This window comes from Lutjanus erythropterus, chromosome 23, assembly GCF_056507025.1.
Source record: "Lutjanus erythropterus isolate fLutEry1 chromosome 23, fLutEry1.hap2, whole genome shotgun sequence".
NCBI lineage: Eukaryota > Metazoa > Chordata > Actinopteri > Lutjaniformes > Lutjanidae > Lutjanus > Lutjanus erythropterus.
The window spans coordinates 28,364,647-28,436,735 of record NC_139339.1 but is presented as its reverse complement, the minus strand read 5'-3'; the positions used below and the strand labels follow the sequence as shown (position 1 = coordinate 28,436,735).

The following is a 72,089-nucleotide window of genomic DNA, read 5'->3' as shown; positions in this document are numbered from 1 at the left end:
TTTGAAGGGATGGTGGTAGAGACTTTAAACCAAGCTCTGCACCCCCATTTTTGGACATTCCGGATCCAACGGAGTCTCTACGAGGTAAACCACAGTTGTATTTACTGCTTATGCGTAAATATGGCGGCAAAGACCACGAAACAGAAATTCATCCTTGCAAAGCAATGTACAGTTGGATTAAAACTACCAACTGTAATTCATTGTAGGCAGCCAGAAATGTTGCTTCTGGCGGCCTACAATTGGGCTTCAGAATGCCGGACGGTTGGGTCTTTGTGAGTCCTCTGTTAGTGTTCGATGCCACTCGGAGATCGAACCGGAGTTTTTTCTGCATTAAAGGCTCTTGAGGCTAGATGTTGGGTTCATGAGCCTTTACATATTGGGAAGCTGGTCTCGAGTGACTACTTGAAATTGGGCCATCAGCCCACTGACTAAGACCTACGAAGTTGAACAAGCCATTGGCCAGTCTTTGCAACATATGACTAGCAGACTGTGCAAGTACATGACCGAGGCCTGTTCAGCCAAATATGAGTGTACTGACTTGCAGTAGCTTTTGTTAAATTAATGTATATGGTGGCCCTAGTTCACCTGACTCGTATATGTACCACGTGAGGATGTGCCAAGCCACTGCTACTGACTTCCTATTTCCTGTCACGTACTAAATGTGTGGGTCAAATTTTGTCCCTATGAATCAAGTGGAATTGCCCCAAAATGCTCCTCAATGCTCAGAGTTCCACTTCCAAATTTTAATCTATTCAGCTGGGTGTGACTCCAAATCTTCATCTATTTACATTGTAATTCTTAATTAATGCTTCCAAATGTATTTCAGCACTCTTGACCCTCCATAAAACATGTAAACTTACCTAAATAAGTTTCTGCAAGTTGGGTCACAGTGTTTTGCAAAATTTGCACTTAAATCAAAAATTGACTCACCATGCCTTCCGACTGCCAAGCCACTGCTACTGACTTCCTACTTTCTGTCATGTACTGAATGTGTGGGTCAAATTTTGTCCCTATCCATCAAGAGGAATTGCCCCAGCAGTCAGGGAGTTTAAAGTCAGGTGGCCTGCATTCTTTCATACTGATGAGGTAAACACATGCTTGCTTTTTCCCCTCTCCTTATTATGCAATTTCAGTGTGCAGCTGTTAAAATGTAAAGTCTGATAAGGTAAAACAAAAGATGACCAACATCTGGAGAGAGACAAATCTCCTATAGAGGAAGTAGTTCTTTATTTTGGCCACTTGGGGGCAGAAGATGGCATGCTACTCTTCTAACTTCTACCAGATAAATGCTGAATTCCAGAAGATTACAACACTTCCACTTGAGACAAACTTCTTGGTACAGTTGGACAATATTTTACCCCAGCTGACATCTGTTTTCCAGAAGAAGGGAGATGTTTCTGGCTAGAAACTACCTGTAAATTTATGTATACGATGTTATGGAATTTTTTTTCATACATACTTCATACACTGTGTAATTGTATTGTCCATATGAAGCCCCAGTTTGCGTCATCAGTAAGTCTGGATTATTTGCAAGATGCAAAAATAATTTCTAAGGAAATATATTGTCTTTTTAAGGCAATAATACCATATGGGCTAGAGATGCAGTCATGTGATCAGACAGGTGCCAGTTCAATCCTGTTTTCTCAGGTGGTGATAATAAGATTGGGCTATAGTTGTACTAAGCACCTATGTGTTAAGAAGACAGCATTGTTGTCAGCTGTACTGTATGTCTCTGAATAAACAGGAGTTAAAACAACATGTTCATACCTCACTTTTTTTAAAATAAAAACTAGGCCATGCTTCACAGTTATTTTGTAGTTAAAAAAGTCACTTTTACAGTATGTTTGACATAATATTGAGCTATATAGATCAAACTTGACAAAACTGATTGGAAGTCAGTATTTGTAGGTTACCACAGGTTGGATATTGGAAATATTTTTTGTAGTTATGTGTTTATGAATGTTTTAATCGGTGGAATCTCTTCACACAGGCTTCACACAGTGATGTTAATCTCAAAAAGGAAGCAGTTCTCAAGGCACTTTGCCTCTACCTTGGTGATGATGATGGGCTTCTAATTCGGGAGTATATGGTAAGTCAGTGTAATTGCTTTTTTCTCGTCAGATATATTGTAACTTAGAAAAGTACATGTTTATAGTGGGTTAGTGACTTACTGTGTGCTGTGACTGTAGAATACAATATGACATTTGACGAATTCTGATGCTTCTAATGCTCCTCTAGCCATGTCGGTAACACTTTATTTGAATGTGGGTTCATAAGACTGTCAAAAGACTGTCATAATCATGACATGACACCTGTCATGAACATGAATGAATCCTTATGACAGATGTCATTAAGCGTCATTTAGTAAATTATGTCACTTTTGATGCAAAGTTGACATTGTTTCAAATGTCTTTGTCATGACAACTTGACATATAAATTATGTCACTTTTGATGCTAAGTTGACATTGTTTAAGATGTCTTTGTCATGACAACTTGACATAAACCAAGACAACATAACTTGTCATAAACATGACATAGCAGACCTAATTGTCAAATGTTAAAAAAACTATTTATCTTTATATCTAAACATGACATTAAACTGTCATACATGGTTGGTTTTGACATTGGCTGTCATGGGACCATTATTATTGTGTCATAAATGTAGTCCTTTTCATTAAGTGTAACTACACAGCCAAATGAGTTGAAAACTGTCATATTTTCCCTCCTACAGTGATACTTTTGAAATTTTCACTAAGATGTCATTAAATGTAATTACACCGTCAAATCAGTTTATAACAGTGTCATGACTGTTTTCCTTGAATTCAAATAAAGTGGAAAGATTTGAATCTTTCATTAAGATGTCATTAAATGTAATTACACCGTCCATTCAGTTTATAACAGTGTCATGACTGTTTTCCTTGAATTCAAATAAAGTGGAAAGATTTGAACCTTTCACTAAGATGTCATTAAATGTAATTACACCGTCAAATCAGTTTATAACAGTGTCATGACGTTTATAACAGTGTCATAATTGTTTTCCTTGAATTCAAATAAAGTGGAAAGAGTTGAACCTTTCATTAAGATGTCATTAAATGTAATTACACCATCAAATGATTCAAATACCTTAACAAAGCAACAGACAAGGCAAAAGATTTTCCTTCATGTATTTGAACATCACATTTTGGAAAAACATTGCACCTTGCATTACTTCTCTTCAAACAGTGGGTTCCAACATATACTCAGTATGTATATTCTGTACTATGGGGGGGAAATACCTCGCCAAAAACAGGATAACTTGTTTAACATAAAACAAGACTGATAGTCTGACGGCATGGCCATCATAGTTGTTTATGACATCATTGATTCTTTTGATCTTTTGAGGCCATCACTGATTCCTTTCAAAGTACTGTACCTACTAAGTTAAGAACATGGCTACAAAACCTGCAGGTCAGGTTCCTTCATGTATTTGAACACAAAAGCGTCGAAGTACTGAAAACCCAGGGTTAACCCTGAAGTTTTCTCGCTAAGCGCAAATCCCGCTTTGTGGTACAGGCCCCAGGATGCAGAGTGAGATTTGATGTTTACTTGAGTTGATTTTTTACATCATGGATCAGTCTGCCCAAGACACCATTGTAATGACGTACACCTAACCAGTGGTGCCACTCTATCATCTTGAGATGAAGCTTCAGTGACTCAGGAGTACGATTACCTCTATGGTGCCATACTTCCAGCTTGTAGTTCTGCCATGCACGCTCAATATGCTGAGTATGAGCACCAGTCTCTCGGTCAACAAAGTTTTTTTTATGGCAGACAGAATACTGAGCATATCCATACTGAGCAAGTTTCCCCTTGTAGGCGCGCCATTCATCAGTGAGGATGGATGTTCTGGGTCTGATATGGCGTCGAATTTGGCCTATAAGCGTTTGCCTTGAGCGATCCCTGACAAGCCTCAAAATGGGTCTTCTGGAATTCCCGTCAACTTCCAGCATCCCAAACACCCATTGCCGTTCACGGCGCCAAGTGTTGCCACATCGGCCACGATGCTACTGAAAATAAATAAAGAAAAGCAATTAGAAACTTTAATAAGGTTTGGGCTGTATCAAATTTTTAACATGTGTCCTTTCAACATGCACTGCAGGATAAAGTATTAACCTGTCAGAGGTGTGCTGCATGATCTAAATATAGTGCAGATGCATACAAATATATAGCCTACCTTCCGTTTGTGGGCAAATTTGCTCTCATCAATAACAACAAATCGATGACGACCACCAATTCTCATTCCTCTTTTCCTCAGTCGCTTGAGTGCAGCAATGCACACCTTCAAATGTAGAAATAAAACATCCGCAAGTTATAACAATGCCTTAGTATGGAAATTGATCAAGACCTGCTCTGTAGATCACAGATGTTACTGTTAAAGCTGAACTTTAAGCAAGAATTTATGAAATAACCAACTAAATGAATTAAATACTTTTTAGCAATTTTAACACTTTTTAACGTGTTTTTACCATTTTTAAACACCTTATCAGTGAACATCTTATAAATTGTCTCTCATAACCATATGTTTTTAACCATGTCACAGTTTTATAATGTCACAGATCATGAACTTACTGTTCTTTCAAACTTATAACAGATCGCTTATATTGCTCTTTTAACTTGTCACATCTACAGTGGTGACTTATCAAGCATTTTTTTACCTAATTAATTATACAAGTAGTTGGAGACTAGTATGTAATGTGACAACATTTCTGAGTACTTTTGCCATTCTTGTCAATGTCGTGGAGCTTGCTGCTATCCCATCAGTGATCATGTTAAGTTGCTTCAACTGCAAACCTTGTGCAAACCTGAAGAAAAGAAAAGAAAAGAAAAGAAAAGAAAAGACAAGGTAATTAAGAAACCTAATTGGTATGGCCTGCATAATATCCTGTCATTGAATCGGGCTGACATGAAACTAAAAATAAACTGTACTATGCAAAACAAAACTAGTTAGCCACCTCACCTTTTTCATTCCAATACTATAATATGACATTAATGTACAGGCATTATTTTTCTACCACTGTTTTGGTACATCAAATGGTCCACTCTGTGCTCAGCAACATTTGGCTGCCTTTGGTGCAATGTCAGCCACAACAGAAAGAAAAAATAAACAAGCAAAACTGGAACAAAGTTGAAAAGTCCAGCAATACTTTTGAAATTGGATTCTACGTATTGCAATGGTCAGGACAGTCCTTTAAAGGGAGATTACAAGGCAGAACTAAGTACCACTGCTGTTCCAAACAGTAAAATGGAACCAGTAGTGCAATCCAATGCAGAGATATTTGATTACTGCATGTGTAGTGGGTCTAACTCTGTGTTGTGTTGTGTATGTAGAAATCAAGAACACACTTCAAAGGAATGTCTCTGAGCAGTTTCTTAACCCAGGGCAACAGCAACTGTAGTTGTGAAGAACAAAACATTCAGTGTGTCTCCTATGTGCTCTTTATACATGCTCTCCCCGCCTGTGTAACATGTGCTGTCTTTCAAAATAAAAGTATTGTTTCAAAATAATAGTCGGTACTGAAAAATACAGTAAATTATTCCAGAATTCACTCTGCCATGTCCATAATATAGTGCAACGACATGACATTAGTATACATGGTCATGCATAAAAAAGAAATACAAGGTTAACTAGTATTCAGTGTGGCTTTTTTTTTAAACAAAATAAAGATCTAATCTCAGCTCAACCTATCTCTTTAGTTAAAGCTCCCTTACTGTATAGCAGCACAAAACCCTGTGGCCAGAGAAGCAGGAAAATTCAGGCTACCTTTCCTTTTATTTGTTGTTTAAAACACCTACATAAAATCTAAAGGCAACTTCTAGGTAACATATGATAACAACAAATGTCCTACATCAACTACACATCTATAAATCACAGTGCTAAATATTATATTTAAGAAACAAAAAAATATATTTGATTTCTTTAATATATGAATAGCCTACTGTACCTGTGCATGAACTCAAGCCATTTTGTCAAAGGGATGTGAGACTTGGTGAATATTGAGCCATTGCGTACAGACTGCGGGGAACTTTTATGATGCTTACAGACCCTGAGGAAAAAGAAGGCAAAATGCTGAAAAGTAGGCTGTCACCAGTGTTGTGGCTCGTTACTCAAAAAAGTCATATATTACACATTATACATTACTCTCAAAAAATAGTAATGCCTTACATTACTTGATTACTCCCTGGAGGAAGTAATTAGCTACATTACTAGTTACATTTTTTCTACTTACTCTGTAAAATTGCCTGAGAGGCATAAGATGGAAGGAGAACATACAAAGGAGTGTTCTTTGGGCTCCTTATTACAATTAAGCCAACAAGCCATTTCTTGAACAACCAACAATCGGTGACGGTCCCCCCCAGCCCATGTACTCTTGCACTCCTCTGTTGTGTGTGATGCGTGTCTTACGAAGTTGCTACTATCCTGTTGAAAATTGATTAACCTAGCAACAGGGACAGGGAAGGTGGGTGCTGAGGGTGCTGCAGCACCCCGTGCTGACGAGGGGTGGAATAAATGCCTATTCATATTACCATAATTTAAGAGTGTATAGGGCGTGCAGAGGGTCGATCACACCAACACGTATCACTTAAATGATTCAAAGCTTTGTTCGTTTCCATTGCAATCGACACCCAAATTGCCAAATCAATTGCGGTTATGTTTTTTTTTTTAACATATGTCGGCTAATTTACATAGACAAACTGTGCTAGTGTGTAGAAGGGAACCCTAGATTTGTGAATTTGTACACCTTGGTCCTTCACTGTACACGGCTCAACAACAAGATGAGATGCAGCAATAAACGAACCTTCTGTATGTAAAGCTCTTAAAAATCAGTTCCTTCCTTTAAATCGGACAATTCTGTCTGTCTCCCTCTCTCTCAAACTTAAACACCTGTTGCAGCCGTGTGCAGCACGGCTCCACATCCACCTCGCTCCGCTCAGCTAATCGGTGATGAGAGCGCCGCGAGACAGGTTAAATCAAGAAACTCTGAACTCCATTCTTTTTCTACATAGTGCAGCCAAACACCAGGCTAAAAATACAGTATTAACCTCTTCTCCCTTTATTTTATTTAAATCTTCCCAACTTGATGCAGTATATGGGCGCCCCTATAGCTCAGTCGGTAGGGCGTGCGCACCATGTATTGAGGCTGTTAGTCCTCTGCAGCGGCCGCTGGTTCGAATCCCGCCTGCGGCTCATTTGCTGCATGTCATCCCCTGTCTCTTCACCCCCCTTTCCTATCATACTTTCAGCTGTCACTGTCAATAAAGGCAAAAATGCCAAAAAAATAACCTTAAAAAAAAAAAAAAAAAAAAAAAAAAACTTGATGCAGTATAGCAGCACAATTATCGCGCATAGCCGTGCAGCACCCCCAAGCAAAAATATGTTCCCACGTGCATGCCTAGCAATGTAACGTAAGTAACGGGCTTGGCGAACTGTTCTGTGATTACTACATTCAGAACAGTAATAATGTAATGTGATTGCAGTAACGCGTTACACCCAACACTGGCTATCACAGATAAAAATATCAAATATCATATTATACAGGCTAACTAGAACAAGTGATTTCCAAAGGTTTGTATAATGTTACAGTAAGTTAATACTAATTTCAGACATCTGGCTATTCAATAACACATGAGACAACATAAGACATGATCCAGATAATAATGACTTTTTTAAATAAGAAAAGATAAATAGAGCAGAGTTTCTACTTACCACCGCAACCCGTCCTTCACCTGGCATTTTACCAGATGCATGCTACCATTGCATTTTGCGCACTTCATCGTCCTCCTCAGAATACCTCGTTTCTGCATCCATCTAACTATTCTTCTTCTGTTTTTCTTTGTATCTGAACGCCTCATATTTTTTATAAGTTCTTCCATCAGTGTCATTGCATCAACAACTGTCCACCTGTCTCTGATCTGATCTGTAGTATGGATGTCACGGTGATCCGGTCGCGCCTCTTTTTGAGCGGCAAATAGGACCAGGAACTGTATGTATATAGCTGTGAACTCGAACATTACGTACATCCTCTGGCAGGGCTATTGCGCATCTCCTATTTACTGCGGCATGCTGGGAAATGGAGTTCTAATGTTACTATGCTCATAACATCACAACAACCAAATTTACTTTTAGTTTTTTGTCATCCTTGGGTTTTCCCAAAATATTGTGTCAAATATTGCACTTTCTTGATGCTTTGGCAGTATTGTTGTTGTGACATTCATTTCAAGGAAATTTGAATTTGGACTGAGTGCGCGCGTAAGGTTACCTGACCGCAATGACAGTTATAGATCCCCACGCCTCAGAGACGGACAGGAGTGCAACACGGCGCCGTCCACCGCAACATTACAGGGAAACAGGAGAGTCAACGAAACGAAGTACCCACTAAGTTTACTATTTGAGGTAAGCTAAAGCGAAACATATAATTTGGATTTTATTTGGCGAGAACATATTAACATTGATACCAGTCTTTACTGTTTTAGGTAACGTTAGTGTTCAGCAATTAATGCTAGTTAGCTTTAGCCTGCTAACTCCGTGGCCTTTACTGAAATATTTTAAGGGCAGCCAACAGGCTGTAAAGTTAGTAGTATTCTCTCCAGTTTTCATTTAGCTAATTCTTAACAATTAATTTTAATTTGAATAAGTTCCCTCAGCTAATGTAACATTAGTTGACATGACATGGCGCCGTGTTCTTTGCTTTACACTACTTAAGCTATGGTAGATGGAAACCATGGAAACCCGTTTCAGCAAAAGGACGCATGGGGGAATGAAGGCCAAGGAAGCTGTCGAAGAGGTGAACGAGGACCAGACACAAGATGTGGAAGAGGTCCCCATTCAACAAAAGAAAAAGAAGCTAGTCAAATATTCCCCGAAGAAACTAAGTAAGTAGTCTTTTTTATTTTATTTTTTTAAATAAAAAAATAGGTAGTGAGTAACCTCATAAGATGCACTTTATTAACCTACATCAATGTACATCTTCCAAACTATCATGTCAGTAATTGGCTAAAGCTTTTTCACTTGTTTTCAAAACAAAAATCTTTCACACATTGTATTACACTGCTGATCAGCTGTTTAGGTCATAAAGTGCTGTTGCTAGATTAGACAGCTGATCTACAAATTCTTTATAGCTAAATATATAACTACTCTACTATGTTTACAGTATATTTCTCTTCTAGAATGTGAGCAAATGTAAGATAAGATGTAAGGAGAGGGATTCCTCTTCTGTTGCTCTCCATGAGGTTTCTTCCAAATATTTTTCCCCCTGTTAAAAGGGTTTATTGTGGGAGTTTTCCTTATCCGACTCGAGGGTGTTAGGGCAATGGATGTTGCCTCCTGTACAGATTGTAAAGCCCTCTGAGACAAATTGTGATTTGTGATTTTGGGCTATATAAATAAAATTTGATTTGATTGATTGATCATCGAAGGAATCAACGAGGGTCTCAAAAGAATCAAAGGAATTGTTAATGTCATAAAGAACTGTGGTGATGGCCACACAGTTATCAGACTATTGTTTAAATGTCTATGCAGTGAAAAAATAATTAATTTGCTTATTACAGTATCTCGTGGCCCTAAAAATATAAATGATGCCCTCTGAATAGCAACAGTGGTAGGCTATCCAAACTTCAGCCCACCAAATGAATATTTGATCAGAGTAGTTTGAGTCAGCCATTGTAATTATGCTTACTTGTTAAGTCCAGATCGATATAAATACAATTTTATTTATTGTCTTACACTTTATAACAGCCTTTTACCCCGTTACTTCATAGTTATCTGCCTGTACCTAATGCAGCAAGCGGTGTTCGTTCTCAGGATAGTAGATTAAAAAAACAAAAATGTGCAGTGTCTCCAACAGGGACATTGGAGTTGATCAAACTGAGAGAACAAACCAAGATGGATCGACAGAAGATTGAACACCTTGAGGACCGCATTAAATTCCTGGAGGAGGCCAATAGGGATCTGAAAAATGACAAGGACTTCCTACTTACCCAAATTAAGAGAGCCCCCAGCATGCCCGCATCTACTGGGAAATCAGGTACAATGGCACTACAATTAACATGCAGTACAGTACAGTACAGCGTGTGAGGATAGATAATAATAAACAATAATAATCATTGCATTGTTGTTAGGGCTGCCCCCGACCAAAGATTTTCTTAGTCGACCAATGGTTGTCACTTAGTTGACCAATGTCACACTGAATATTAATTTGACAGCAGCCGCGGCACCCCTGCTGCAGAAGGAGTGCATGCTGTGGGATTTCCTGACGGTGAAACAAGTGCTTGCAGGAAACCCACGTTTGGTAATCATCGGTAATCTATTATGCACTTCATAAAAATAAACGTGGAATAAATTATGATTTTCATCGGTGGTAATCAATTATGAGCTTTACAAAAATAAACGTTGTGAATTAAATTATGATTCTCATCAGCAGGCGGCGATGACAGACTGGTTTGTCAGCTGTCAGGTGGACTTGCTGTTTCACCAGAAACGGCAGTTGGAGCATTTCTTAACTATAGCTGTGGTGTATTCAAGCAAGCGAGCCATGCTCGACTATGTTAGACTGTTGAGAGCGAGTACTCTGTGCTTAATTGTGTTAGACTGTTTAGATCACTAGTTAGGTGATTGATTGCTATTCTTTGTTGTATGTTGTGTGAGCTGCAGAGTCACACCGCATCCTCGTCTCTGAATGATTAAACACAGTTAACCCACAGTTATATATAGTGGACAAGAAGACCACAACAGTAGCACCGCTATTATGAGAGGTTATTTCTGATAGTGTTAGCCTAAAGTGTCTTGCTAAGCTAACAAAGACAACTAATCTTTTTACTTCGCCACACATGCTCTGCCCCCTTCCCCTCGCTCCCTCACTCAGCAGCCTTGCTCTCATCAGCCTGCACCACACATGGCCGTGTAAAAGCTGTGGTAAGGTGTCTCCATATCGTGGCCATTGTCTGTAGTCCCCCTTAAATTATAGTAATGATTTGGATTTATATAGCACTTTTCTAGACACCCAAAGCGCTTTACAGAAGTCATTATTCGTTTGTACCATTCGTACCAGTGATGGTAAGCTATGGTTGTTGTAGCCACAGCTGCCCTGGGGAAGACTGACGGAGGAGTGGCAGCCAATTCGTGCACAACAGCCCCTCTGACCACCACCAACATTAATTCACACATTCACATTCATACCCATTCACACGAGGCAAGGTGGGTTGTGTCTTGACACAACAACAACAGCAAGTGGGATTCGAGCTGCCGACCCTTGTATCATAGGACAGTCTTATGAGCCCTCTAGCCTTTCATACACAGTTCAGCCATATAGACTTTAACTTTATTTTGAAAAGTCAAAGTTCTAAATGGATTTTTTTTTTTCTCGACCAGCTGACCAATGAAATCTTGGTTGACTAATATCTTTCTGGTTGACCAACGGCTGGTTAACTAATAGGGGCCAGCCTTGATTGTTGTAACACACCTTGGATGTCCATTTGATTGAAAATACTCTAGTATAGAATTATACTACTTCTACTAGACTACTAGACTCACAGAAATGTCTCATTTTTATAGTAAGATTATCTGTAAAAAAAACAAAGCCTGTTGTGGGACATGTACAGTTCTCTGTTTTCAAAAACTCAAGGCAGCACCAAGAGTGAGCCTGCTTTGAAAAAAGTATATTCTTCGGTTTTTGAGCTTTGTTTACTTATCTGTGCTTGTCCACCTACCCCCACCCTCCCCTTCTCCCAGGCTCTGGAAAGATTGCTCAGGATCCTTCTTCATCTTCAACATCTCGCTGTCCCACCTCAGACTCGAGCTTCTCATCATCCTCAGAAGAAGAGGAGAGGAAGAAGAAGAAAAAAAAGAAGTCCAAGAAATACCCTGATTCATACAGCCGTTCAAGAAGTAAGCACAGGCATTGATCGTCTTTATAATCAATCATATCATATCAGCAACATTTCACTACAGTTTCAGTGTCTATATATCTATAGAATATGTCACAGATGTGAAAAAATTTAAACAATCTATTTTCAACTCAGCAGCCTGTCCGTTGCAGATTAAAAACCCTCTAGCCATTTCTGTGGACAGGATCCATTCATTTGTTAACAATCAGGTTTTATTATGAAATATCACAGGATAAACTCGATGTAAAGAGAGGGCTGCAGCAACGCAGGAGAAATGCAGTGGTCATAACACGATTGCCAGATGCAGGAGCTCAGCAAGAGAGACGCAGAGACACTGAACATGCATCTAGTGTTTCCTGACCTAACAGTTGCTATGTCCCACACTAATTTTAATTTTGAGTTTTCACTCTAGAATTCAGATCTCTACAGCCATGTATAGCTTCCTCGCTCTCCTCATGTTATGCTGTCTTCTCTGGTTTTGTTAAATATTTAGCCTCTGAAGCAGATAAGAAAAAAAATATACTTAATGTACCATGCTGGTTCACTGTGCATCCTCTACCCAAGCTAGTTATGTTAGTTGTAGCTTCTGAGACAGGTAAGAAAGGACATTACTTGCTTTGCATCATTTTCTTGCCTGGTGATGGCAGATATTGCTAGCCACAGAGGCAGATAGGAAAGGAGCTACATCTAATATAACCAGTCTGGAAGGAGGATGCACAGTAAATAAGCAGAGTAAGTAGGATCCTTTCTCATCTCCTAGTACTATAGGGTGCCAAATCAACCATGCAAATGCATGCCTGAAAAAAGCTGACTTTTTTGTTTATTTGTTTTTTCATTTTTTTTTGTTAAGTGACCACAACGGATGGAGTTATCCGCCGCTACAAGCATGTCCTGCGGATATTCAACAAGTCTGGATCCATGAAAAAGGCCTTCTCCAAAATTAATGTTGACCGCAACACAATCGCGAGAACAGCTGTAATTGCTGAGTTAGCGATCACATTTCCAGACACCTTCAAGGACCTGCTCCCAGGAGATGAAGACAGTGAGAAGATGTCCGCGTTTGCAGAGCGGTGCAGGGGTGCCATAACAGAGGAGATGGCTGACACAATCACAGCAAAGAAGAAAAGTAGAAAACTCCTCCCAATAATGTATAAGTACACTTAAAATGTTTGGAAGGACGTTGTGTTCTCAGCATGGCTGACAGGCCGAGCCATTTATAACTGGCTATGTCTGTGTTCGTGTGTTCGTCCCTCGAAGCAGGTGATGTCATTGAAGGGAATTGTGATGTCATCAATTCCTTTGATGTGGCCTCAAAAGTGATGTTGTTTGGTTTTATTAAGATCGAGGTGTTTTCACTCTGTCTTAGAGTGCCCTCTTGGTTTACATTGTTTAATGTGAAGAAATGAACCACTGTTGAGTTGACTGGATATTAGGTCTTTTCTTTTTAATTGGCCAAATACATGTTCAAATACATGAAGGAAAAACTATCTCTTGCCTTGTCTGTTGCTTTGTTAAGGTATTTGAATCATTTGACGGTGTAATTACATTTAATGACATCTTCATGAAAGGTTCAAATCTTTCAACTTTATTTGAATTCAAGGAAAACAGTCATGACACTGTTATAAACTGATTTGACGGTGTAATTACATTTAATGACATCTTCATGAAAGGTTCAAATCTTTCCACTTTATTTGAATTCAAGGAAAACAGTCATGACACTGTTATAAACTGATTTGATGGTGTAATTACATTTAATGACATCTTCATGAAAGGTTCAGATCTTTCCACTTTATTTGAATTCAAGAAAAACAGTCATGACACTGTTATAAACTGATTTGACGGTGTAATTACATTTAATGACATCTTCATGAAAGGTTCAAACCTTTCCACTTTATTTGAATTCAAGGAAAACAGTCATGACACTGTTATAAACTGATTTGACGGTGTAATTACATTTAATGACATCTTCATGAAAGGTTCAAACCTTTCCACTTTATTTGAATTCAAGGAAAACAGTCATGACACTGTTATAAACTGATTTGACGGTGTAATTACATTTAATGACATCTTAATGAAAGGTTCAAATCTTTCCACTTTATTTGAATTCAAGGAAAACAGTCATGACACTGTTATAAACTGATTTGACGGTGTAATTACATTTAATGACATCTTAATGAAAGGTTCAAATCTTTCCACTTTATTTGAATTCAAGGAAAACAGTCATGACACTGTTATAAACTGATTTGACGGTGTAATTACATTTAATGACATCTTAGTGAAAATTTCAAAAGTATCACTGTAGGAGGGAAAATATGACAGTTTTCAACTCATTTGGCTGTGTAGTTACACTTAATGAAAAGGACTACATTTATGACACAATAATAATGGTCCCATGACAGCCAACGTCAAAACCAACCATGTATGACAGTTTAATGTCATGTTTAGATATAAAGATAAATAGTTTTTTAACATTTGACAATTAGGTCTGCTATGTCATGTTTATGACAAGTTATGTTGTCTTGGTTTATGTCAAGTTGTCATGACAAAGACATCTTAAACAATGTCAACTTAGCATCAAAAGTGACATAATTTATATGTCAAGTTGTCATGACAAAGACATTTGAAACAATGTCAACTTTGCATCAAAAGTGACATAATTTACTAAATGACGCTTAATGACATCTGTCATAAGGATTCATTCATGTTCATGACAGGTGTCATGTCATGATTATGATAGTCTTATGACAGTCTTATGAACCCACATTCAAATAAAGTGTTACCGAGATGTCTTTGTATCTAGATACATTAGATACGGAGACAACAGCTCTGTGACAGAGTTATTATTACAAGGTCAAAGCAAGGCTAGTGGAGTAAGAAAAGCAGACATTGTTCACAGGGCTGAACAACGTTAACATTTTTAGGCAGCATGGATCACAACTAAGAAGCTGAGATGATAACATTAGAAGACAGGGCAATTGATTATCATAAGCCCTAGTGCAACCAAATATTACAAAGAAGTTTTATGTCTGTGCAGTACTGGTTTGCCAACAAATGAATTGTCCTTCAAATTAACCCATAAAGGGTTCTAACTTTAATATCAGTGTTCTCCATTAATTACCCAGAATGTGGCAACCCCCACAGTCTAATTTATCTTGCCATAGTCTCATTATGAACCAGAAATATTTTAAGACTTCTCATAACAACATTAAACATTATGCCATTGCTTCAGCAAGATATCTTTCAGATGACATGCACAGCCTTTGTGGAGACCAGTCAGTCCAAACAGTATATTGGTGTGATGTCACACATAATTTTACAACAATGATAATCTGGTGACTCAGTCAAGGTTTAGTTATGACTCTCAAACAATGCAAAATGAAAATCAAATTGATTGACACTGCCAATTGACAAAAGATAGGATTTATGTTTATTTTCTGTAGCTAACTACTAATTATTAGCAGAAATACAGGTGTCCTAAGTTAACCAGGGAAATAATCACCATGGAAAACTCATCAATGTACTTACACTGCACTTTTGTTGCCTCTTCTAGCCAGCAGCTGCCACTGATCTAGGTCTGAATGCATGAGTGCTACCAAGTTCAAGTTGCATGCTAATGTGAATTGTTACATATTGATCATATTTGAGCATTTTCGTTTGTCCCTTTGTTCATGCTGAGGTCATCACCTGATCGGTGGATATATGAGAGCACAGCTTAATCCAGTGTGTTTCTTTTGCCCAAATAGTGATAGTCTGTTGACTTGTCTCTCTGAGTGTGGCTCAGATATAGGAGCATGTGGGTGTTTGTTCATAGCCACATTGTTATTATACAGACTTACATTGATAGTAAGGGGTTCAACACACAAACGTCCCCAGTTTGGTGCAGATACATTGTGTGTGAAGTGTCCCCAGTTTTAGGATAGGCTCGTGTATTGGTGGTGAAGAGGTCCAAGTACATGAGTGTCCCCAATATGGTTCAAATAGAAAGTGTATGTGTGTTGACTGTCCCCAGTTGTAGGTTAGACGTAGATATTGGAGTCGCAGCAGATTTAACCTCAGAGCAACATGTCACCACCATTAATGTCTGGCACAAGAATGCTCAATGTGTAGTGTTATTATTAGTAATAATGTAGCTTTTTTTCATAGACTTCACAACGACAAAGACATGCAGTTCAACTGATTCTGCACCGTGGTCGTTTAACATCAATGAAGTTTACCATGATTAAGTATCAGCTACTGCTTGAAATGAGATTAAATTTTCTATATTGATTTGATTCCATTGTCTTTCAATCTTGTTCATTCCAGTCATTTCAGTCCAGGATTACTAAATTGAAACAGCACCATGACAAGTGCTCTGAACGCTACATGGCTTCAGTGGAAGAACGCAATGAAATTGAAAGACAGCGTACCTTCCTTTTGCATCAGCGTGAGCTTCTTGATCAACAGCTAGCACGGTTGGATAATATAAGTATAATATAGGTCCATAAAGGTAGAGTTATGTCACAATATTGGTTTTTCCTTTTTTTAAGATGAAGTGGATTAGGTTTGAAGTGGGGAAACTCAATTATATACATAGTTTTAATGAATGCCAATCATATAAATTATATGTTCCTTTTATTTACTTCTCAATTGGGGTATCTGAATTATGACTATTTTTGGGGGGTGTTTGTGTCTCTGTGTCTGCTCCTCCACCATCTACTACCAAATTCTCAGAAATGAAAATTCCCTTGAATCATCCAGTGAAGTATGAGTGTAACCCAAAACTGAAGTCAGGAAAAAGACAGGTGACCTCTTCTTCTCTAATCATACTCAATGTAAAAAAAAAAATATTTCTGGAAAAATATCTATTGGCCCTCATTTATGAAGGGAGCATATGCATCAAACTGATTATGCTCAGTTCAAATGGCATACAAAAAAGAAAATCACCTTGGATTTCTTGAAAGTGATTCTCCCTTTATGACATCATTCTTGATTCTCCTTTGCATGAGAACAATTTATTTTCATTTTTATTTTGTTTGAACTTTACTGTTATTTCACTGCTTGAAAAATGCTGATATTCCTGCAATAGCATGTGGACATAGCGTTAGAGTAAGTCATATTAGAGGTTGCACAAATAAAGGTTGCAAATAATCCATAAACACCATCATTTTCTTTTATTAGAGCAAAGAAGATACCACAGATGAATCAATGGATGAGAGCAGTCCTTCTGACTACAGTGATGTTGATTACATACCTGACACTGATGGAGGTGACTCTGATGTCAACATGTCTTTGACCCCTGAAAAAAAAACGACAGAGGGTACAACTTCCCCAATTGTTAACAGTGATGTCGAATAACCCAGACAAAGAAAGCAGCTCAACAGACAGCACAGACAAAGAAAGTAGCGCAAAGAACAATGCAGTAAGGAAGAAGATGCAATCATCATTCATCCCAGGAAAAAAGAAGAAATGGACAGTCAGCCCACAGAAAAAGAAGAACACACCACGCCACCCTGAGAAAGACAGTAGTTCAATCGTCAGCCCAGAGAAAGGCAAACGTTCAGTTGAAGTACCGTGTACCACAAATACTCAGGAGCATCGAGTGTATGACAAGAGGAACTATTGCCTTTATTGCTCCAAGCCAACAGCAAAAATTTCACGACACCTTCAAACTGTTCATCGCAATAAACCAGATGTTGCAAAAGCACTCTTTTACCCACAAAATTCCAAAGAACGGCGAGTTCGTCTGGCCGTTTTAAGGAATAGAGGAAACTTTTCTCACAATACGGATGTGGTGAGGAAAGGAAGAGGAGAACTTGTTGCATGTTACAGAACAAAAAACATTAGAAATGGGAAAGACTTTATTCACTGTATCCATTGTCAAGGTTTGTACTCAAAAAAAACATTGTGGAAACACATCAAAATGTGTGAAGAGAAGCCAAGAGAGGATGAACCCGGAGTGGGACGAAAAAGAGTTAGATCCCTCTGTGCTCTGACTACGCCTGTCAGTTCTGAGATAAGTGAAGGCCTACAGAAAATACTAACACACATGAACTATGATGAAGTGTCAAATGTTGTTCAGAATGATAAATGCATTCTGCAGCTTGGACAATATATGTTCAATAAACTAAAAAACTAAAGAGAACAATAATGACGATTACATACGACAGAAGATGAGAGAAGTTGGAAGAATGGTCCTCGTAGCTCAAAATGTTACACCACTGAAGAAAGTGGAGGAGTTCTTCATTCCCAAAAACTTCCCACATGTTATATCTGCAGTGAAGAAGGCAGCAGGATATGATCCTGAAACCAACACATATCAAACCGCGTCTTTAGCGCTCAAGCTGGGCCACAGTCTAAAAAAATATCCAGCATTGTTGAGAGCAATGCTATGATGTTTGGTGATGATATCACAGCAGAATATGCCAAAAGGTACAGAGCTATACATGACAGCAGATGGGAAGAGTTCGTCCCCTCTGGAGCACTAAACACTCTTAAGGAGGCCAAGTGGAATATGCCACAGGTGTTACCATTTACCCATGATGTGAAGCTCTTGAACTTTTACATGGAAAACCAGCAACATATTTCAGAGAGACTGCTAAGAATCTCCCCCACTCGAGAAAACTATGCTGCCCTGGCTAAGGTAACACTTGCTTTAGCCATTACTTTCAACAGACGAAGAGCAGGAGAGGTGTCGAGGATGTTACTGACTGCCTTTAGGTCCTGGAACAAGTCAGCGTTGCATGATGACGTGGCTATCTGCTTGACTCCATTCGAAAGGAAGATGTGCGAGTACTTTGCAAGAGTGGAGATCCGAGGGAAAAGGGGGAGGATGGTCCCTGTCTTGTTAAAACCATCTATGGTGACTGCTATGGAGCTGCTAGCTGAGATGCGTGAAAGCTGCAGTGTACCGAATGATAATTTATTCATGTTTGGAAGACCAGAAGCCTTGTCAGCCTACAGAGGGGGAGAGTGCCTTCAAAAATATACCAAACTCTGTGGTGCCAAACACCCTGAAGCACTGACTTCAACAAAGCTTCGAAAACATATTGCAACAATGTCACAGGTCTTGAACCTTGAGGAAAATGAGTCTGACCAACTGGCCGACTTCTTAGGCCATGATATTGGCATCCACCGACAGTACTATTGGTTGCCCCAAGCAACTCTGCAGCTTGCTAGAATGAGCAAAGTGCTCCTGGCCATGGAGAGGGGGACTGTGTCGCAGTACAAAGGGATGACACCGGATGATATCGAAATTGACCATGAAGGTTTGGGCGTGTTCTTAATTTTTGATCTATTTAACACTGGTATGGATACTCGCTTTCATATTTCTGTGTTTTTATAAATGCTGTACTAGATTCTGCCTGTGAGATTAAGAGTGCTGTTGATTTAATTTAGATCATTTTCTACTTCCAGAGAAACTGCCACAATCCAATGAAGGAGATTCCAGTGACACTTCAGAAGATGAGTGTACCAGCAGTGAAATGGAACACATAATGGATACATCTGCATCATCAGCACCATCAGCACCATCAGCATCATCAGCACCAGCACGTGGTGCTAGTCCTCCTATACAAGGTTAAAACCTGCAGTGCAAAGAGAATGATGATCATTGTGTCCTTGTTCTTATGACAAGATGATGAATGTTGCCATGAAGCTAATCTCTCTCTATACAGAAGTTCACATTTATATAGAATGGACATATTTATTTTTTGGTACTACAATTTCTAAACCATTTACATGCAGCGAAAGCAGCATTCAAACTGGAAGACCACTCTGAAAAACATATCTTAGACTTAAGATGCTAGAGAGCCAAACAGCATAATGATAGCTTTGACCTTCTTCCAGTAATAAAATATACTGATCACAACCCCCTGTGTTACAAAGCCACCTGTTGTTGGACTTCACAAGGCTTTTTTACCCCCCTTTCGTTAAGGCTACTACTGGGGAAAAAAATCTTCATGATGATGGCTTCATTTGCATGTTTTCCAGTATTATTACATTGCATTTGTTCTTTTCTTCACAGAACCAGCCGTACAACGAAGCAGATGCAAATGGGAAGCAGGAGAAGTTCGTTCTGTGGAGAAACACCTGATGAAATTCATCAGAACATTCACAGTTCCTGCCAAGCACGACTGCATGCTTTGTCTGCAAAATGAAACGGAGACATTGAAGGAACGAACATGGATTGATGTAAAGAACTATGTGAGAAACAGAATCACTGCACTGAAGAGGCAGACAAGTACTTAAATACTTATCTGTCTTCTATCTGCCGTGTTCAGAAAGTGAGCATCTAAAAGGTAAGTTAAAAAATGTTCAGTTCAGCATCAACAGGTTAAGTTGTGAAATGTTTAAAAGTAGGTAGAAAAAAGATTAAATGTAATCAAAATATGCTTAAAAAAATGTTAAAAGGGGGGATCACGTGGGTTCTCGACGGAGATGGCGGCGTAGCTGAGTTGCTCTGTAAAACCCGACACAAAAAGACAAAACTGTTGATAATTAATCCCATTATTTTACATGGAACGCAGTGGCTCAGTAACGGAGACATATTCCTCTCTCTCTGAGAGCAAGTTACAAATGTCTGGTCGAGAACGCCGGAAACTGAAGCCCCTCAAAGATACATCCCTACAACAGACTGTGAGAGCTAGCAAGAACATGGATGCTTTTGTTAGCAAGTCTTCAGACAACAGGCTGGATACTTCAAGTGCAGCTGATCAGGACGAGCCCTCGTTAAGCCTCCTCGCCACAGAAATAAGAGCAATCCGTGTGTCTACACAGATCATCGAGCAAGATACAAAGGACATTAAAGATATTAAGGCTACTGTGGAGGTTATTGAAGGGAAAATTAGCTCACTTAGCTCCCACATGGATGAGGTGGAGGAGCGCGTGGCGGAGCTAGAGGGCGCCAATGATACATCCAAGCAACAAGTCAATGCCCTCCAAGAGATGGTACAGTGGCTGCAGGAACACGTTGAGGATTTGGATAATAGAGGACGACGCTGCAATGTAAAAATTCTGGGCATACTGGAGCTAAAAGAAGGGAATGACATGATTCAGTTTTTACAATGGGAAATTCCAATCATGCTGGAGCGTCAATTCCCGACACTGGAGATACAGCGCGCACACAGACTCCCGACTGGTCCGCCAAGACGTGAGCAGAGAGAGGGGGGCCGATCACGGCCCGTGATGGTTAACTTTCTCCGCTATCAGGTTAAGGAGGAGATACTTCGAGCGGCCAGAGAAAAAGATCAGATCATGTGGCAGGGATCTAAGCTCATGTTCTTCCCCCGATTTTTCGAAGAAAACTATGGAGCGGAGGGCGTCCTTCAAACAAGTTAAGTCCGATCTGAGGAATAAGGGAGTCGAGTATATGCTCCGTTTCCCCGCCACCTCGGAGGTTAAGCATGGTGGAGCGCGTCACTGTTTTATTTCACCTGAGGAGGCATTGGAGTTTGTCAAGAGGAAGATTATGAAGGAGAGCTGAACTAAAGACAGACTCGGGGTAAATAGACAAACACTGACAGGCTCCTAATTGTTTTAATGATTGTTATGCGTTGATATATTTCAATAGAGCCTGTCGATTTTATTTTATTTACTTTTTTTTTTTTTTTTCTCTCTCTCTCTTCCTCTTTAATTTTGGCAACATTCTCCGCTGTTCTGTTGTATTCCATATATGTATACATGACCTAGGCAGCAGAACTTTATACAAGTTTTGATACTTTTTATTTAATACAGCTGGTACGGGATTAATCCTATGTAAGTGTTGGGTTTGCGGTAAGTCGAGTTCGGGTGACTTTTCCAGGTTTCCTAGGGTTAGTTTTAGGTTCCAGTCCATTGAGTCTGGCTGGGTGTTTATATAGTTTGTCCTTTTGTGTGTGTAATGTTTGTTTGCCACCACACTGTATAACTTTGGTAGTAATTATGCACACAAGATCTATGTACGCTTTACTACCCTATGACTAACACAACTGATTTGAAAATTGCCAGTTGGAACCTTAAGGGGCTCAATAATGTAATTAAGAAAAAGAAAATTCTGACATATCTGAAATCATCCAAAGTTGACATAGCCTTTGTTCAAGAAACACATCTAAACATGAAGGAATCTTTGAAACTGAGGTGTTCGTGGGTGGGGAAGGTTTTCTCAAGCCCAGGAACTGGCAAAAGCAGAGGGGTCTCCATCTTGATTAATAAGGCAGTTAACTTTAATGAAACAAATGTGCTAATAGATTCAGATGGTCGATATGTGATAGTGTGCGGTCAAGTATTGGATACACCAATTGTTCTTTGTAATATCTACGCACCCAATTTTGATAAACCAGAATTTTTTCACAACTTATCACAGCTTCTCCTGGACCTCGGTGATATTCAGATAATACTAGGTGGAGATTTTAACCAAATACTAGATCAGGATCTCGATAGATCATTACCTAGACGCAGTACAGAAAGCAAATCGGCAGCTGCCATCAGACAACTTGCCACTGATTTGGGTCTAAAAGATATTTGGAGGTTAATACATCCAGATGGACGAGATTACTCTTTTTTTTCTTCTCCCCATAATGTCTACACAAGGATTGACTATTTTCTAATTTCTCAATCATTAGTTGATTATTGTCTTGGTTCGGATATAGGTAATATAATCATCTCAGATCATGCCTCGGTCTTCCTCTGCTTAACAAAATTTTCACAGACACCTAAAAGCCGGAGATGGCGCCTAAACGTATCCCTGCTGAAAGATAATTCATTCCTTGAGATGATACGGAATGAAATAACCTTTTTTAAGGAAACAAATAATAAGCAGGACAGCACCATTTCTATTTGGTGGGATACTTTGAAAGCTTATTTGAGGGGGAGAATTATTTCCTATGCCTCTTTCAGAAAGAGATTGGCTAATGAGGAATCCAACAAATTAGAGACTGAACTTAAAATGCTTGAAGTCTCATATTCTTGGACCAGTGATAGGACCACACTAAATAAGATAATTGCCACTAAATTTCAATTAAATAAATTGTACCATAAAAAAGCCGAATATGCCTTGTTTCGAACCAAGCAGACATACTGGGAAATGGGGGAAAGACCTGGTCGCTTACTTGCCTATCGCTTGAAGCAACAGGACAGTATGAACCATATAGCTGGCACGCGACAGCCAGATGGACATATTTCTACCTCCTCTAAGCAGATAAATGAAAGATTTAGATCCTTTTATAATACTCTTTATTCATCACAGGGTGATCTGGATAAACAAAAGTTTGATAATTTTTTTGCTGATCTCAATCTCCCTCAATTAACTGACAGAGACAGAGACCTTTTAGAAGCACCGATAAAAATAGAGGAGATCTCTCGGGCAATCAGAAGTATGCCATTAAATAAATCTCCTGGACTGGATGGACTGCCTGTTGATTTTTATAGAGCATTTGAAGATACTATAAGCCCTATATTACTCGAAGTTTACTCCGATGCATTTAAAGCTGGTACCTTACCACAATCTATGCACACTGCAGTTATATCTTTCATTCAAAAAAAAGGGAAAGACGATTTAGACCCTAGTGGCTATCGACCCATTTCACTACTCAACTGTGATCAAAAGATTTTAGCTAAGATATTAGCAACTCGCCTGTCAAAAGTCATTGGGAGTATAATTCACATGGACCAATCAGGCTTCATCCCAAATCGTTACAGCTCTGATAATATTAGATGGTTAATCAATCTACAACATTTAGTATACGACTCCACTCATCCAACAATCGCTTTGTCACTAGATGCTGCTAAGGCTTTTGATTGTGTCGAGTGGAGTTATCTTTTTGAAACACTTGGAAGATTTGGCTTTGGGCAAAATTTTATTACATGGATCAAAACTTTATATGATGCCCCCTATGCCTGTGTTTTAACAAATGGTCTCATATCTAGTCCATTCCAGCTGTATAGGTCTACAAGACAGGGTTGTCCCTTAAGTCCGGGCTTGTTTGTGCTTGCCTTGGAGCCTTTAGCACAGGAACTGAGGAATAATTTAGATATACACGGGATCACAATGGGCAGTGTCCATCACAAACTTTTACTGTACGCAGATGATATGTTGGTGCTATTAACGCAACCAGAAAAATCCATACCCACATTATTAAACTGTATTGAAGAATTCACGCTGTTATCTGGATATCGCATTAATTGGGACAAATCTGAGGCAATGCCTATATCAGGTTATTGCCCATCTACTCTTTACCATCGGTGGAAATTTCGCTGGGCTTCGAAAGGCATCAAATATTTAGGCATTCAAATAACTCCTGATTATAAAGATATGGTCCGAGAGAACATTAACCCACTGCTTCAGAAAATCAATTCAGATTTTAGTAGATGGACTAAAATCCATCTTTCACTTTGGGGGAAAATACACTCTATTAAAATGATGACTGCACCTGTGATTTATTACATACTATCTCACCTTCCTCTGAATATCCCAGAGTCCTACTTTAGAGATCTTGACACTCTTATTTTAGACTTTCTCTGGGGCAATTCACATCACCGTTTAGGAATAAGGAAACTACAGGCCCACACAAAGAGAGGGGGATTTTCTCTTCCCAACTTTAGATGGTACTGCTGGGCTTTTAATATAAAGCATATAAGAACATGGTTACCTACTGACAAGACAGGGGATAAGCCAATTTGGTTCCAAATTGAGGCTGAAGTAAGTGGAGGGCTATCCCCTTGGTCTGACTTATTTGGCACAAAACTGCCACTACAGAATGATAACCCTATTATTGCTAACACTAAATTAATGTGGCATAAACTTCATAGAGCAGGCCGTTGGGACTTTTTCAAATCCCCCCATGCACCTCTATGGAATAATAAGCGAATTTTAATTGGGGAAAAAACAGTTAACTGGACTATTTGGCAAAAAGCAGGGATAATATATATTTTTCATTTATTTGATGGCAATACCAAGCACTTTTTAAGCTTTAACCAAATAATGGATAGATACAAATTACCACATAATCAATACTGGAGGTATGTCCAAATACAAAGTGCTCTGTCTAAATGGTTAGGAGGCCCGCTTACCTGCCCAATTGAAGATCTGCTGATTAGATCAAGCTCAGGTAGAGGCATTACCCTTAAGATTAATGGTTTATTACAGAAACAACTATGTGACCCTTTACTCAGGGTTAAGAAACATTGGGCACGGGATATGAAGGTAGAGATATCTCCTGAAGATTGGGAATCATGTTTAAAGAACATCAATACAATGTACAAAGAAATGGGTAATAGGTTCATTCAACTGAAAATAATACATAGATGGCATCGGACGCCAGAACAACTTTATAAATGGAACTTAATACCAGTAGACTCTTGTTGGAGATGTGGAGGAAATGGTGCCTCTATACTACATATACTTTGGACATGTCCAGCACTTAAAGACTGGTGGAACAACATTCATCAGATTATATTTGAGGTCCTACACAAAAAGTTTCAAATCTCTGCAAAACTGTCTATCTTGGGATCGACCATGGAGCTTCAGGACAATGATTTTTCATATTTTGAGTCAAGGTGGATTATTTTGGCTCTTACAACAGCTAAATGGATATTACTAAGACACTGGAGGAAAAAACATCCACCCCCTTATGAAGAATGGACTATAACAATGGCACAGCTTGCCGCTTATGAGAGGGTGACATATTCTCTATTAGATAGATTGGATCACTTTATGTTTATATGGAGCCCCTTTATGGACTGGCTGACTGTGAACTGATGGTTAACTTGCTGGTGTGATTATGTCAGTGATTTGCACTTTATGTGTAATTGATTTTTGAGCGGTGTCAGTGTGGTGGTTTGTGTTTTGTTTTGTATTTGTTTGAAAATAATAAACTGTTCATTACAAAAAAAAAAAATGTTAAAAGGTTAATAATATATGTTTTATCCAAATACATTCATTTAGCCACATTTCTACCAATTTAACTAACCCAACATTTTTTTTTTTATGTACTAAACATAAGAACATTAAAAAAAAACAGAGAGAGAGAGAGAGATGTTAAAAAACAACTGTGTTAAACTGGTAAACTGTTAGAAACAGTTCTGGTCCTCAGCCTCAATATCAAAAGATCTGTGTGTTTGTACACTGGTACAAGTTTCAGAGCTGGAGAGTCTGTCTCAGGTTTTTAATTTATTTTGTAAGTGCCCTTTTTGTTAATTAAAGATCAGTGAGGCTGCAACAAATGCCATTCTCTTCATATTTTATTGCCTGTGTTTTGTACTGCATGTGGGTCCCCTTGTCATTGGTTGTAACATTTACTTATCATAATTTCAACCGACTTCATATGTTTTGTGTTGATTCAGTGAATATTAGCAAAATGTCTGAATGAAGTTCTGACCATCAATTCAAATGACTCTCGTGGGACATATCTCAAGGTTTAGAATCTCTGTGTAGTGGCCATTTGTCCTTTTAATGTTGTTTTTTGTTTTATGAAAACAACATAACAAATAATAAACAGAATACTTGCAAAAATGTAACTATATTGAATTCAAATAAATCAGTGCAGAATAATCAAATCCAAATACTAACTAAACAATACCAAATACTAATAATAAATAAATAAATAGTTCCAACACTCTGGCTTGATAAAAATAAATCCCCAAGGATTACTTCTATCAGAATCTGTGTTTAGCCCAAGTCCCCAAAGATTTCTTAAATAAGATTTGTCCCCAAAGTCCAGGTTAAAAGTCAGACTGGGAAAAAAAACATGGTTTAATCCAAAATATCACGTGATTTTGGTATTGAGGGCATCCTTCCACATCTGAAAATGGTGGCAGCTTCCCTCTAAACCATTCAGAAAAGTGGTGTCCACAAAGGTGGGGAGTTCTGTCATATGACCCCAAAGGTGGCCAAAGTACGTATGTGTGTGGGTGTGTGTGTACAGACAAAGTTATGGGGGTACAGAGCCTGCTTTCAAGTCTCTACCACCATCCCTTCAAAAGTTATCCCCCGAAACCAGTCGAGGTATGCACCAGAGTCCTCGAGGTTCTAGTTGACCCACTTCCCAACCTTGTAGAGACTCGATGGTGGTACCCTTGGATCCGGAATGTCTGAAAATGGGGGTGCAGAGCTTAGTTTCACGTCTCTACCACCATCCTTTCAAAAGTTATCCCCCGAAAACCAGTGGAGGTATGATAATGACATGGTGCTAGGGTTATAACCTAACACTGATGGCATCACAGAGCCCATGCTAGATCAAAGCACAGGGTCTGTGACATCATCACTGTCCCTTTGATGACATCACAGCCACCTAACATTCTGATGTGTGTGTGTGTGTGTGTGTGTGTGTGTGTGTGTGTGGGTGGGTGTGTGTGTGTACAGACAAAGTTATGGGGGTGCAGAGCCTGCTTTCAAGTCTGTACCACATTAACTTCAAAAGTTATTCCACAAAAACCCGTCGAGATATGCACCAGAGACATCACAGCCACCTACACTGCAAAAATTAACAATCTAACCAAGTCTTCCAATCTTGTATTTAGCCAAAAAGTCTTTTTGATCTTGTTTTGAGAGCAATATACTATGTAAGCACAGAATGTGTAAGATTATTATTCTTGTTTTGAGAAGATTTGTCTTTTTATTTCTTAGTAAGTAGATCCTAAAACTATATATTTTTCACAGAAAGTAAGCCAAATTATGTCAGATACTGTTCAGGGTATCTTTCATGACCACTTCTTAGCTTAGAAAACTTGTTTCAAGACCTCCCAGTAAGCATTCACACACACTCTGGCCACAGTTGTACCAACAGCATGTTTATTCACATTCATTTCAATGTTTAAGTGCAGCAACATCACCAAGATAATATTTTGTCAGAACATACGTGATGTTTTTGAAACTGACAGGGTAATATGATGTATGATCTACTAGCTTTTCAGCATTGATCAACTCTGTTGCTTGAGCAAGATTAGGCACTGCGACTTCATAGGCTAAAAGATCTCTATTCCAGCCCACTGTCGCATAAAGCTGGTACTCAAAACAATACAATGAACTGTATACCACATAAATGTTTTTTATAAATCCGAAGACAGGCACTGTCTCATTTGTATTGGTGATTATTAGAGACCTGTCACTTATGTACTTGTTCCCATTGAGAATAAGCCACTTTACTTTGACTGTGTGTTGTATGCCATAAATCCCCAAAAAATCTCTCATCTTTGTATTAACATACTCCATGTTTGCTATTTCTGAGACAGGACCCAATTCTTTCTCATGCAAAAAAATTGCATGCTCCGTACCCATTTCATTTTGACAGCATTCAAAAAGCTGATTATGTTTCAAAAGTGACTTACCGACATTTTTGAAGTTCATTTTAGATGACCACTGTTTGAAAAAACAGTGCTTTGACTCAAATCTCATGCACGTGTCTTATCATAGGGCTTAATACAGTCTGCACAGATAAAACTGGAGCAAAAAGTATCTGAACTATCTCAATTAAGTCCAAAACAAACTGAACATACTCATTTTTCTCTATAGTATTCAGCAGAAAAGGCATGATCTTCAGCAATATCAGCATTTGCCCTGAGGACTGCTTAAGTTTGTTATCATTTGATGCCAAGGTACTGACACTTAGAGGGCAGGGTTTATCACGTACATCTACTGGTGACAAAGGAAAACTCTGCATAGCTGAATTGAACACATCCAACTCCATCTTTCCAGAGAGAACAAGGTATTTTAACACACACTTAATTTCCATTGGTGCAACACCCTCAAGAATGATGTGCATTATGTCCTGTGGTGTTTGCCGAATGAGGTCAAAGGCTGGAAAATCAACCAGCTTGCTTCTTCTGTTTATACCATAGGTGGTTTTGAGGGCTGATTTCAAGAAGTCTGTGCTGGCCTTTTCTATTTCACGGCACTGTTGAATATGTTTTTCCATTGTCCTTTTTGTAAAGCTCTCTTCATTAAAATGAATTTGCATTTCCTCAAAGGCACATTCACAATGCCTACACTTACTGTATGCAAAACCAACTCCTTCCTTGAAACCAGCAAGCTCATGCTGTGCAAGTGTGTCACCACAAACTGAAACTACAGCACCAAATAACTCAAAACCACCACTCTGTGTTTGGATTGTGACACCATTATACAGCAACTTTAAGTCTTCATCAATTCTTTGTAATACAAAATCAACACCACACTTGTCAATATCATCAGCTTTTGCTATAGTAAGGAGTCTGATTGCAGCCAGCTTTGACCTAAACTTGGGGTTTATGTTTCCTAAAGTATAATAAACCATCAGCAATTTATTTACTGAAGCATGTGACCCAAGGGGATTGCAGATCTCTATTTTGTCAGTGTATAAAATGATCTGTAAAGCAGAAGGCTTCACTGAAAACAGTGGGTGGGATTTGAAAAGGCTCCCATCAACAATATCATACAAAAAACCATCTTTGTGGCAACTCTGTGGTGTGGTGCAGATCATATCAAAAATCCTAGAATTGGACAACAGCTGTTCAAGACTCTTAACTAGGGATATATAGTAAAAACTTATGTTTTTAATTCCAAGAACGCTTGATTGTCCTTTCTTAACTCGACAAACCCTCTGAGACATAACTACCTCCTCTGGTTTAACTGGGTTAAAAAGCCTCTGGATGGTGCTGTCTTGCATGTATGTGGTGGCCATCAAGGAGAAAGGATCTTGAAAATTGTCTAATGTTGCCAGTACTTCCTGTTGTAGCTGCTCCACGCTGTCTGAATGTCTTTCAAAGATCCTCTTCATTGTGTCCCTCAAGGTGCTCAGAAGAATAGTTTGATACTGCTGGACTTCAGAAACAATGCTGCTGACACTCCTCTGAAACACAGTCAAGAATGAAGTGTAAGATACATGATGTTTGTCCAATACAACTAGCATAACCATTCTTAAGACTCAGTTGGAGATTTCATACCAAAATGGTCACTGTCCTTGAACAATGTGGAACATTTGCATATTCAAAATTACATCAAAATATGTCTCCCCTGCTGCTTGTAGTTACTGAAAGATGCTAACACTGATAATAATTGCATCCTAATAGCACCAACATTACAACAATTAAAGCTAACATTAAGTTTAGAAAAATATTGAAATTGAGAATATGGGGCTGTTGTTGCTCTGACAGTAGGACTATGAAATTATCCAGATATAGAAATGTCAGGTTACACCCTCTAAGGGTTCTCACACTTCTTCCAGAGTCTGTTCAAAAAACACTGTTCAAAAATTTTCAAGGTGCATTTCAAGCCTTTCATGCACCTTTCCACTGTGGGAAATTACATATTTTAATAAACATACATATATATTCAAAATTATTATTTGGCTTCAACATATTAAATAAAATGTATCATAAACACAAAGTCTATATTCTCAATGTAACTGTCAGTAAGATCCTGAAAATTACATCAGTCAATCAGCTGTGCTGTGTTGTCAGTTTGAAAGTGATTGATCTCATTTGTGGTACCAACATGACTAACAGTAAGGTATGTGCCTTAACTGTAGCTACAAAAGCAGAACTGCATAATCATAGACTCAAAATGGTTACATATGTGCATTACATGATCTGCGGGATTTACAAATGTGTACAAACATTTGGTATCTATGGACACCAGTTTCACTTACCCAAACTATAAACCATGTTTATCAGAATATTTTTCACATTGCACCTCTTCACAATACTGCTACTGATGCAATTATGTGTATACATTTATAAAAATGGTCTCCTACTAAGCCGTTTACTGACCAAACACTCCATAGCGAATATTTTTGGAATATAGAGCATTTTTTAACACTTACTTTATAAAAACAATTTTCCTACAGCACTTTTAATATTATTTAACCATAAACATGTTACCATAATGTTAACATTATAATAATGATGATAATATTAACACTGGGTTCTGTGCAATACCTGAGAAAGGTGACATCTCTCCCTCACATTGATGGCAAATGCAGCCGCACGTCTAACATTTGCACTTGATGCACCAACTCCTTCCTGTAGATATGTTGTGTTAATATACATTAATATACTATGCACATATAAGACTGGTTCACATCAAATGTTAGATAATATTATCATACAAAATTGACAATATTGGACCTTACCTGATTATCAAGGTGTGGAATCTGAAGATCTGTGGCCTCTGGGCTCAACATTTCATTTGAGATGACAGGCGTGTTGACTTCACAGTTGGTCCTTTGCATTCCCCGTGTTTCAGTGGCACAGTCAGAAAAAAACTGAGATGTCAAAATGCTCACTTCCAACCCGAGATAGGTCAGATGTAGCTGATGTTATCCATCCCGTGGGTGGGTGTCCAGTGGCAAAGTATAGAGCATGTGTGCGTCTAATATGGTAGTAAAAGGAGTTGAAGACTCTGTATTCAGCAGTACAGCCATCAATCCCGCATATAACATGGAAATCGGGACTGCGACTATGTGCTGTGTGAATATGGCTCAAGAGGGACTTCAGTGTTACACACCTCCAACAGGCCATGTTCCGTCGAAAAAGAAATCCGCTGGGCAGATGAATGCTGACAGAAAAATCTCCACTAATCTGAAAATCCAGTCTTGCTAAAACAGTGATGAACACAATAATTTGTCTACACTTGAAAAACACAAATAGCAAAAGGGAGTAGTCCAGGTATTTGATCTTTGTACAGAACTTTATTTTGGCGGGCACATACTGACTAGCGAAGAGGTCAATACCAAATCTGGACGGGAGGGGGATGGATCATAGCAAGATTATTTAATTTGCACAGTGATGTGATTATACAAGGATCAACAACCGGCTTAGAAATTAAAATGTCATTTATAGTTCTAGTATTCGCCAATTATGTATGTTTGTATGTCATTATTATTAGTTTTTACATGTTTTACACAGACTGACATGGTCTGCACCAACCCCCCCCCCCACCCTCATGTGGTCACGTCTGCCCTGTGATGGTTGGGAGAATGACAGGCTGTCTGCACTGGATTCTGTCAAGGTAAGGAGAAAAGAACGTTATATTCAAATTATAAAATTACAAATTTTACAATTACATTACAGTTTTACTCTTCGCATTTACTCCACTCATCGCGAAAACTGCGGCCATATCAATGAATAAATTGGCCTCTTCAGTCTAAAATCCAGCTAGCTAACTTAGCAAATGTTAGCTAGATGACTTTGCAGGTTTGGTGCTACAACATGGTTAGAAGTGTTTTCTTATGCATTTTCTCCTGCAACTAATTGAAAACGTTGTTGATAAAGTTTTCCGCGATAATTTTTTTATCATGTGCTCTATCAATGTGCATATATTAAAAGCAACAGTACAGTGCTGGGAGGGGCGCTAATACACATTGAACAAATTTTGCCACGTGCCACTAAAAAGAAGCACAAGAAGAAGCGACCAGGCCACCGCAGCCATAGTCTATGACTGCATGTCTGTGTGTTGATGAGAGGGAGGCCTGCATGATGCCACAGAGCAGATATACCTGGTGAACAAGCAGTGAAAGACAGTGCGGATTATTTACTATAGACATGGCTTGCTCTGCTGTGCACACTTGGTAAAAAAAAGAAAATAGAGACGTACAGTGTTCCGCCTGAAGTATTTATCTGCTGTCATGTTTTGAATCTGTTAACGAAGAGGATACGAGAAAGTATATTTTAAAAATATCTCATCATCATAGCCAAGGCTAGCTAAGCTGGAGTAGCTTCATTGTGGTAAATGGTTGAATAATGACATTTAAGTTACTGTCTGCCTGATTGTTTGTCATTTCCACATATTGAATTTAGCCTTTGCTCAGATGTTTTTTTCGTGCCTTCCAGGAGTAACTAAAAGGACTTTAACATCATGGAGGAACTGGATGATGTTACTGTGTCAGTTCTAAATGGTATGTTAGGTGTTGCTACATATGCTACTTAATATTGATGTGTATTACCATTTAACTGAATTATTGATTATGCATGCTGATACTGAGCTCAGAAACAAAATGTATTTCAGCTATTTTGCTATCTCAAAACTCCAAGTGTCTATTTTCTTTATTTAGATTTATTCTTAGATAAGAGATGGAATAACACAGACACCGCAATTGGACTTTATTTACCTTGTTAAGTTGATTAGTGCTAAATTATATAGGTAAAAAATGGTATATGGTTTTTAATTCTAAAATAATAATAATAATAAGCTTTATTTATATAGCACCTTTCATACAAAGCATGCAGCTAAAAGGTTTGTTAATGATTTGACTTTGTTTACAGCTGCCAGCATAGATGAGGCCTTACTCCACACCCTCAGTCGGGATGATTTAAGAGACCTTTTTCCTGGGCCAGAGAACTTTCTCAGGAGGAAACAACTGTGGGCTCTTATTAGCCAAGAGGTAAGTTTTTGCCTACCGTATTTTCCGCATTATAAGGCGCACCTAAAAGCCTTTAATTTTCTCAAAAACCGACAGTGCGCCTTATAATCCGATGCGCCTTATATATGGATCAATATTGGTTAATTATGGCTACCGTAGTCAGGGGGCGTCGCTGAAGTAACAGCGGTAAAAACGGTAAAGGGGAATTCCAGTCCCACACCACTTGTGTGTGTATAAAGACCCCAACATGGCACCTTTCAAGAGACACGCTTACGACGCAGAGTTCAAACTCAAGGCTATCAGTCACGCAGAAGAACATGGGAATAGAGCAGCAGCAAGAGAATTCAACAACTGACTGACTTATCTGGGCCCCGTTTCCCAGAGCCTTCGTAGCGCTATGTGCGTCGTAAGTTGTATTTTAAGGTCTCCCTTAAGGTTGTCCCAACTCTGGGAAACAGCCCATAACCTTTCCCATGAACCTGGGTACAGGTAAGTCATTTTGCTGTCTTTAATACATGTAGCTGTTTCAACAGACACGATTAATAGAACTGTTGTCAATGCATAGCACTGATTAAATGATAACAAAATGACAGTGCTGTTCATTGCAAAGCATTTTCTTCTACCTGACCATAAAGCTCATCAGATGCTGGCTAACTTTGAACTAAAACTTGATTTATTCTGTTCTAGTGGAATCCAACATTGCCTTGGTCAGGGCACTCCCCACACTCTTCCCCTCACAGTCTCACAGTCTAAGAAGATGGGACAGGCCAGTGAGGCATTGCTTCATGTCCTTCAGGTGAGTTTGTTCATATTTTAAGAATTAATCCTCTAACATTTCCCAGGTATTTAGTGGCAGACAGTCTTTAAACAGTAACTAAGGCACAAGTTATTTTCATGATGTCTTTGCCTGGTATGTCTTGACCCATGATCCTATCTTTAGAGCAGAAAATGATCCGTTTTCATATACCACATGTCAGTATGGTTGTGTTCATAGATATATACAGCTCTGGAAAAAATTAAGAGACAACCCTCACAAATATTTCTTAAATCAGCATCTCTACATGTATGGCAGCCAGTCCATTCCAGTGTTTGTTGGATTCCAACACAAGCCTCCTCATTCTACTTAAAGAGACACTGATCAGGTGATCACCTGAACCAAATCTTATTTTATGAGGAATTTTATAAAAACCACTGCTGTGATTAAACATTGAGATTATCCCACCAATATTGATTTCTAAACTAAAATCACTTTCTAAACAAGTTAGAATATTAGTGTTGTTTAAAAATGAATATGAACATGTTTTATTTGCATTATTCAAGGTTTGAAAACACCATCTTTTTTGTTATTTTGACCAGTTGTCATTTTCTGCTAGAAAATGCTCTAAATGGTGATATTTTAACTTCAAATTTGAGAGAAATGTTGTCAGCAGTTTATAGAATAAAACAAAAATGTTCATTCTACTTAAACGCATACCTATAAATCGAAAAACCAGAAAAACTGATCATTTTGCAGTGGTCTCTTCATTTTTTCCAGAGCTGTAGGTGTACATAATGGTGTTCAAAAATCTCAGTTCACTTGCCCAAGTAGTTTTTCAGTTTCTTAGTATACCCTGTGTGTTCTTCTTTAGCCAACAGAAGAGCCAGCCATCTACCTCCAGAGGAGAACTCTCTTCAGCCCTGTTTTGGTCTTTGATGGTTCCCGCTGTCTTCTGGCAATTGGAAACACTCCTGTCACTACATTTGGCAAAGAAGAACTTGGTGAAGGTTTGCTGTATCTGATGGGTTATTACTACACCCTGCATCTCACCTATCCTAAGTGTGTGGCGACCCTTCTCTCTGTCATTCAGACAGAAGTCTTACAGGACAGTATCCACGAGCGAGACACCACAGGCTCATACAAAAGAGCCATGGCAGAGTGGAACACTTTCATCAAGAAATAGAGTTGTTCAGGCTTGGCAGGGGGTACAAAACTCAAGTCCTTGTGTTTTTTGAGGTTTTACACAAATACTGAAGACTTGCTGTCTATTTTTGTTCATGCAAAGTAGTTTTTTCCTTGACTGCCATGTTCTGCCTCATACTTTAAATGTTATCAAAGAGGTTATAGCCTCTGTTACCTGTTACCTGTTTCAGAGGTACTTTTTTTGGGGGAATGTTTAATTTTGCAAACATTATGTTATAATGATTGTAAACATTGTAAGGAATCTTCTGCAAGCAACTCAAATAAATGTTGGCAATATTCTGTGTATGATTTTAATTTAGTGTATATACTGTGTATTGATTTAAGATGAAAGCTAATCATAACTCTTGAATTAAGAAGAATCATCTTGTTAAGTTGCTCTGGATTTATGTTTTTTTCACTCAATTTGAGGAAGAAACAAAAGGGAAATAAGAATTGAAAAACTAGTTTTGAGATTATTTGACTTGCATACAGCACTTGGAATGAGTGTTTCACCACTTTTTTTTAAGATATTTCTCACTTGCCTAATATGTATATATTTTTTCTTATTTCAAGAAATCTTACCAAGTGTGATTATCTCACTGCACTGGCAGATTATTTCACTTAATTTTAGTCTATATCTGCTCAAACCAAGTATTTATTTCTAATATTAAGACTATTAATTTTTGCAGTGTAACATTCTGATGTGTTCACTTGTGTGTGTGTGTGTGTGTGTGTGTGGGTGTGTGTGTGTGGGTGGGTGGTTGGTTGTGTGTGTACAGACAAAGTTATGGGGGTGCAGAGCCTGCTTTCAAGTCTGTACCACATTCACTTCAAAAGTTATTCCACAAAAAACCCGTCGAGGTATGCACCAGAGTCCTCGAGGTTCTAGTTGACCCACTTCGCAACCTTGTAGAGACTCGATGGTGGTACCCTTGGATCCGGAATGTCTGAAAATGGGGGTGCAGAGCTTATTTTCACGTCTCTACCACCTTTCCTTCAAACGTTATCCTCCGAAAACCCATCGAGGTATGCACCAGAGTCCTCAAGGTTCTGGTTGACCCCCTTCCCGACCTCGTAGAGACTCGAGGGTGGCACCGTTGGATCCGGAATGTCCAAAAATGGGGGTGCAGAGCTTGCTTTCAAGTCTCTACCACCATCCTTACAAAAGTTATCCCCCAAAAACCAGTGGAGATATGTTAATGACATGGTGCTATGGTTATAACCTAACACTGATGGCATCACAGAGCCCATGCTAGATCAAAGCACAGGGTCTATGACGTCATCACATTCCCTTTGATGACATCACAGCCACCTAACATTCTGATGTGTTCACAAACAGCTTTAAAAGTTAACAATTTAAAATGTGCAACAGCAAAACTGTACAACAGTACAACCACTACAATTCAGGCATGTTTTAAAGGGATAGTTCAACATTTTGGCAAACTGGCCCATTGCCATAACCCCTATAGTCATAGTAGTAGGTCTGTTACCTTTAATTGTCGGTACAAGCTAATTTTATATAAGCGGAGCTACGCTACAGAGGCTAATGGGATTTCTGGGTTTCCCTCATCAAACTCATTAAATACACAATCCAACAACAAGCTATGGCACGTTACGAGACGGAGTTGTTCTCACAGCTCTGCTCCACTGATCTAAAAATAGCTTGTACCGACAATTAAAGGTAACAAACCTACTACTATGACTGTAGGGATTATGGCAATGGGCCAATTTGCCAAAATGGAATCCACAGGTCAAAAAAGGGACACTCCCAAGTTGTTAAAAAAGAAAAAAATAAACATTCTACCTTCTACAACGTTCTACATTGCCTGCCACTCGAAATCTACCAGTTTGCGCATTAGAGTGCTTACATGTGCGTTGATACCCAGGAAGCATCTGTAAATCAACAATAAAGTATATCAGATGATCTTTTATGTTAAACTAGAAAAATTGCATTTCCTAGCGAAAATGCAGTGGGAATGCTCATTGCTGAAAAGAAAAACTCTGCTGAAAATGCATATATCTCACATAAAATGCCTGAAAGAATTTAGTAATAGCAGTAGTAGTAATAGTAGTAGTATTAGCTGAAAATGCATAAATCTTACATTAAATGCCTAAGAGTAATAGTAGTAATAGAAGTAATAGTTGTAATAGCAATGGTAGTAGTAGTAAAAGTAATAGTAGTCGAAGTACTACTAGTAGTAATAAAAGTAACAGTAATAGTAGTAAAAGTAATAGTAGAAACAGTAGTAGTAGTAGTAGTAATAGTAATAGTAGTAGTAGTAGTAGTAATAGTAGTAATGGTAGTAGTAATAGTAGTAATGGTAGTAGTAGTAAAAGTAATATTAATAGTAGTAGAAGTAATAGTAGTAATAGTAATAGTAAAAGTAATAGTAGTAGAAGAAATAGTAGTAAAAGTAGTAGTAATAGCAGTAAAAGTAATAGTAACAGCAGTAATAGTAATAGTAGGAGTAGAAATAGCAATAGTAGTAATAAAAGCAGTAGAAGTAGGTTTGAAGATTTCTCCCATAGACTTCTATTGTAAAAATTGGTTAAAAAATGTTTTACAGTGTAAAAACTATAAAAGTTAGAAAGCTGAAAAGTCATAGCGGCAATGTCCTAAAAGAGCTGAACGTTTTGATAGTTGAACGGTTTTAATAGCATAAAGTATGAAGGAGTTGAAACGTGTTAAAAAAGGGACGTAATAATAATAATTAGTGGGAATGCTATGAGCACCATGTCTGCTTTTGTGTGTGTGTGTGTGTGTGTGTGTGTACGCGTTAGATTTTCATTTTTGAGTGAAAAAGGGTGTCAACTAAGGATCCAATAAAATGCTAATTTTGAAATTGCTATACTGTACCTCTGAATAAACTCCAAAGTGCAGGAACTGTCTTCAGGGTACTGAAGATTAAGATTGTAGAAGCTGGCAAAAAGCGCAGCCAACCCGCTCACGATGTTGCTGTGTGGTCCCATCACCACTCGTCCCTCAATCGACAACATCCACGCCCTTGGCTTCATCAGGTCACCTGAAATAAGCAGATGTGTGCTGTCATAAAGATGTGGAATGCTGAATGTGTCATTGAGATGATCAGCAACATTTAATGCTCAAAGAAAAAATTATCAGAAAAGATCAGAATCAGAAGAGATGGCGATAAGATACAAAATTTAGCAAAAAAATGTTCAAAACACCAGTCAGCCAGTTACAATAAGGAAACATATGTAATGAATTTATAATAATTTATAAAATATTCACGGTTTTCACATTTTTCCTACAAATATAAAGTTAAAATCAAAATAACAGTACCTTGTACAATCAAGCAGGGGGTGCTTGGCAGCTCCTGTGTCCTTTGTACATCAGCGGCAGTGGCACATGGCTGTAAAATAAGATCACTGTGTCATACATCTGTTGCAGCAAAATTTGTGCTTACTTATGCAATCACTACATGCTTATTTATCTTTTTAACAACTTACATCAGTCTCAAGCATGATGGAGGTTTTGGGCTCTGTGAAGTATGCCATCAGGAGTAGAAGGACACTAACAGCTTTGTCTGATGTCTCTGGCTCATAATCAGCCAGGATTTCTTCAATTTTGGGATGACGGCTGAGTTCCTGGCAGAACCGAATGATGGTACTGCCTTTGTTGTTCATGGCCTCGTGCATTTTAACAAGGATGGGGACATCTGTCAGTAGGCCAAAGTGTAAAGGCCTCTCTGCGAAAACAGAAAAGGCCACTCCTTCTGAATGTCTGCAACCGCTGGTGCAGGGACACTGTTAAGGTACTGGCGTTGGATAACATATGTCTTCTCCATCAGAGCTTCTGCTGTCTCTTCCGCGCCCATTCCTTTCTCCGAGTAGATGTTAGACAGTTGGTTTTTGATTTCATTCAAGCTCTCCATAGTTTCTCCAGATGGGAGTTCTGTGGGACTCCACCTCACACAGCCGTACTGATCCACAGGGCCTCTTGCCATCAGTCTGCCCCCCTCTACCACTGCAGTGCCCAGTTGTTTTTCTCGGCGATGCCGCGCAAGGGTATTTTTTCTGTTTTTGTATTCCACTCTTGCTTTAATTTGTTGGAGAAGAGAGTGACTGCCATCTCCAACAATATCACCTTTCTTCCCGACATCAGCAAAACATTTAGGGTATTCCCGTACAATGCTCCGGGCGATGCTGTGACATATTGCTCTTGTTGGGTTGCGATCATGCTCAAACATCTGGTCAACAATTGCCCTCACCATGTCCTTTCTGTCCCCTGGTGATGGTCTTGCTTGATTTGACAATGCTTTTTGAATTGCTGCTGGCATCCTGTCCCATCTGACCTGAAAGTCTATATACCATGGCCTGCCAGCCAGTGGAGATGAAGGCAGAGAGGGGCTTGAACGTCTTGCCGAACTCGAGGATGCGGGATCAGGAGTACTTATGAGAGGTGAGGAGGGGACAGCAGCATATTCGATTTCAACTATTGGAAGTGCTAGAAGTGAGAGGACAAGAAAATATCAATAAGTAAATGGGAGGCATGAGATAAATATATTGCTGAAAAGAGTGTAAATGAATTAAAATAGTTACATTCTGCAATTTTTGCTATTTTACTGATATCATAGGCCAAATATTCATTATGACCCACTCATGCTCTAATGAAAATAGAACATTTTCAAAAGCTTCACACTGTTATTTGAAATTGGTGGTGCATTAGGTCAACTTTCTTAGAGCAGTGTCTAAATGTGTATTTACCTTCAGTCTTAAGGCCATTCAGCATCTTACGGAACTGGATTGGTCGAAGGCATCTCACCAGATCATTCTCTTGAAGTAAAACAAGGTCTGCTCTACTCTCAACACCAAGCTCTTCCAACACCTCCAGCAGGGATGTAAGAGTTTGAGCAGAAAGGCCAGGTAGATGTGTTGAGATTGCTTCCTCTATGTCTTCACGATTCATGTTCTTTAAGACAGGAGAGAGTGACAGACAAATTGATTACAGCAATGTACAGTCTTCAATTAATGGAGCTTTATTTAATATAACAGTGGGGGCCCTAAGAGTGCCACCGCTAAGAGGAACAATTCCCATCTTAGTTTGTTTCCAGTTGCAATACCTCTGTTCATTAATCAAGGGTAAGAGTCATCTCAATAAATTAAAAATAAATATGCCAATTAAGGAGTTTCAACTGTACTATGAAAATAGAAATTAAACCATTTCAATCAAACCATCAAACATTTGTTCCACTCCCATAACTTTTAGACTCTAAACACACTGTGTGTCACGCTGGCTTTGGCTCCAATTGTAAGACAGACATTTTGAACTACAGCTCAACAAAATATACTTTATATTTCTATTTGGATGGCGGCTAAGTGCATTCCAAAAATGTTGAGGTACAAGTCATATTAAATGAACGGCAACTTTGTGGTAAGTTAGGAATATAACAGAATAATGTAGCTTGATACTCCACCAAATGCCTCATTAAATTATACACCATACACCTTTTTCTTCTCGCAACTTAAAGTTATTTTTTACCTCAACAGCCTGCTCCAGTATTGAGGTGTCCTGTCTGCTTTCGTCACCTGCCTGTTTATACTGCCTCTGAAAAAGAATGGTGAAGAGCAATTAGTGACAGGTCAAACACTTTGTAAGCTGGAAGAGGATAGTAGTCAAGCAAATCATCATGCTTGATGCAAACATAATGCTCTTGGGCTTTGCCTAACTCAGAGTAGATTCCCATGTCTCTCAACTTTACATAGGTGTGTTTCTCTGTCACAAAGTGCACACAGTCATGGCAAATAATGACTAGGTTTATTTCCCCAGCATAAAGTTCTTCATCACTGCTCCCAAGCAAAACGAACATTCCTTTTTTGTAAAGAGTGCCTTTAACTGTGACACTGTTACAGGCCATGGCAGACTGTGATTCGAACTCGTAACTGGCAACAGATGACCTGATCTTGTCATTGTAATCATTTTCAAAAAACTCTGTACCCTTCTCTACTTGTATAGGTGCAGGAAAAAGGTTGCCTGCACTCAAATAGGCTTGCAGAAGTTGGTGTCTCTCGGCCAGAGTTTGGCAAATACTTTTGAAGTTTTGTAATTTTCTAGCACATTGCTTGAAAAATGTGTGTTTGCTTTCAAACCTAAGAGTCCACAGGCGAAAGGGTGGGCCAAAGTGTATGATCAGCTCTGGATAGTGGCACAAATAATGGTGCTTAGGCTTCAGGGAATGACCAGGGAAGTGCTTTTTCCTGTGGAATATGTATTCTTCAATGATGACTTTCAGATAGGCTACTTGGCCTGCTGTAATGGCTGGTGCACAGACAAGTTCCACTATCTCCCTCAACTGCAAAATAAGCTGCCAAACCTCATTGTTACAAGGATCCTTGATCCTGTCTCCCACCAAGAGAGGTAGTAGTCTTAGCAGGCACCAGTTTTGAACTGCGTGCCCACTTAATCTCTCACTTCCAGGGAGGACATCTGCTGGTTTGTCAAAGCCATCATTTCCTTGGTATTTGAATTGGTTCTTGCACCGATTTAATTGCAGGTAAGTAAAATGCTTCTCCTTGACTAATTTGCTGATGAACAATGCAAGGTAATAAGAGACAATACCCTCAAACAAGTCATGGCCTAAGCATGGTGGAAGGCCAGGTTGACAGACATGGAAATGAGCCAGCTGGTTAAAAGGAGAGTCACACTTTATGCCACATACTGAGTCAGTGACAGTAGTTGTTAGATGTTGCAAGTGACTTTGGTAGGATTGTTCTGTTCTGGGGGTACCGCACAACAGGGGTTCGTTCAAAAATGTGGCTCTGTCTACCTCACAGTAGCGACAGAAATGATCAGCCCGGCTGAAATTTTCTAAAAAGCCACCAATAGAATGGGATCCCAAGTTATCTCCTGAAATGGCAACCAATGTACCTTTTACAACACTACCGTCGCTTGTCACAATACCTCTCTCCTCCAGGACTTTAAGGTCCTTGATAAGTGGTTCCAAAACTTTGTTCATCCCAAAGTACTTAAAGTCCTGCTCCCTACATAGGAGGACGAGTTGCATTTGATTTAAACTGGATCTGTTGTGAGGCAAAATGTCAGTCAGAGTTGAGTACACAGCCAACACTTTGTGTTTTTTTTTCCCCGAGCCAAGCAGATTGACAACTTCAAATGCATCTTGGTACAGTATCACACCGACTGAGGATGGCTCAGTTTTCAACAGAAGATTACTTTTAACTACCTCTCCATCCCTAACATCCTGGTAGACATTAACTGTGGAGGGTTGAATGCGCGTTGCGGCATGCTGTTCTCGCACAGACTCATTTTTGAACAGGGCACCCAATGTCTCCTGTACAGGTACATATGTAGCAAAACGTTCTTTACCATTTTCATCATTTCCCAAGAATACAGGCACAGGCTCAACATAGTGGAAACTCTTTTTAAAAGCATTCGTCCTCTTAAAATCTGTGCTCACAACTCCTTTGTTATAGATCTTCAGTAGATCCTCTCTGTTAATTTCGTCAATAATGTTGCTTATTGTGGTCTCAGGAATTCCAAGAACCTTCAGTTTTTCACTCAGAATGTTAAACATGTGTGACAGGCCAATTTCATGGGCATTTTGAAAGTCCTCAATGATAGTTTGAATAGTACTTACTGGTAACAATAACTTAGCCTGTAGTTTCAAGTAGAGAAGCGTTAGGTTGTCTAGGAATAGGGCTTCATCCACAGCAAATGGAACTTCTGGTTCATGTTGTTCATCAGAAACGTCTGAACATGAGGGCCCCGGTTCAGGCTCACTCAAAGGCTCTGTAGGAAGAGACTTGTGTAGAACCAAATCAATTAGATCATCTACACGCCTACCTCTATGCTTCCTGAAAATGTGCGAGTCAAAACTGGATGGAACTGTGAAGCTGCAGTCACAGCCTCTGAATGGACATTTGATTTCCAATCCATCTTTTGTGTGTGTCTTCAAATGCTTTATAAGAGAGGTTACAGTATCACACTTGAATGCACAAGACTGAGCCACACACTTTAAGGCTGTGTCCACTTGCTTGCAATGCAATCCTGCTGATTTGTGCTCTCTATATATGTGCCTTTATAGAACAGTAGCTTTGAGATACATCCGTGTGCAGTCAGGCACACCACACTGATAGTGATAATTGGGAGTGTTACTGTGCAGCTTTACGTGCTTAATAAAGTGACTAACGTTATCAGACACATAAATGCACCCACTAAATTTACAGTGGAACATTATTCACCAAAACAAAAAAATTAATAAACTAGAAGAGGAAAATACAGAAATAATAACAACTCGTTATGTGAAGAGGAAAATGGACCCCTGCCGAAGCAAAATCTCTTTAACTGAGTTACAAAAAACCAAAACAATCGATGCAAATCAAACTATAAACTAGAGCATATGCAGCAGGTCAATGATCTAGCTACAATATCAACTTTTTATTCCATCATTTGATGGCTGTAAAAAAAAAAAAAAAAAAAAAGTTGTTTAGGCCTAAAAGACAAACACCCTGGTAACAAGCCGTTGATGGATCAAGAAATGCTTGGAAAAAAGAAAAAAAAGCACGTTATATTAGCCTACGTGCTGCTCTACTGAGAATTTCACATGCAAGATGAAAGAGAAACGTCAGCTAACGTTAGCGTGGGTGTTTTGCACCGTATCAAACCAACTATCTAACTTGCTAATGTTAACGCAGCCACAGCCTCAAATCAAAATGTGGAGCAAAGATTCACTCTACCGTGACACAAAACGTCCCTTTAGCTCACACAAACACTTAATCAAACCAACTAACCGTGTTAATTCTCCGTGTGGTTGCTACTCGCAGCCTTCGGTGAGGTGGGTGTCACTCGGTTTGACTGTGTAGAAATAGAAGCGTCAGAGAATAAAGAGTAATTAATACGACGAACAACACACTCGTTTAAAATGTCAATATAGTGAACGCAAAGGTAGAAAAAGAGGCTAAATTACCTTCTCTTGTTCTCCGGGCCGGTGGCATCAAGTCCATGCACCAACTGTTAATAATATTTGAAAAAATCCGCGGCAGGTCCCACAAGTCAGTGCGGTTCATGTAATTTGCTGTGTTTTTGCGTGGAGAGTCTTAATACAGTATTTTGCGGTGAAATAACACAATAAAATGCTGTGAAATCCCAGTAATAATTAAAACAACAAATAATACAGTAGTTTACTGTGATGGCACTGTTTTTATAGTAAACTTCTAAATTACAGTGTCATACTGTGAACATTAAAGTTAAATCCTGTAAAGTGATAATAATGCAATTTAGTGTGAAATTTTACAATTGACTATTGTGAAATTCTGGTAATTATTTACAGTGTAGATCAAAGCACAGGGTCTGTGACGTCATCACATTCCCTTTGATGACATCACAGCCACCTAACATTCTGATGTGTTCACTTGTGTGTGTGTGTGTGTGTGTGTGTGTGTGTGTGTGTGTGTGTGTGTGTGTGCGTGTGCAGACAAAGTTATTGGGGTGCAGAGCCTGCTTTCAAGTCTGTACCACCTTCCCTTCAAAAGTTATCCCCCGGAAACCAGTCGAGGTATGCACCAAAGTCATCAAGGTTCTGGTTGACCCACTTCCCGACCTTCTAAAGACTCGATGGTGGTACCGTTGGATCCGGAATGTCTGAAAATGGGGGTGCCGAGCTTGGTTTCATGTCTCTACCAGCTTCCCTACAAACATTATTCCACAAAAACCCATCGAGGTATGCACCAGAGTCGTCGAGGTTCTGGTTGACCCACTTCCCGACGTTGTAGGGACTCGATGGTGATACCGTTGGATCCGGAATGTCTGAAAACGGGGGTGCAGAGCTTGGTTTCACGTCTCTAACACCATCCCTTCAAAAGTTATACGCCGAAAACCCATCAAGGTATGCACCAGAGTCCTCAAGGTTCTGGTTGACCCACTTCCTGACCTTGTAGGGACTCGATGGTGGTACCGCTGGATCCACAATGCCTGCAAATGGGGGTGCAGAGCTTGGTTTCAAGTCTCTACCATCTTCCCTTCAAAAGTTATCCCCCGAAAACCTGTCGAGGTATGATAATGACATGGTGGTAGGGTTATACCCTAACAGCAGAGCAAGCTGCTAATCCTAACCATAGTAATTTCCTTGCCTAACCCCAATTGGGGTAGACAGAGGTTGATAATATCCTTACCAAGGGATTTGAATCCTAACCACAACCATTCTGGATCCTAACCACAAGCATTTGGATGATTATGGATTTTAAATTGATGTTAAGTCTGGTGTGAGATTCTTTAAATAATTGATAAATGCTAAAAGAGCAATACAAATAAATAAATAAATAAATAAATACAGGGCAAAATAATGTAGTTGTATCCAAAACGGTTTAATATAAATTTATGTACACAAGGATTTAAAAACAACCAATTCATGAATGTACAGCATGAAATGTAAAATTCATATATGAACAGTAAGAGGTTAAAACATACACAGTTCATATGTTGAATAAAAGATAAATAAGGGACACACAGTTTATGAAATTAAAATGAATTCATGGTAGAAAAGATGTAAAAATCGCGACATTTGACATTTATTTGAAGGACTCTTATTTTGAAGGAGCCTCGGACTACAGCCTGACGCCACATTGTAGTCCTGATTTCACCTGGCCAATTGAGGCCTGACTTCTGGACTCGGCCGCCGCGACAGCTGGTGAGACAGAGGGAAATATACACATTTTTTGCCTGAAGAAGGTCTTTCAAGGCTGAGATGTTGCGCACATTAGCTTTTTAATAAAGCTTATTTTGTCACGGACCATCAAGTGTCTTTTTTGACTGCGAAAAAGCAGCTTTTGCAAGACAATAGGCCTGTTGCTAAAATTAGCACAGCGGAGCTGAGGCAAAAAGAAAATAGTACATGTTGTTCCCAATTCTGTCTGCTAGAGGGTGTCCTAATACCATTTTTTTAGACAGAATTTGAGGAATTACGCTCAAATTCTGTCTAAAAAAATTGGCATTCTAGGCCTCAGGTGGCCAGTGTTTTTATTTAATGATAATAATAATTTGATTCCAGACCAATTAGGTAGGATAAATTGATTTAACACAATTTGTGGCATAAAAATGCACAGTTATTGCCATCCAGTTATGGAAAACAAAATGTATAAAGTGGTTTGATTAATGATAAAATGATTCTTATTGAGGAATACCAAATTGTGGACAGAATTCGAAGATAAGTACAGCATTCTAGACCTCAGGTGGCAAATGTTTTACTTAATAACAATAACAATTTCATTCCTGATCTATGGATTAGAAAGAAGAAAAAAAAAAAACTTGTGTAACACACTTGCTGGTACAAAAAGGAACAGATTCATGAAAAAACGAATTTGAGACTGTTGTCATTAATAATAATAATAATAATAATAATAATAATAATAACGATAATGATATGACGAGCGCTTTAATTAATTAGTTAGCTAGCGCAAAGAGCCATGAATTCAAGCACCTCCGATTATTCATGCAGTTAACCTTGTGCTCTACCATCTGAATGAGACACACAACACGATGTCTGCCACCAACTCTGTGGAAATACTTCAAAAGATACTTACTCTTCAGCTGCACAGTAGCAAGAAGACTCTCTAAGCTCACGAGCGTCCCCTTCCATGAGGCAAGAGTATTGCCTGCCTCACATCGTGCCCTTTTACTGCAGTTCATGATTGATCAGCGAGACTAAACTCGTTACACACATACATTATATATATACATCAGCTAGACTATGGAAGGTCAGGGCGTATGATAAAAGTGTTGAAAACATTTTATTGGCAACATACAGAGAGACAGCAACACGCTCTAATTGCATGGCACGCCAGCACAGTTTGTGAGGGTTTGCGCAATCCAAGGTGAGGCTCAGCTCGCTGGTGCCACACCGCGCAACTCTTCCCTGTATTTGAACGGGAAATGCAAAAATTCAGCGATTCTCTGCCTCCCCTGACCGCACGTCACTGGTGTTTTCCATATTCGATTCAGGCTGTGGGAATATAACAATGGCTACAACTGATTTGTCTGTTTACATCCTATTTAACTCGACCCTAAATTTCTTCAGGGATCCATCCTCTTTTGTAAGAATGAGCAGTTTTTGAAGCAATGTGTTCTGAGCGACCTTCTGACCTTTCCTGAGAGCCCGTGACTTGAGGTGTATTTCGCCGTCAATATTATTATTTTTATTATTACGAACAGTGATTTTGAGGACAGTTTTGCTCTCATTTCTGGTCTGAATGTATTCCTTTCGATATTATTTGGGTTATTACATTGACACCAGGCCTTTTCTCTATATTTCAGATATATCTCTATATTATATGGTGCAAGTGAAAACCTGAGCCGGTGCAAGCTGCGTCCCCCAGCAAGGTGAAAGGACTGCCACAAACCAGGTGAAACAACACAATAGCAGAAGTTATAAAGACATTTTTTCTTTATTCTGTGAACCATATGGCTCCAAAAATCAACTTCTCTGGACTAATTTCATCTTTTGTGACTCTCTTTTAGAAAATAATTATGATATTTTATTTTACTATTGCTTTAGAGGCTTTGCGGAGGCTGTAAACTGACTCTACATCTGCTGCTGAATTGTTTGATGGTTCACTTGATAGGCCATGCAGTGACTCTTTTTGTCCAGCAGATGGAGCCAAGCTATCAGTGACCAGTTATTTGACTCCTCTTTCTCCCTTTCAGCAAACAGCTGCCCTGACACAGTAGGAAGTGCTTTTCTACCCCCTTTTCCTTCTTTTAAAATTTAGGCTTTTTCAATTAGTAATTAGTCTTCATTATTTAATTTTTGGGTTTTTTTTTTTTTTACACATTTATTCTAATTTTTATCAGTAATAATTTCTTTTTCTTTTCTTTTTTTTTTTTTGCATTCATATTTTAGGGATTTATTTGGTTTTTTAAGAGGATAAAGTTTTTTCTTCCATAAACCCAAAAACACTTATGTTTATTATTATTCTTTATTTGTTTATGTTTATTAATGCCTTGATATTTTCATTTAATAAAAATTATTTTAACCTGGATTTATTGCATTGACACCAGGTCATTACATTAAAAAGCCAGTTATTCAGTCTGGCATCAGTTTTCTAAAAGATACTCATATATTCCACATCATTCAAATATTATTACATTATGGCAGCCATTCAGTGTGGCTTCAACCTTTCCACAAAGATTAAAAAATTCCACATACTTCAAACACTCTTAAATTATAAAGGCAGCTATTCAGTTGTACAAAACCCTTCAGAAAACACTTCAATATTTCACTTCATTGTCATTCTCATTTCAAATCCAGTTCGATTGATGCCTCTCAGCCTCTGAGTAATCTCTATTAAATCAACTGGCCCAAGACAGCTTGATCAGTGCTGTGACTGTGCATTCAATTTAGGAGGAAATGCAACGGCCGAAATCATCACAAACCTTTAAACCATTAAATTCTTATATAAATACACTTTAGCAGACATGCCTGTCTGTACAGGCCTGTATGCCTGTCCAAGCATTCAAGCACACATGCGTGCGCACACACAAACTTAAACACACACACACAATGTATGGATTTCTGCATAACAGAATACATATGGTATTCTGAGCTACACCTGTAGCCATTAATCTGTTTGCCATATAAACTACATCATACAAATGGTACTATTAATGTAGCTGTGTAATGTGCATAATGCAATACATTCAAAAAAATAAACCCACACACATTTTAGTGGCATTTTGTAAGTTTTCAGTGTCTAACAGTGGAATTTCTGAGTGACGTCGTCGGACCATTAACCTCTCCCGCGTCTGTTGAGGTGAGTGGCTGTTTGTCTCCGTTCCTGTCTTTTTAATGTAAAAAAAAAAGCAGTTAAATAGTCAGAAATATGTAAACTGACAGTAAATTGGCATGATAATCAATAAATACGAACAGGAAATGAAGCCTCGGTCGATAGGCGGTCAGGGGGAGGGGCGGGAGAGGGAGGTGCGTCGAAATCCGGCGGTTTAAAAACCCCTACACATGATCAACGGTAAAAACGCTTTGCGCTGGCTGTCCCATATTTTCCTATGGAGAGAGCGGTGGCGCCCGGCCTAATGGATCTGCCGCTCACCACCGCGCCCAAAGTTCAAATTACTTTGACCTCGTTTGCCGCTGACCTTTCAAAGCGCAACCAATGAAATTACAGCTGAATGTGACGTAGCCAAAAGCGACACATACAAACAGAGGAGGGAGAGAAAATGGAAGGAAAACCCATTCTCTGTGTTTCCGAGTTCCCCAAACTGTATAACTCATTAAAATCATACCACGATCTCGGCAGGAAGAGTATTGCTTGGTGAAATGTCAGTAGTCAGATCGGGCTACCAGGCTTGTGATTAGGCAGTTTACGAGCTACCGTTAAGCTAAATACAATGCTAACGTTAGTTTAGCTGTTTGTGTACGTTCGCTAGTCTATTCCAGGCAGACACAGTGACAGGATCAGTGCTTCGTAGCTATATAAACTGTCCTTTAGCTCAGCAACAGTAAATCCTATCATGTTGTTACACAGAGCTGTGGTTAGTTTTCGCAGAAGGTGAGTCTGCTTTTTCCTCCTCGTCCTTTTTCTTTCCGGAGTGACAAGTAGCGTTTGGTGTTGCCTAGCAACAGTGAATAGCTCGCACTTGTTGATGATGTATACCTGAGCTCCTCCGCGTCCGCTCGGCGCCTCTGTTAGCTGCATTAACATATCTGCAGTAACAAGCGCCTGTCTCCCCACATTCCTCTGTGTGTATGAATGTAGCCCTAGCTTCAGTAAACACAGAGCACAGGTGAGAGAGAGGAGAGACAGTGTGACAATAAATAAATAAAGCAAAGGGCATCTTGAGGGAAAGACTGAATCTTATATTCAGGATACTTAAGCATTAAGTCAGCTAAGGTATATATAGGCTAATTGTCTTTCTGGTGTAACCAGTCACATATGTGCCTATGTTTAATTAATTATGTCTCATGTGAAGATGTTTTTATTTGACAATTATTAGCTGATAGCTTTATTACGTGAAGATTGTTGGTTATGTGTGAACGTTTGCTTAATGTAGTGTGTGTAGAAGTGCCTAGAATTTGAATATTTATTATGAATGTACTTTCTTGCAAACCTATGGATAAAAACAGTCATAACTGGTGCTGCTTAGTTTGAGCAGACATACACACAGACAAAGTGAGATACATAAGATGAGACTAATATATTGTTTCCTCTTCTAGGCAAAGAGAAGTACATTTGGAGGCTGTGCTTGATTGGTGAGTGAAGTAAAATCTGAACTGAAAGTGACAACAGAGTACATTATTTGACTGTGCTTAGCTCCCTTAAATGGGACAGAAGAACAATATGGCTGACATTAAAAATGGTAGCAGGCAGCCATGTATATTAGACTTAGAGCCAGACATTCAGTTAAACCAATCACAATCAGCTTTGAAAATTTCTGCCCAGCAACTGTGGCTGGACATGTATCCACTGTGTAGGCAAAACATGCATTTGATATAAATCTGCCTCTCGAACTACTGCCTCTGAGTGACAGACCCCAAGTCCCACAGCCAAACCAAACACATGTTGAGCAAGAAGAGAAGACTGTGAACACAGCCATGTAAATTTTATTCTTGTGGTGCCAAATATGTGGCCACACCAACGATTTAAAGAATTGGGGTCATCTGCTTTTCTCAAGAAGGTCTTAATCTGAGTTAATATGGGAGTGAATGGGGCAGTTGGTTGGAAAACTTGTCCTTTTTGACCTTGCTGAGCCAAAACTATAAGTCCTTTTGTTTCTGTGGTCACATGTTGCTACCGGCACAGCTTTTCCTACAATCTGATGTGCAATTTGTGTATTTTGAGAGAACACTGAAGTCTGAAACTGAGAAGGGATGTAAGTGAGAGAAGAACAAAATGGCTGACAATAAAAATGGCAATAGGCAGTGATGGATATTAGCCTTAGAGCTAGATATTCAATGGCTGCTATGGCCAGCAGCTATGAGTGAACATGCATCCAATGTGTAAGCAAGACACACAGACACGCACACACTCACCCATACACATACAAACATGCACAATAGTGCATGCACGCACACACACGTGCACGGACACACGTGCACACACACACACACACACACACACACACACACGACTTCAATGATACATTTAGTGCTATTATTACTGCTGGCAGTATGGTGGAAATACTAGTTGGCAGTGAGCATAAGGCACACTCAAAGTTTTGTGCAAAATTTTCTGGCTATAGTTAGTGATGCCTATGTGAATTGTACATCAGGCACACTGAATGACACTTACACTACAGCAATTACAGTGAACATGATGCTGAAGCATCCCTTTAAGAAATTTAATTCTTTTACAGTAATAAGTTCATCCCACTGTAAATGTTTCTTTTATGTCAGTCTGCTTTCTTGAAGTTGCATAAGTTAGTCTAATGCCATGTTTAGGTCGGGAGGCTTAAACTGCATTTTCTCACAAAACATGTTGATATACTATTTGTTGGTAAACAAAAAAGCCAAGTGCCTTTTAATACAATTAATACAACAATTTTAATAGCTTTTAAAGGGATCATTCAGCTTATTTGAAGTGTGGTTATGTGAGGACCTTATCTATAGTCAGTGTATCAACTACAGTGAATTTGAGTCAGCACACCACCAATTGGGACAAGCAGAGAGGAGCACCATTAGGGAAGCTAAGCTGCGTACTACTGTGGACAAGGTCAGTAACAAAACATATTTTAGCCACCTGAACAAGGTCCACCTAGAAAATAATTATTTTCCATTGTAAATGACCCACTGGTAATCCAGAGTTTTACTTATGTCAAGATTAACTAACTCAGATTTTTCACTAAACCTAGAATACAACCCTGGTCTTAGCACAGTGCAGGAGGAGATGGAGTCCAGCAACCCGCCACTGCTGTCCTCACTGCTAACCTAAAGCATCCATGTACCTGGGAGTGGGAGTCGGCACACCAAGAGGCCACTGCTTCACCATTATTTGACCTGGAGCACGACCTGGACCTGGTGGGTAACTAACTAACTGATCTATAAACATGAAATAATTAACATACATAATTTACAACATCTTTTTTTTTATTATTTTCATTTGCATTTTGAGGTAAACATGTAAATGAGTGTTGATCTGTGTTTGTGCACTTGTTCTTAACAGGAAACAAACATGTTCCAGAGATGGAGAGACAAAACTCACAGGAACACACCACTACTATCTGCTCTATAAATCGACCTGTGCCAGGTAAATAAGAACAGCCTCCTCCCATGCATGATATGTGTCTCTTTTTTATGGTGTATTAGTGGTATATAAGCATGTAATGTACACTGTCTGTATTGTGCTTTTTTTATATGCATCAATGGTGTAACATTTTTCTCTTCCTCTCACAAGGCTCTGACAAGATGTGAAGTTGGACACACGTCAATGAAGCAACAAGCAACATCAGCAGTCATCTTGAGCTGGAGTCAAACATGCTGTAAGTCAACTTAACAGTTCATAGATTGTGCATACCATTAGTATGACCAATAGTTATGATGTGAAAACATTTAAAGGTTCAGTCACTGCTCCTTCTGTTTTGCTCTGACACTCAAGTGTTAAACAGAGATTTCTGTGATGTACATGAGCAAAACCACAGTCTGTTATGGTATATGCCAACTGTCATATCCTTTTTTTATGTTGCAAGGAGGACTCCAGCAACATTTGACCGTTCTTTGCACAGCTAAGCCACACTGAGAGGCTACGACGAATACACCTGACCTTCACCTGTCATAAACACTGTAGTGTTACACCATGACTCTGAAAACTGCTGATTTCCAGACATGGCGCTAAAGTTTCCTCTCCTGTCCTTCTTCTATTTTAATTGGCGCAACTATTCTAGTCTTTCTGGCGCTGGTTTAGCTGATCAGGAAACGCACAGACCAATTGCAGAGAGCTGCGTGTGGAGGAGACTGTTGTTAATGACAGAGTTTATTACAACAGAAACTAACGTGATGGTTAATGACATCGACACCAACCAGATGCACTTATAAAATTAAACAACTGTATAAGGAGGCCTATACGTAAAACAGGAGAGTGTGTGTTTCTCTGTGAGAAACTTTCAGACCTTCTCACAGCAGAGTGAACAGGTGAGGGAGGAGAGGAGGGCACATTGATCACTAATCAATCACTGATACCGTCGTCCTCTCGGACTGATTAAAAAATAAAACAAAATTGGTGACAAACCAAACCTGGGTGTCCACACAAATAAAGTCTTTCTGTGAAACACTGCAGAGTTTAACATCGTGCTTTTTACAGACAGTCTGCTGTCATTAGTTTGACAGAGAGACAGAGAGGGTCGTGTCTAGAAGGGAACCCTAGACCCAAGGTGACGACCCGTGGCTGCTCAACCATTTAACTTTTATTTTTAACGGAGCCTCAGGAAAGGGCCATCCAATTGGAGATTTAATCTCACTGCAGGTCACAAATGTGGTGTATGCTATAGTGGGAAAATTATATGCTGAACTGGTTCCTCATAGTTACTTCTCATGTATTGTCAGGCACTAACTGGTTACTTGTCCTTGAACACACAGCTGTTCTCCCTTTAGAACAACAACTTCTGATAACACAATCACATCCTGACAATAAGCACTTCAGGTCCATCCTGACCCAACCTCCTTCATCTCTAAGACAGATTTACATTCTTGACTCATTATCAGTTCCTTTTACACTTTCTGTGTGACTGTGTACTGATCCTTTGCAAAGCTCTATTGAAACACCACATCAAACACCAGACAATCTTGGTCATGGTGTCTGTCTTCATTTTCAGATTTTCCACCACAATTTGGTGTCAGAAGTGGGATTGCTTGTCTGAGGGTTTCTGGACTCGTGGTCAACGGTGGTAGTGCACACCCTGAGGAGATATTCCCTTCAGCCTCAACCTCCCCACAAAGACGAGTGAGAAGGAGGGCCTGAGACCAAAACCAGACTCACTCAGCGCTGCAATTCAACAATTCTGATTGGTGAGAATCTGAAAATTGATTTAATTGACTTTTAGAAAAGTAGAAAAGGGGGGGAAAATCAGCTGACTGAATGTAATTTTCTGAGCACAGAAAGTTTCAGTATAAGACAGTTGAACAAACTGAGGAATTGCATGAGAAAGGAAAAAAAAGATACTGTTGCCCTTCTTATGTTCGGTAAGTTCACAGCAGATTGGAGAGCATTTAGTTTATGGAAGGAAAAGCACAAAGGAGGGACAGAAAAATACAGGCGGGGACAGACAAAATCTCATCTGTGTGTCTCTCAGTGTGTCAAAAATGCAGGATTCTGACCTTGACTGTGTGCCGCTGCCGAGGAGACACCGTAACGGACCACAGCCAGGGGCACCACCATCATAAAATACTGACCTCCCCTCATCTACTGGCCTCCCTCCATCTCCTGTTCCCCTCATCTAATCTGATACATCTGATCTACAGCAACTTCTGCACTGTAACAAATTGCTGTAAGAAAACAGCCAAATTCTGACAGTAACATACTGTTTTCCATTAAAACAGTACTATACTGTAGAAAACAATGCATTCTGGGTAATATTTATATACTGTTAATATACTGTTAATAACGTTGCATTCTGAGAGTGATCTAGAATTCACGTTAGAGGCCACACAAATACAGAACACTACTGTATTTCTGTAGGAGGCAGGCAGAACAGTCGAAGCCAACGGACTTTCTTTTTGAGGATCATCCATTTGAATGCTGCACTGTATTAAGCAAATCACACGGTAAGTTCAAATATATTTTATCTGTCTGGTGATATTTACTTGTACTATCAGGTGAGGACTGGCTAGCCATTTGGACTTTTCTGGCGAAGCATAGAACTCAAGGAAGGCAAAATCGCGATTTGAAATGTTGCAATTAGTTAGCTAGCTGCGAAGGTTGCAACATTAAGCGCATGTCACCCAAGGCAAACTCATGACGTGCAGGAGCGCATATCGGTGACAGACAGCGACACGTGTTGGAGCTAACGCTAGTAGCTGAATTCTGTCACGGAGCGGGCAGTGAGTAAGTACCACGGAGCCGAAAGCGGTTGCAATTTTTCAAAACTCGACGCAGGCAGCACTCGCTCCTGTCAACACGGCGAAGGCAACAAACAGAAAATACAGTTTATCTAGACTAGCTAAAAGATAATGAGTGCACCCATCAACGTCCTCCGCAGCAGCAGCTGTAGGTAACGGTAGCATGTCTGCTGCCAGCACATAAACCGTGTAAATTAATCCCTACTAAATGTACGGCGAAGCTTCAACTGAGTCGTTGACAACTTCATCGACATCTTCATGTGATTAATTAGATCGCTGGATAAGAGGTTATTGGAGATAATCGGGCTTTTTACCGTGATAACTGACTTGGTTAGCTTAGCAAGTTTACTAGTGTTAACAAACACTCAGTCCGTGGCTGAAACTCCTGCCAACATGATATTTTAACACGTGTAGGGTTTATTAGTACGTGTGAAACCTTAGTGTAAAATCACTAGGCTACTCGTGAATTGCAGATTAATAATGGGGAACTATTCCAGTATGCAAGTACAGTTGTGGTAACAACAACATAAGAGTACGAATATCACGTTTTTCCAACCTTACATCAACAGAGTTTGCCCTGATGTCTGGCAGCACTGTGGAAACGGTTTGAGAGAGAGATTTGGATTTGGATTTTGGATTTTATTTTATGTTGTGTAAAATGCTCTCAATAAATAACAAGTATTCCAAAGGAATGTCAATGTTGAAATGGGTTGGAGAAAAAAAATGGTGTTATGCCACAACAACAGATTTGTGTTCACATTAAACTGCTGTATGGTCTGTGGTACTCCACTTTTGAGTCCGGTCTAACCACAGCAGTTCAAACTTTAAGTCTTTGATCAAAAACTTGACAGCCTTGAACTGAAGCTTGATTTAACAAAATTAAATCACACACCAAATCACAATATTAGTCAGAAAAATTGCAATTAGATATTTTCTCCAAATTGCCCAGCCCTAATCCTGACTTGCAATATGTTCTATGTGCTTTCAGGTTACTGTTTTCTTCTGTAAAGCCAGAGAGATCTGTAAGGAGTGTCCTCCATTTTTAAGTGAGTATTCTACTTAAACTGGCTGGGCTGGGTCAGAGTCCAGGGCTGTTTTTTAGTTCCAGTTCATCCCTGCATACTATTGTCTTTCTATCCTTACACAAAGTGTGACTGATAACATAAACTAGCGTGCAGCACTCTCATGCGGTCATCTTAACTTGCCATGCCGTAACTGGACAGTACTTTATATTATTATTTTGTAGGTGAGACTTATTTCTGAATAGTTCTAATAAGTTAGTCATATTGGTTTTTGTTTGTTCAGTTGGTTTGTGACTAGAAGCATTATTTTGCTTTTCTTTTAAGGATTTCTCCTTTTTTTCTGTGCATTTCCACATGAATGGGTGATATTAGTTGTAACATTAAAAGACTAACTTAACACTGATTTTGTGACCAACAATTTCTCTTTGGCTCTTTGGCTACATGCTTTTTGTATTATGGGCCTGTATCAGTAAGTGCTTACAATGCAGTAGGCAGTCAGTCTGCTTGATACTCTCCTGCCGAAGCCATTTTTTTTTCTCAGCATTGATGCTGTTGAGTCATGACATGACATACTGAGCTAAAACATTTTTGTATTACCAATTTTTATTGTCATTGGATGTGTTATCAAAATGTTCCCATGCCAGGTCTGTGCTACTGAATGTGCCACTGTATTGGCATATGTAAGGCACATGAGAATTCATAGGAATATTCCAAACTCAGTTTTCAAGTGAGCCTTGCCTGACTGCAAAAGGACATTCCAAAATTTTGCAGCATTTAAATCCCATGCTTACAGACACCATAAAGTCAGTCAACTTGTTGGGACAAGGTTATGTGGTGCAACTGAGCTAACATGTCATGTTGACTTTTGCAGTGTCACTTCTGAGAATTTTACAAGTTTTTTCTCTCATCTGAAAATGCATATCAAAGAGGGGAAAACTGTTGCTTGTCCATTTAGACAATGTGAGAAGCAGTTTCGAGTGGTATCAACATTCACGTCACATATGTCTAGAAAACACAGAAACAGTTCTGAGGCTGGCCTGGTTGACTCTGTTGTCACGGCTTCAGTTGTAAAGCCAAGTACTTCACATGACAGTAATGAAAGGGAGCAGCAGTTTGATATGGACCTCAGTGCTTCCAGTGATGTAAGTGGTGAGCAATCAGATGTCTATCCAGAAAATGCTGATGCGGTGCAGTTTTTGAAAAATTTAGCCCTGTTTTATCTTAAACTGCCAGCTAAGTTGTTGCTTCCATCCTCTGTTATTCAGGTTATTCTTGAAGATTTTCAAGAAATACATGATATCAGCCAGTCACACTTACTTTTCAAACTGAAAGAAAAACTGGTTGCACTTGGGGTCCCAGAAGCTGACATTAGCACAGTCACTGATGTCCTAAAAACTGAAGATCTCTTGAGGGCTTGCAATACTGAGACACTGAAAACTGACCAAAGAAGAAAAAACGTGTTCAAAAATAGTTTTAATTATGTTGAGCCAGTGCCCATTTGCTTGGGACAAAATGAGGCAGGTAAAGAATGTTTTGCTCAATATGTCCCAATCAAACAAACAATAGAATCTCTCTTTCACTGTGAGTCAGTGAGAGCACAATACAAACAAGTACACTCCCGTGTCCCATGTGAGGATGTTCTTCGAGATGTATGGGATGGCAATAATATGAGGGAGAATTTGTTGTTCAAGACAGAAGTGTCATCACTTGGTTTGATTTTATATCAGGATTCCTTTGAAGTAGTAAATCCTCTTGGGTCTGGCAAGAAAAAACACAAGATACTCGCAGTGTATCTCACTCTTGCAGACATTTTGCCACAGAACAGGTCAAGCACTGATCACATGCAACTTGTTCGTCTTTGTAAAGAACAGGATTTCAAATATTTTGGTCAAGATTTAGTCATGGGCCCCCTTGTCAAAGACCTAAAAGATCTTGAGGTCAGTGGCATTGACTTGCCTGATGGAACAGTCTGCAAAGGAACCTTGTGTGCAATCGCTGGTGACAACCTAGGTTCACACAATATTGGAGGCTTTGTTGAGAATTTCAGCAGGAGTCACCATTTTTGCAGATATTGTGAAATTGACAGAAAAACATTTGAGAAAAATCCTCTTTCCAGAGGTACTAACCGGACCACACAGTCTTACAGAGATCATGTTCAGAGCAATGATGGGGTAAGTGGAGGTGTCAAATTTGACTCTGTGTTCAATGAGCTGACTTACTTTCACGTATGTCAACCAGGATTACCCCCCTGTCTTGGCCATGATCTGTTTGAAGGCATTGTGTCATCTGATCTGGCATTGTACATTAAGCATCTTGTCAGAGTGGACAAACAGTTTACTTACCTTGAGTTGAATCAACGAATAAACCAGTTCCATTATCTTGGGAATGATGCCAACGATAAACCCTGTGAGGTTAATGCAGAGAGTGACAAGCTTGGTGGGCATGCTGTGCAAAACTGGTGTTTGCTCAGAATGTTGCCGGTCTTGATTGGAGAGAAAATAAGAAGTCCAGATCATAACGAAGTATGGCAACTGATTTTACAACTCCGAGAGATTGTGGAGTTGATCTGTGCACCAGCCATTTCAACTGGCCAAATAGGCTATTTAAGAGTTATTATTGATGAATATTTGTATTTCAGACATCATGTTTTTCCTGATCACCCAATGAAGCCCAAACATCATTATATCTCTCATTATCCAGAGCTTATTTTGCACTTTGGGCCACTCATTCGTCTGTGGACGCTACGATTTGAGAGTAAGCATACATATTTTAAACAGTGTGCAAGGAAACTGCATAACTTCAAGAACCTTTCCTCAACTCTCGCAGAGAGGCATCAACTTCTTCAGGCTTTTTTGAGTGCTGGCAACTTCTTCCCACCAGCTGTTGTAGTAGAGAAGGGTACAGAGTTTTTCTTAGGGGACTACAATCACAACATCAGAGAGTCAGTTGCAGGCCACACTTTTGAGCCAGAAAACACTCTTATAGCCCATGAAGTGATTGTGATGGGTACTAAATACAAAAAGAACATGGTCATTGTGATTGATAATGGTGAGGAAGGGCTCGTCCTGGGAAAAATCAAAGTAATACTCATCCATAGAGATTCAGCTGTACATTTTATTACTGAGAAATATCTAGCTGTGCGTCTCCATGATATAGGCATTCATTGCCTTACACAAAGTCAGAAGAAGTATTGCTGTGTTAACCAAGAGAACCTGCTTGATTACTATCCATTGCCTGAATACATTGTGGGTGGCATGTCACAAATAGTTCTCCACCATTCTTTGCTCTCATTGTAGGTCAATGTCTGCTTTAGGTGAAGAAATCAAGGGCATCATCGTCAGGGCATTGCCAAACCTTTCTGAAGAGACCCAATTGCAACTAATTTCTAGGCTTCAAAGCTCTGGCTTAGAATCAAAGGAAGACTTAAAATATGTACAACAGGAAGACATGGCTGACCTCTTACCTGTTATTCAGCTCCGGAAGCTTTTGGATGCATTTAAATCAGGTAATGTAAACGTGACTCAGTGTGATTTTGGCTTGAAATGAACCTTGCCACTAGCTAACACTGGAAAATTTTGGCTGTGTGCAGATGTTTTGTTTTTTTTTTATTCTACAAGCCACTTTGTCAGTTTGCCATGTTTTAACAATCATTCACTAATGTGTTGTTTTTCTTTGTTTTAGAGACAGAGACAATCACTTTAGATCTCACGGTGATGCAAAGCTCCACACCACTCTCCAGCCCATCAGTACTAGAAACCACTTCACCACTATCCAGCCCATCGTCTTTGCCATCCACGTCATCGTCTAACCTATCAGAATTGAGCAGCCCAAACAGCAGAGGTTTTCCATCCCAGATATCCAAAACGTGGCCAGAAACATTCCAAGTGCCATGGGATCACATGCACTGGCAATCCGTTCAGCCATTGCCAATGGGAAAAGACCAACCCCTGCAGAGCGGCGGCAGATGGTGAGAGTGCTTGTAGACGAAATGAGGAAATATGAAGCTAGCCCAACACGTTCCCAGTGTCTTACAGTTTGTCGAAATATTGTGAGGCAGTACCCCCAGAGTTTTGCTGATGTTTTTGCAGATGGCTCACTTATGGCAGGTGGTCATACTTCGCTCCTTATTCAGGTGAAAACTCGCATTGAGAACTCTAACCGTGACAGCAGCTTTGAACGCCACCGAGTTCCAAGGTGCTCTGGATCCAGCTCTGTGTGCAAGAGGGGGCCTACTGACACATATGGATGTACTAGATTTCAGCCAGATCTCCCACCAGGTGAGACTGATGATACTGTGGAGCAAAAACGCCAAAGGTTGGAGGAGATCTATAGACAGGAAGGTGCAGGTGGGGTTGGAAGAGCAGAGGTCTGTAGTCTCATGGAAACCACATTCTGTCTACTGCGTAGACATATAAATGCAATTCCAGCCCCTGCCGTTGAAGATATAAGAAGCAAATGGCCTTACCTCTTCAATCAGAGGTGCATCTATGCTCATTTTGAGCTTCTCACAGTCCTTAATGAAAGTCTTCATTTTTATTGCATTGAATTGTTGCCATCTTTAAAATCATATTATGAAACTAATATTCTCAGTACAGTTATATTGTCTGTGCACTACAGAGTTCTGCCACAGTGGCTGATGTTGAAAAGACCCTCACCCTACCTCTGACTCCTCGTCTAATACTGCTTGGTTTGTATTTCATGAATTGACATACTATATGTTTCATATTCAGTTGAGCTTTTAAATTTATCTGTATTCCAATTAAGCATGAATATTCTTCCAAGCACAGACATTTATACAAGACAGAATGCTTTCTGAAGTTACTCTAATGTCACATTCAGGTGGAACAGAGCGTGTGACTGCTGGACGCTGGATGATCAGCCTCGAGGGTCATGTCCTATTTGAGGGCATCCAACCAACATTTGTGACAGGGCTTGCTGCTCTGTTTTCAGTATTCTACATCTTTAACCTACAATACCAAGAGGAGGCTGCCTGTACACTTGAATTCATTCAGAGGTAAAGCTTGTGTTGTCCAACAGATCTTTTTAACAGCAGTCAGTTTGACATGAAATTGTGGGGTAAACACAGGCAAAACTGATGACACTAACTAAGGTCATTATTTTCCATTATGTCTGGCTCTGGCGTAACTGTTGCCTTTTCCTGGTTTTAAAGGGCGCGTTACAGTAAAGAGATGCAATTTTCTGAACTTTTGAAACTGTTGCAGCCATTCTAATATTTCTCTCTAGCCTTTGGTCATCATATCTAAATTACTGTCTATCAAAAATCATGGATACAAATATCACCACCACTAATAGTCATCCCTACAAGAGCATCACAGCATTGATATTGAGATATTTGGGCAAAAATATTTTGACATTTGATTTTGTCCATATCACCGCAGCCTTACTTAATATTGTAGTAGACTTTATGTCCAACCTCTGATCTCAGACTGCTATGTTTTTCAGGCGCTTCATTGGGATCAACCCAGAGAGAGGAACCAAGGCCAGCCGGAGCAAGATTGTTTCCAACAGGACAGGGAGAGTCGTTCAGAAGAAGTCTGTCACAGTCAATCCTTGTGTGTCCACTCTTCTTAAGAACCTCATAGACTTTGAGTGGAATTTCATATAGGTCAGTGAAAGCTTTCTACCCCTGCACTTCACATCAACGCAGCCACGATTATTTCACACTGTTTGTCTTAAGTTATGTCTTCTTATTCTCCTGTCTACTAAATTTGCTACATGTCAAAAAAATGTTCAATGTTCAAAAAGTTGCGTATTTATGCTGCAGAACTACTATTTATGTTAACAAGAAGGGATCCTGTTCACTTGTCCAAGGACAGGAGTGCTCTTGTATATGTTCATTTTTGTTGGTCAGCAGAATCTTGGCAGACCCTTGATCAGTTCTATTGTAAGTGGACTCAAAGCCTTCTCTTTATGTTTTAAGATACCCATTTAAGTTAATTTGAAAACACTTGCTTTGAAATGCTGAGATAAGCTAAAACTGTTGATTTAGAATTTGTGCAGTGTATTTCACTTTTGCAGAAATTTTGATTATCAAACACTGTGTCTGAGCTGTTGTTTGTGAGGGACAGGCACTTGGAGCCCTGTGATTTCATAGCATGGACATATCAAGTGCCTATAAAGTAACTGTGTGCAATAAGGCGGGGCAATATAGATATGAAGCTCAGCGTAAGTTCAATCAGGAAGACCTTCTATTACACTGCCTTCATTCATAAATTTCCTTTACTCCAGCTCTCCCCTTCTATTCCCTCTAATCAGCTGTTTGTGGGCGTTCACCTTCGTCTTTACTATCCAATCAGATTTTGCCACGGTCGCGATAGCCAGTCAATTTGCTGCTGCCAAACTTTAAATCGCCTCTGTTTTTGCTCCATCAGTTGTCATTCAGTCAGTAGCGCGACTGGCTCATGTTTTACTCACCATTTGCTCCCTGGTGTGCCTCAAGTGAGTCCTACTACAACCTCAATTCCCTCGAGGGCTCCAGCCCCGACTTCCTCCCTCTCTTCTGATGGCCTCCAGACGAGGACGAGCTTCTTATCCCATATTCGTGAACCAGCGTTTCTCCTGCAGCGGGCATGCACGCTTCCAAATCGTGAGTTGGCCGAACAAGTGCCGTGTTCATCAGAGTTTGCTCCCAGGGCAAGATTCAACGTCAGTCGGCCCCCGCCGTGTGCTCACGGCCGCTAAGAACCAGGAAACCAGGCTTCCTCAGCGTTGAGAGGAGGCCTCCCCTGCACCTCGATCTCCGCTCCCTCCTCTCCTCTATCCCAGGCGACGTGGACAACTCCTTGCCCTCCTTCCTGCAGTCTACCGACTCTACTCATGCATCGACGCACGCCTCCAAGCACCGGAGACCGCCTCAACCCGTCCGCTCCTCAGCGTCTCTGTGCCGCCAGGCCCCATGCTGCAGTCACCCTCCGCTACGAGAACCTCTCAGGTTCCCCGGCTTCAGCCGTTCCAGACCCTCCTAGGTAGGCCGTATGCAACTCAAGCACCAAATATATCCAGCCCATGAGATCAGTTCTCCAGGTAGACAATATCTCGGGTAGCCTTTTCATGCATCCCCCGAGTGCGTTAAGCATGGCCACAGGAAGCATACTGCTGTGTTCAAAACTGCTGATCCCGGCTGATCATAGATTATCTATTGAGCATTATTATTTTCGGGCTGCATATATCGCATGTATCTGTCAGTCTACACGGAGAGCAGGCAGAACTATGCTATTTGGCCTAATCAGCGATCTCTATGCCTGTATGGAAGGAACATTATTTATTAAGCCTTCTCAGTAAAGTATAGCGCACAAGATACTTAAGGAAGGATAATTATTATTCGGCCGTCCGCACCTCGCTCCGGCCCCGTCTCTTGCGCGACCAGCGTTTACATTTGAGCTTTCTCTCTCCTACACCATGTATAATGCCATCAAATGATAAGTTGATGGGTTCAGGTGCTAGCTTTCTAAGCAGGTATCACTGATGCGTTCAAGCAGCCTATTCATTCATCCTGTGGAATCTGTGGCATCACAGGGATTCCAATATTTGCCATGCGTCTTCTCGGCTGTTGCAGCCCAAGCAGACCTGTAACTCCGTGAGATGAAGTTCAAGTGTCTTTATTGTCCTTATGCTTACACATAACGAAATTTTGTTTGGTAGTTCTCGGCGCATAGTTACGATAAAAAAAAAAACAAACAAAAAACCTAGTAACATAATATGTGCAAGAGTCGGCAGCCATACAGGGAATTATGTTGATAGGTAAGTGCAATCAGTGTGAGTCCAGTCCTCCCTTTAGAGAACTACAGTCATGATTTCCAAATTCCTCCTGCGCTGTCATACATATCAAAAGTTCAGTTCTCTCCCTCCATGAGCCTCTCATCTTCGTCAGCGCGTCATCTTCAGAGTCGCCCTTATTTAGCTCCTGGATATGGCGTCCTCCGTGCCAATCTGCGGTTTGTCTCTTAGACGAAGGCTGCGCTCCGACTGCTGATGTCTTCATGCTAGTTCGCTGGTTGGCGCTCCCTCTAACGAGCTGGCGCAGTCCTCTGATTCTTACTTTTTGGGGGGGGGGTGGGGGTTTCACGGATGCGGGTCTATCCGTAGTTTCGGGAGTGTTTTCTTCAAGGCAGTGGTCGCTGCCACCGGCCTCCCTCCTCTGCCAGTTTCGATCGCACCCTGCGCTATAAGAGAGATATTTATTCAGTCTCATGCCAGGTTTTGGGGCTTGCAGGAAGTGCAACGCATTCAGTGTTATGCGTCAATCATGTCGGCATCATCAATATAGTGCGCTCCTCTTCAAGAGATCATGCCATCATGAGGCAAGACAAAGGCAGCTTTATTTATATAGCACCATCCAGACTCAAGGCAATTAAAGGTGCTTTACAGATCTTAGAAATCAAAAAATTGCTTTTGAATTCATTAAGACAAGCAAGTATATTGTTAAATCATTATGGGTATGGCATTTAAAGCATACATAAGCGAAGCAACAGCATATCATAAATAAATAAAAGGTTCATATTGACTTCATTGGTAAGCTGTAGTAGGTAATAGTGTTTAAGCCCTGTTTTTTATCAAGCTAATAGTTAAGCTGATCTCAGGTATTTTGGAAGTGTTCCACAAGGGAGAGCATAGAAAGTAAGGCTGGTCACCTTGCTTGGTTCAGATCCTGTGAATACTGAATAACCTGTTCCAGATGATCTGAGGGGTCTGCTCTTTCATACCAGTAATCAGATGTATTTAGGCCTAGACCTTTCAGTGCTGTATAGACAAGTAAAAAGAAGTTAAGTCCTGAGAAGCATCACGTAGTCTTCATCATTTACTTCATCATCACTGCCCGACACATGCCTGATCATTCTAACTTTTGAGCTGATGCTCTCTCCCATCAATTCCAGACTTTCTGACGACTTTGCCCAGGTGCCAGCAGTTCCTGCTAAGGCTTCCACCCAAGGTCCCTTCTTCCCCAGACTGTTTCAACCTGGCTAAGTGTTGTTAAGAGCGTTCAGTTTCTCCTAGTATACCCGGTCACTCTGTCTGTTCACTGTTCTATTTGTGTAGGTGTTATAGCTCTCAATATGCAATTTTCGATGCAGTATTCATTACTATTTTATAGCTTCTTGGAACTAGAGGATTTTCTGCTCCTTCTAAATCATTTACCCTAATATAGTCATTACGTTAGATCTGGTTTCATTTCATCACTACCGTCAAGTCCTGTTACTTATTGCGGCGGCGCATGCTAGTGTGGCGTCGTTGAAAAAAATGAATGAATGAATGAATAAATAAATATAAATAATTAATAAATAAATGCATAAATAAATATAAATAAATACATACATAAATAATAAATAATAAAATAAATAATAATAAATAAAATAAATAGATAGATAATTAAATAAATATAAAATTTGACCAATCACTATCCTCACTCTCCACTGTTCCTACTCAGGGAATTCCTTATCAAATGTGGGTCTACTATCTTTCAAGAAGGTTCTTGTTAATGTTTAATAATGGATTTTGTATCCACAGCAAATTCAGGACAGCCTCTTCAGCTGTCTCTTATGCAAATCAAGGCATTCTCCCTCATCCCTGCTACAACCAGGCTGCTGGTCATGTCTGCTTCACGTCCTACATTTATCCAGTCATCAGTGCTGTGTGCTAATCAAATACCTCTGAACTCTTATTTTCAGTTTAAACAACATATAACTGGTGGTGGTGCTTGATCCATGGTGTATACATCTTCTCTATTTCACTTCTGTGCAATTTCAGCGTTCATCTTGTTCTCTGTACCTTTCCATTCTCATATATTCGATCAGGCGCTCAGCAAGCATTGCCTTCCTATCCTATCTCATTCTAGATAAGCAAAACTGGTCAGTGGACCCCATGCAAAAACCTCCATGCTGCAACTCTGTCTATTCCAACGACCAGGTGATTGCCGGCGTTGCCTCCCTATCCTGTCTTTCTTCAAGTCAAGTGAAAACTGGTCAGTGGACCTCATGCAAAAAAAAAAAAAAAAAAAAAAATCCTCTTGCTGCAACTCTGTCTATTTCCAATGACCAGGCCAAATGCCGGCATTGCCTCCCTATCCTTTGTTTCAAAAAAAAAAAAAAAAAAAAAAAAAAAATCCTCTTGCTGCAACTCTGTCTCTTTCCAATGACCAGGCCAATGCCGGCATTGCCTCCCTATCCTTTGTTTCAAAAAAAAAAAAAAAAAAAAAAAAAAAAAAAATCCTCTTGCTGCAACTCTGTCTCTTTCCAATGACCAGGCCAATGCCGGCATTGCCTCCCTATCCTTTGTTTCAAAAAAAAAAAAAAAAAAAAAAAAAAATCCTCTTGCTGCAACTCTGTCTATTTCCAATGACCAGGCCAAATGCCGGCATTGCCTCCCTATCCTTTGTTTCAAAAAAAAAAAAAAAAAAAAAAATCCTCTTGCTGCAACTCTATTTCCAATGACCAGGCCAAATGCCGGCATTGCCTCTCTATCCTGTCTTTGGGCTACAAGCGTCGCCTATCTGTGCATCTCCGTCGTTTCTTTGATCGTACACCTTTATTTCTTTAGTTGGTCTGACCTTCTTCCAACCCTATCCAGAGCACCCTTTGTTCATTTCTTCAGTATTGTCTAGTCCTCATCACAGTGTTTACTACTCCTCACCTCAGGCATACTTTTCCTTTTACCAACCCTCGGGTCATTCAGCCTTTCTGTGGCTGCCTTCCTTTTTTTTTGGGGGGGGGTTAGGTTTTTTTCCTTCAGTCACTCTACTTCCTTCTTTGCATGCAGCCTATTGCGGTAGACCCCACATTGGCTGTGCTCTCTCACCTCTGCTTGCACAATCCTAGTTGCTTATTTCACCCAGTCCATTGTATTCTGATCGCATTTCTTTATTGCTTACTACCATCTCCTTTCAGCTTGTTGTGCTTTCATTTTTTATTTTTGTGCCTAACTCTTATGGTTTATCTCATTAGAATTGTGCTGTCTGCTGAGGTAAGGATGCATGATTTAATCTGAGTATCCTCTCTTATTATTTAATTTTTTTGGGGGGGGGGTTCTCTTCTCTACAGCTTCATCACCCCCATTCATATATATTTATAGTATATACATATTGTTTCACCTCAATGGGGTCTAACCGCCAAAGACTGTTCATGTTTCATATATGTCATGCATGTGCCAATAAACCATTTCCCTTTTACTCTTAGTCTCTCCTGATTGAAATGAAGCTCAGCGTAAGTTCAATCAGGAAGACCTTCTATTACACTGCCTTCATTCATAAATTTCCTTTACTCCAGCTCTCCCCTTCTATTCCCTCTAATCAGCTGTTTGTGGGCGTTCACCTTCGTCTTTACTATCCAATCAGATTTTGCCACGGTCGCGATAGCCAGTCAATTTGCTGCTGCCAAACTTTAAATCGTCTCTGTTTTTGCTCCATCAGTTGTCATTCAGTCAGTAGCGCGACCCTCCTCCACCCCTCTCTCCTCCAGTCATTGGACCCAGGTAGCCACAAGATGTTCACCTCGATCCTCCCTGAAGCCCTCTCCTCCAGTCTTCAGGTCCAGGAAGCAGGAGTCTACAGCCACACGGTGTTCACCTCGATCCTCCCCGACGCCCTCTCCTCCAATCTTCAAGTCCAGGCAGCAGGAGTCCAGAGCCACTTCACCTCAACAGTCTCTGCTTCGCACCTCTTCACCACCACCACCAGTGTCTAGACCCCGGGGGGTTCTCTTCTCTACAGCTTCATCACCCCCATTCATATATATTTATAGTATATACATATTGTTTCACCTCAATGGGGTCTAACCGCCAAAGACTGTTCATGTTTCATATATGTCATGCATGTGCCAATAAACCATTTCCCTTTTACTCTTAGTCTCTCCTGATTGAAATAGATATAGTTCAAAGTATTGTGATTAGGGATGGGCATTTTCGACAAACTTTTTGATCGATAATCATGAGAATTAACGATCAATTATCGATTTAATCATTAAGAAATGTTTGATAGAAAAAATGATTAAAAATACCACAGGCAGTCTGTTTTTTCTCAATTTAATCCAACAATCCTCTTGCACAATTTAGGCTACAGTTTAAATGTGCAACTGTTAAACAAAACACCTCGAGGCGTCGGGCTGAAACTCTTCACAAAATAAAAGCCAGTGACAGTACTATTTTCTCAAACAAAATACAATTCCGCCTCTTTTAGACAGAATAAAAATCATAATAAATAATAATAATTTAAGGAGAACTTTAGTCCACGTCTTGCGCGATTTACAATTTAAATGTGCAACTGTTAAACAATAGAAATAGACCTACGCGGAGGCGTCGGGACTTGGGATCTTAACAAAATAAGAGCCAGTAGGCTATTCTCTAAAACAAAATAAATAGGCTATATTTCGCCTCTTTTAAACACAAAAATAAAACATCATATTATTAACTAATAGTCATTTAATCAAAGAACGAAGTAGACTCACAGCTGTCCTTTTTTTTTTTTTTTTTTTTTTATTTTGCCAGAAGGCACGACTGAGAGAGGGAGGTCCCACATAACAATAACACATTATAGGCCTATAGGTTTACATGAAGGCTACGGTGGTAACTGTCATGGGCTATAGCTTACTTAACCTACTTGTTTTTGTTCGCTGTGCACGCTTCATGTTTACTACCTTCAGATACGGCGGCAGGGCAGAAGTCAGCTCGCAGGCGGTTTTCTCTGCTATATCGCCCCCCGCTGGTGGGATATTTTACTACCGCCACATAGTGAAATTCATTACATTGCTTTCTCGACGCACACTACATGAACTCTGTTTTACACTGTTGAAAAATCGAAAAAAAATTACGTGATCGACAAAATTCTTAATGATCAATTATCGATCATCGATTAATCATGCCCATCCCTAATTGTGATATTTGATTTTGTCCATATCACCCAGTCATAGTTTGAAGGAATGATGTATCTTGCCAATGTGTTGTGAAATGTATTGTATTGTAGCGATTTCTCTGATTAAAGCACTCCAATTTTGTGTAAAGGACCACTCTGACTGGCTAGATTTTCCACCATTTAGATTATTATTAAAAAAAAACAAAACAAATTTTTATTATTTTTCAGTCTCACTGACATAGTGTGCATTTTGTATCAAAAAGGCAGAGATACTCACAGTGGTTAGATGCATCATTCCCCAAAGTTTATTAAAAAGTTTATTAGTGTTACCACATCTGATTAACGAATAGACTGCCTTGTTCTGCTAGGCATACTTGAAATTTCCAACTGTATTGGAAAAAACAGTTTGTGTCAACAAATGTAATGAAAGTATTTCAGTTGGTGCTGCCTTTTAAAAAATAAATGTTGGACTACATTGTTTGTTATATTTTCTAAGTCACTTATTTTCCATAGATTTTTTTACTGCTGCATTTTAGTTCAGTCATTCAGTATATGCTGCATATATCACATTGAAATTGCTAATTAAGGTTACAGTAAAGACTTGATTGGCTATCATCAATACTGCCAGTAATATGCTCTTTTTAGAAAAATTACTACATGGTACTGTATTTGGGATTATGGTGAAATTCCATTGCTAATTTGGAAAAAAAAAAAAAAAAAAAATGTAGACCCTGCCACAAGTATACTGTAAATTCAACAAAATACAGAACCATACTGTGTTTCAGTACATGGCATTATAACATTTATGAACTGTAAATACATTTACAGTAAGCAAACTAGAAAAAATGGTAATTTACTGGCAACCCTGCTGCCAGTAGTCTACTGTAATATAAAGAAAATACAGCAACATACTGTAATTCAGTAGATGGTCTTATTACAGTAACATACTGTATGGGTGATTACAATAGGAGAACTGTAAAATTAACAGTAAACTACTGGCAACCCTGCTGCCAGTAGTTTACTGTTAATCTACATGACAATCTTTTACAGTGTGGGGAAACAACAACAAAGTGTCTACAGGGCAACCCTGCCTCTCCTTCCCACACCAAGTCTGGTCTGATGTTCAGAAAATCTTCAAATCATTCATGTGTAGTATAGGCCTACAGATCATACAGCCTCTAACCTTCTCTAACAATTCAGCATTTCTTTGTTCTCTGTGGCCTGAGAGCCATGTATTTCCATTTTTGGGTATCATGAAGATACAGCTCTTTGCATCAGTCCATGTTAGGAGATGTGCGGAGTAGGGCTGTGCGATTGCCTCTAAATTTCAACTTGTAGATTGTCATTGCTCTAGATTGCCAATACACGATTAAATTGGCAAGGGGGCAGGGGTGGCCCGTGTCCTTGGCACGTGTCTTATGTTGATCGCTACCAGTCAGCAACACTGCCAACACTGACGCCACAAAACGCCACATCTCCAATTTGGGAGTTTTTTGGGTTTATCCCAGATGCCAGAGGTGAGCCGAAGGACACAACAAAGCCTATCTGCAAAATATGCAACAAATGTGTGTCCGTGAAAAATGTTCAGACAACCAATTTATTTGCGCACCTTCGTCTTCATCATCCTGCTGAAGCCACAAAACTCCCGATCCCCCAAGCTAGCACTTCAAGCACTGCAGGTTTATACTTTTTGTTATAATGACGTTATTTGTAATGCTTTGCATCACATGCAAAAGTGAGCGACACTGCTGCGCTGACAAGCCGGAGACGTGTTGCTCCCCCTCACTTCAAGTCGCTGTCATTAACTTTTAACCTGCAAAGGCGGCAGTGCTGCAACACTGTAGGAATTTATGAAAGCCCTTGTGTGAACATTTCAGTAGTTACACATTAAACCAATATTTATTTGCAATTAGCCTACTCTGTTGAACGACCCCGAAGCATGAGCAAACGGACTGTGTCAGTTTGAATCAAAGAGATGCGCCCTGTCACTGTCACAGGGCTGACAGTGTACCCTGCGCTGACAGGAGAGGAGAGGGGAGGAGAGGAGAGAGAATGTGGATTGTAGGTCTGTTTGTAAAGGGGGCTTCTCTAACAGTCATGTATTTCCTCCAGAAACATCTCTTAATGCACAGTAGAGCGCCGTTTTTTTTTCCAAAATCGCCTAGATAAACAGCAAATCGCCTGGCAACCTTATTTCACCACATGCAGTCACATACAGGGCCAAAATCACAGAGTGGTCGCTCATGCCAAAAAAAAGTGAAAAATCTGCCAAAACAGGGCATAAAAAGACACAAAACCACCTTTTCCATCAAGAAGATGATGACTGCAGCCACTTGGCTGTGAAAGTGTGCTTTTTGAGCTTTTTACGCTCTGAAAAGGCTTATTTCACCAAATACAGGGCCAAAATCACAGAGTGGTCGCTCATGCCAAAAAAAAGTGAAAAATCTGCCAAAACAGGGCATAAAGAGACACAAAACCACCTTTTCCATCAAGAAGATGATGACTGCAGCCACTTGGCTGTGAAAGTGTGCTTTTTGAGCTTTTTGCGCTCTGAAAAGGCTTATTTCACCATATGCAGTCACATACAGGGCCAAAATCACAGTGGTCGCTCATGCCAAAAAAAAGTGAAAAATCTGCCAAAACAGGGCATAAAAAGACACGAAACCACCTTTTCCATCAAGAAGATGATGACAAGCTTCTTATCCCATATTCGTGAACCAGCGTTCTTCTGCAGCAGGCATGCACTCTTCCAAATCGTCAGTTGGCCAAACAAGTGCTGTGTTCATCAGAGTTTGCTCCCAGGGCAAGATTCAACGTCAGTCGGCCCCTGCCGTGTGCTCATGGCTCCTAAGAACCAGGAAACCAGGCTTCCTCAGTGATGAGAGGAGGCCTCCACTGCACCTCGATCTCCGCTCCCTCCTCTCCTCTATCCCAGGTGCCGTGGACAACTCCTTGCCCTCCTCCCTGCAGTCTACCGACTCTACTCATGCCACCGACGCACGCCTCCAAGCGCCGGAGACTGCCTCAACCCGT

At 39.7% G+C, this 72,089-nt stretch overlaps 2 protein-coding genes, 1 long non-coding RNA gene and 1 pseudogene across 3 annotated transcripts; 1 reads left to right on the top strand and 3 right to left on the bottom strand.

The window, feature by feature from the left end:
• Positions 1-3,581: 3,581 nt before the first annotated feature.
• LOC146306344 (uncharacterized) lies at positions 3,582-6,049 on the bottom strand (annotated as a pseudogene).
• A 22,204-nt stretch (positions 6,050-28,253) lies between these two features.
• On the bottom strand, positions 28,254-31,076 carry LOC146306343 (uncharacterized). The gene is made up of 2 exons (XM_084711777.1): positions 30,978-31,076; positions 28,254-29,696 (listed from the first exon to the last, which is right to left on the bottom strand). Exons 1-2 carry the CDS (start codon positions 31,074-31,076, stop codon positions 28,254-28,256), a joined length of 1,542 nt encoding a protein of 513 aa, XP_084567903.1.
• Positions 31,077-36,962: 5,886 nt separating this feature from the next.
• LOC146306342 (uncharacterized) lies at positions 36,963-38,828 on the bottom strand. The gene is made up of 4 exons (XM_084711775.1): positions 38,614-38,828; positions 38,447-38,516; positions 38,003-38,168; positions 36,963-37,038 (listed from the first exon to the last, which is right to left on the bottom strand). Exons 1-4 carry the CDS (start codon positions 38,800-38,802, stop codon positions 36,963-36,965), a joined length of 501 nt encoding a protein of 166 aa, XP_084567901.1. The 5' UTR covers positions 38,803-38,828.
• A 12,887-nt stretch (positions 38,829-51,715) lies between these two features.
• Positions 51,716-54,470, top strand: LOC146306341 (uncharacterized). The gene is made up of 4 exons (XR_014769107.1): positions 51,716-52,142; positions 52,288-52,371; positions 52,519-52,603; positions 54,410-54,470. It is a non-coding gene; the product is annotated as an uncharacterized LOC146306341 (long non-coding RNA).
• Positions 54,471-72,089: the final 17,619 nt, after the last annotated feature.

Bases quoted from the DNA above. Each gene is read 5' to 3' on its own strand.
- LOC146306343 (XM_084711777.1), bottom strand. From the start codon at position 31,076: ATGCAAAGGACCAACTGTGAAGTCAACACGCCTGTCATCTCAAATGAA. The intron at 29,697-30,977 runs GTAAGGTCCAAT...ACTGTGTTTCAG, and splicing joins TTCCACACCTTGATAATCAG to AGGAGTGTCAGCAGCATTGT.
- LOC146306342 (XM_084711775.1), bottom strand. From the start codon at position 38,802: ATGCACGAGGCCATGAACAACAAAGGCAGTACCATCATTCGGTTCTGC. The intron at 38,169-38,446 runs GTACTGTTATTT...TGCTTATTTCAG, and splicing joins CCCCTGCTTGATTGTACAAG to GTGACCTGATGAAGCCAAGG. The intron at 37,039-38,002 runs GTACAGTATAGC...GTTGATTTACAG, and splicing joins ACTTTGGAGTTTATTCAGAG to ATGCTTCCTGGGTATCAACG.